Genomic DNA, 70708 nt, shown 5'->3' with positions numbered 1-70708 from the left:
AGCTGGCTGAGCTTGTTAGAAAATCTGGCAACACGCAAGTTGCCAATGTTTTCATACTCAACTAACAACCAGTAGATGTTTCAGACAGACTGAATTAGTCCAATAACCCTTCAGGTAATCTGTAACCCTCCTTATCTTCTCCATAACACAACTCTTCATACTAGCATCGCCTGAAACTCACTCACCTTTAAAGTCAGTGGATCAACATCAGACTACTGGATTTCTGCACCTCTTTGATCACAAAGCACTTAATTTTTGTTTTTCCAAGTTAAGGCTACTTTCTCAACATCTAGCCCAAAAATACACGATATGAGGTCAAATATGAGTCGATACAAATGTGTAGGTGCTTCTGTGGTTCAGCGTTTCCATTTAAGGCAGGTTTGACATTCTTCTTAAGAATACTTCCCCCACCTTTACTCAAAAACACGACCTTCTCACCAACCTCCACTCAGATTTTCTGACGGGGCTTTCAGTCCAGAAATGACCAAGCACAAAATTTCCCCCAGTGAGCTGAAACTCAATTTATACAGTTGGTAAAGACCTGGAAAATGTACTAAAGTTAATGTCTTCAGGTTTTAACATCATTCATTCAGGGTGTGGAATATGTGAACAAAAACTGAGCCTCAGTCCTGGCACGATCACAGTGTGGAAGTTACACAAAGTTACATTTTTCTTTGCATTTCCTGTTTACCAGAACAGCAATGAACGCACGTCATAGGGGTTAAAGTAATTCAGGTAAAGTTGAGTTTACTTTTGGGGACCAAAAATGGCGGATAATCAAGGCTCAGCTGGCTAATAGAGCTTAGCCACGCTCTCCATGGAAAAGACGATGCAGCTCTTGTGCGTGTTGCCAGTGACTGATGCTGGACGATGTCTTTTAAAGACACCTGCACTCACCTTGAACTCCTCTACAGCTGCCATGTTGTTGCTGAGCATGCGCTCTTTCAGCATGGTGATGGGGTCACTCTTACTGCGCACTTCCTGAATCTCCTCTCGAGTGCGGTAGCTACAGGAAGTTACATCACAGTCAGAACAAATGAACCAACTCATTAAACAGGAAGAGACGCAGATCCAGCAGGATAACGTCATTTAGGAGCTACAGAGGTCACCGTGTTGAAAGGTTACTCACCTGACGCCTGGGTCACTCATGCTGTGTCCATGGTAACGGTAAGTCTGCAGCTCCATTATGATTGGACCCTGAAACACACATTTGTTTTTCTCAGAGTTGATCCAAACTTCTCAAAGGCCATCTTTACACGCTGGATAAAATCTGCTTCTCCTCTCAGAATTGGATCCACATTACAAGCTTTTGCCTCACACTCTGACTGAAAGAAGTCCAAGAGTTTGAGGAAAAGAAGTTACGGAAAATAAATGCTGTGGGGAGATTCAGGATTTGTCCTTTAGCTTCGAGAATAAATTCAAGTGACTAGACACAAGCTGTGAAGGGGATCCATCATATATCATCACTAAACTGTCTGGAAGTTGTTTCTCCTCACCTTTCCAGCTCTGCAGTGGTCTGCGGCAAACTTTGTGGCCTCTCTGACACACAGGACGTCCATCCCATCCACCTGCAAGACAAGAAAACAAGATAAAAAACAGATCACAAGAGAAACATGCAGGGACGCTAATACTGTAACCGTTAAGGTTCCCAGAAAACGAACAGCCTTTCAGTTCAGAACCAGCGGCTGGGACTGCACAGTTCTTTATATTAGTGTTGAGCAAGAAAATCCGATTCCCTTAAAAACATCCGAGTGCAGCCTTTTCAGTTGTTTGTGTGCAGTATCATACATGAGCATCAGACAGCTGAGTGCATGCTCACACCTGCAACTGCCAGGACGGACTGTCAGCCTCCTCCTGTTATAGTCTAGGTCCATACAGGCCAGCTGCAGTGTACGGCCAACAGACACACTGCAGCTACCGCCCATGACCCCGAGGTTTAACCACGGCTGAGGTGAACATTGACAGCACAGGAGATTAAGACGGGGTTGTGACGACAGCTTTTAACTTCAGCGTCATCGTATCTAAAAGGTTTCCATCTGCAGTTTTGTGTGCGTGTCTCACTCTGATTCCTGGTATGAAGTCTCCTCTCTTGTAGTAGTCTGTGCTGGCTGAAGCTCTCTCCACCGACGTCCCCATGCCGTACTTGTTGTTCTCGCAGATGAAGATACACGGCAGCTTCCATAGGGCGGCCATGTTGAACGACTCAAACAGCTGGCCCTGATTGGATCAGAGAGGACAGGAGCAGGTGGGGTTGAGCAAGTGTATTCATATCACTGTAAAGGTGTTTAATGTGATGAATGTTTAAGAGATTGGCAGGATAGTCACCTGATTGGCTGCCCCGTCTCCGTAGAGCGCGGCGCACACCTGATTGTTGCCTTGGTACTGGCAGGCCAGAGCGATGCCGGCTCCCAAAGGAACCTGGACAATGCACAGCCCAGTTACATGTAACAGCACTGGGAAAAATATTATATATTGATGACTTTGTGCAAATTATTAGTGTCAGTGCAACCTGGGGATCAAGATATTTACAGTCCAAAATAAATCTCAAAACATGAAATATTTCTGCGTGCTTACCTGTGCTCCCACGATGCCGTTGCCTCCATAGAAATGTGGAGCGTACATGTGCATTGACCCTCCCTTGCCTTTGGCCACGCCACCTTTACGGCCTGAGGAGGAACGAAGATGAGGAGTGACGGCGCTGCAGGCATGTTTAAAAATAATAATAAAAAAGGTACGTCATCCACACAGTTTTTGATTTCGACACCTCCGTCTCACCTGTGAGCTCGGCCAGGATCTCTTTGACGGCCACACCGCGGGTGTACGTGTACCCGTGGGCGCGGTAGGCTGTGATGAGATGATCGGAGGGGTTGATGGCGGCCTCGATGCCTGCTGCACATGCTTCCTGTGGGAGAAGACAAAGCTGTCTGGGTCTTTTCCCATGTTTCAACACATAATTCACATCATGTATAAACTTTTAGTGTGTGTTAATCTGCACTGTCTAGTCATAAAAAGGTACAGTGTTGGACAGTACTTTCTACCGTGTGGTTTTTTTTTTACTGTAAATTTTACTGCCACATTGGCCAGATCATCCAAAAAGAATTGATCTGAAGTTTGAGAAACTGCCTCTACAATATTTTATGTTTTATGCTTTCTTTTATATATAAAAACATCTGAAATGCAGTGAGAGCTGCAATCCATCTTAACTAGATCTACACCTCCTCTGGATATTTCTGCGTATTCTCACCTGTCCATCATACAGGTGGCAGAAGCCTCGGATGATCTTCTGTTTGTAGAGCTGATCAGCTTTGAGCTCCATGCGCCGCACAGTCTGCATGATGCGGTAGTAGTGCAAGCCCTGCTCCCGAGTCAGCTCCGCCTTCAACGGGGGACCCTCCTCCAGCCGGTGCACGTCGCATTTCTACTGGCCAGGACAGTAAGGAGGGAAAACACCGTTTAACAGTTTAGAAAATGGCTGCTGACCTAGTGTGTCAATCAGAACAAGAGTAGATGTCGTCTCCCAAAACTAAACCGGTGATACAGCACGCTCAGCTTTTACACCTCAGCTGTAATTTAGAATTTCTGGTGTTTTCTTTTGCTCAAATTCAAAAATGTGCATTAAAAACTAACAAAGTTGTTCTGTGCAGTCAGGATTTTTAGTTTCCTTTCTTCTACTTTGATTTTTGTTTCGACCCACCTTGACGTCAAAGGTCACCTGAGGGGTGAAGTCAGCGAAGGAGCGGGAAACCACGACTCTTGCACCCTGGTGACCAAACAGACACATCATCCATTGGTCATTCAAAGACAGATACATAATGAGCAACAAGCACGAGGGCTGCCCTCCTCTTCACAGCAGGTGGAGGGTAAGAGGGGCTTCAGGTGTTGGGATCAGGTTTGGGTCTGGTGATTCATCCTGGACCGGACAACTACAGCTGTCTGTGATGTGGGGAGGTCAGTAACAGGGTGGGAGAACAACACCCGCCAAATCTTCAGCCGTGGCTCTGAACATTGTTTACTTTACCAAACAACTGACAGTTCGTCTCTGCTGCAGAATAAATGATTAAAATAGAACAAAATATATACTTTTAGATCAATTGTTAACTACGCTCTGTGGTGATCCATTTCAGGAAATATTTGCACGACTGTCAGCGGCATCGTATCGAGATAATATGAAATCTGAAGTCCAACTTTATGATGCAGAGCAAATTGTACGTAAAGTAATTCAAGTCATTTAAGCGGTTTTAAGCATGAAAGTTCATTCCTGATCTTGTAAATATAAGTTTGAAAATAAAACGTTCCACTCACTAACTTTCTACTAGCGGGAACGCTCATTCTTGAGTTTAAAAAAGGTGAATCCTTTAAGCCAAACACAAACAATGATTAAAATCATAACAGCTACTGAGCTCCAGATCACAAGAGAGCAAAACTCCCATCTGCTGATGAAGACCGTGTGATCGGGATGAAGCTCCAGTGAAAGCTAGAAAGCAGACCTTGAGTTGGGACCGTTAAGTCAAATCTGGGTTTTTGTTTTGTGCGTGTGAAGAGGTTTGTGTAAAGTAAAGCATCACAGTGGAACGCAGTTTATCGGAAAATTAGGCGACATTAATTCTGATAATAGATCGATTGTTTAAGTCAAACAAAAAAGCCAAACATTCTCAATTCATTTGAAACATTTGAAAACATTGCCTCTATTTTCTACCATTTTCTGACTTTTATAGAATAACAATAAATCAAAAGAAATAAGACATTTGTGAAATAAATAATTGTTGTTAGTTGTAACCCTGGTTTTACTTTGAGTCCATGAAACGATAAATGCGGCTGCTTAAAGACACATACATCTGTGATTCTGTTTAAAAAGATGACATTTCCCAGAACAAAAACCTCAAAAGATAAGAAGAAATGGATGGTACATTGCCAAAAGCTGTTTTAGACATCTTTAGGTCCTTTAACTCTGAATTTCACACAAGTTAAGTCCCTCCCCCACCCCCCATTAGTTATCAGGCAGACATGGAGGATGCTACACGTGTTCTTACTGGTCTGTCTAGCTGGTCGGTCTGGGCGCTAACTAACTGTGCAGCAGACGCTCTAGTACTGACTGGTGGTGGTTTAGGTGGTTGCCGCTGAGTCTTTGCCAAGGTCGGCGCCGCTGGTGAGGTTAGATTGACGTACTCTGACAGGTCAATCAGCAACTGGGGGAACACAGGAGCCAACCAATCAGACCAGAGCACAGCACAGCCAGAGCAGCTCTACAGAGTGTACGACGAGCAGACGTCTACAGGTGAAAACAGCAGAAGCAGCAGCTAAACGGAGACTACACACACACGGTGACGTCTAGAAGCTAAAATAAGGAGAAACACAGCGGGGGGGACAAGAAGACTGGCCCCAGCCCAACAGCGTCTAGACCTGATATTTTACAAATCGGCACAACATTTTATATAATTGATCAACAATCCTAATAATATTTATTGTCAATACATTTATGATAAATGTTTTATATCATTATAAATTTAACATTATTGGGTTTTTTGTACTGAAAGACAAAAAGAACAATTTGAAGACAACACCAAGGGCTCTGATAAATAGTATTGGGCATATTTCTTTGAAATTAAAATGACTAATAACTAGATTAATCATAAATGATCATCTTCACTTGCAGCCATAATCAATGATACATAACTTGTGTTGTAAATTTAATCATTTATTTAATTATCATTTATTTAATTAGTGTTTATTTGTAAAATCTTGAGAATTTTGACACACCAAACTATCACCTGGACAATGTGGTCTGGTTTAAATACTGATGCTGAGAGGGTTCATTTTCATTTTTAATGTTGTGCCGACGTGAAATGTCGCTGGGACGGCTTTTCACCCAGGTAACAGGGTTTAGCTGCGCTACCACAGAGCAGTAGATTATATCATTAATAACATCATTGTGTAAAGAAAATTAAAAAAAGATAAACATGAGACTTTGCAATGGAAAATTAAATCCAAAAAGGACAATTAAACTAAACACAGAAACAGTTGAGTGATTGGTTGCATTCTAGGTAAGAGGAACAATCATGGAAGATCTTCTGTGTCTCGTCGTGATTTCCTTTATGAGCACCTGTGTTTCCCTAGTTTAGAAGCAACTTAGACGAGCTCCTGGGGAAACATCACTGCAGCGGGAAGAAAGCGTAGGACCGGACCTACACACAAACATCAGCAGAGCAACGAGCTGCTTACCTCCGACACTGTTTGGGCTCCCTAGGGTTCAGGCGAGGGAGGAAGGGGGAGAGGAGGGAGAGAAGCAAGAAATAAATAGGGATTGTTGTGTGTGTGTGTGTCTGTGAGAGAGTGAATGAAGAGGGAGTGGAAGCAAGAGGGAGAGAATGAAAGCCGTAAAACAACATGGCTCCTACAGTCACTTGGAAGTCAAGTTTCATGACTCAACAAGGTCATATAAAAAGGTATTAAATAACAGGTGGTATCCTCTCTCTCAATGTTAGAATTATTCAAATCATCAAATATATTCCAAGGACTGTGGGATCCCTGCTGCTGCTGCTGAAGCACCACAACACAGACACAACATGCTGTTGCCGGTGCTGTGGCTTTAGCTATTAGCATCAGCAGAGTGAATGTGGATGCACGGATGTGTTTTAATTGAATACCAATATCTAAGTTTTAGTGCAAATGCAAAATAGGTAGCCTTTCAAACTTAAAAGTACTAAAGTTGGGCTTCGCTGTAATTCCTTTATTATCCTTTACTGCATTTCAAAAGAGTCACATTGTGATGATTTGATCGTATCATGTTATCTTTCTCAGATTTCTGTTGTCCACATCAAAACATTCTGAGCAAGCTGTGATTAGAAACTAGCTAAATTAGTTGAGGTTAATGTTTTGCATATACGAAGAGTGAAACAATGAGCATTAAATTTGATCAGATATTATTTTTAAACGACAGAATGTGGACAATATCCTAATTAATATTGTGATAACTTATCATCAAGTGTTTATGATGATGATGTATTGTGTGAAACAGGGATTTACAGTTTTTATGCTCTTATATCTAGACAACAATTTTGATATACTTGTACTTAATGAGTATTTCCATATTATGCTACTTAATACTGCTACTCCTCAATACATTAACTTGACAGTTTTAGTTGCTAGTTATTTTTTATGATGATAATCTGATATGGTGCAGCACTACACTAATAATCTACCCAGAAGTATCTAAAACGAACTCCTACAACATTAAAATGCCCTCATGTGTATTCGTTAGTGATAAAAACAGAATACTATAATATTCTTTGAAAGGAGCCATTCTGGATTTTGAGTACTTTTACTTTTGACACTTTAAATACATTTTTCTGATAGTACTTATGTTCTTTTATTTAACTAACATTTTGAATTCAAGGATTTTAGTTTTTATGAAGTATTTTAAGAGATAAGAGAAAAGTGCTGTAACAAGTGGAAGCCCCGATAGTAAAAGTAGTTACTGTATTGATACTGAGGTTGCATTTTAAACCCGATATTGGTTAGTATTGATCACATCAGTGCATCTCCATCGGTACAGGCTGCTCGAGGAAGGCAAACCACCACAAACCACTGACTCACATACAACACAAAGTAAAGCTTAAAGACAGAAAGAGCGGAAAGAGAAAATGACCGCGGCTGCAGCTCCCGGGTTATGCCCGCGTTCATCCGTGCCCATGTTTCATTTCCCATTTTTCTCATTCAACAACATACAAGCACAAAGTACATTAAATATCAGCCCACGACATGCATATTACAAAGCAAAAGTCAAACTAGCCAGTGCGGCTAATATGCTGTCCGCTCGCAAGGTCAGCCCCATGCCAAACAAAACCAGGCTAGCTAACTGTTAGCATCACCGATCAGCGCTGAAACGCCCCCCAGCTCGACGTTAACCCGCAGACCACTCACCACATTCCTGCCAGTGATCCTACAAAGTGCGTTAGAGATAATGGTTAACATATTTTGCATGCTACTGAACGACGACCTGGCTCTGAAGGGATTATAACAGCGGTTGTTAGTCACTGTTGGCCGCTAATTGCTCCGTGTTAGTGTCCGTCTACGAAACGAGTCCGGTGAACACTTTCTGCGTCGAACATTGGTTCCTCACAGGTTTTATAGCCGCCCGGAAATGCGTCTGAAATTTAATTTAACACAACAATGCATACATTTTTTTAAAAACCTGAAAAGATGAAAAATAAGATAAAAATATTTAAATCAAAGGAAATAGTCCATGCCAATTATTTGAACAGTAATGCAGGTGAAAAGACTGGGGATTGTTCATTTAGACTAATTAAAAAATCATAATCAGAAATACTTTATTGATCCCTGGGCAGAAATTACACGTAAAAATGAAAGATTACAGGCACGTTTTTAAAGTCTTTTTGTTGACAGAATATTCCTTCCTTTAACAAAGCAGGAATATAGATTAGGTACCACAACATAGGAAAGGTAAAATAGTTTGCCCCTGGATTTGTGGAAATGATGGAAACCAAACAGCAGTAGTAATACGAAGAGAAACCATCACAAGCCATTTAAAAAAACGTTTTTTACTGTACTTCATTTACTGTATACGTTCAAACAGGCATCACATAATATGTCATTAATTTATTACAATGCTAACTAGATAACTAAGAACATGACAGACAGAAATACAGCTAAACTCAAACAACATTTAAATAAGAAAGTAGATAAACATTTTTGCATTTATGCATTTTTCTTTATTCTGATTCTAGATGGTGTAGTGTCAGGGTAAATAAATAAATAAATAAATACATATATATAAATCAATAATAACCAATAGATTCATGAGCAATAATGACGTAAATAATCGTATGTTTTTCTGTATTCATTTAATTATTTATACACATATATTTATTCCACATCTTCTTTATGATAATGAGGGATGATGTCGCACAACTATGTCATGGTCTCCCTTGGCTCTCATTGGCGGATCAGTCAGGGTTGGTTGCAGTGATAATAATAATGAGGTTTTCCTCATTTATTTTCTTTCTGTTATAAATTTCAAACCAAAGATGAGATAAATAACTCCGATGGCATCACTTATACATCATCAGGGGTATTTAAAGCCCCTCCAGAGCCACAGGAGACTTTAGAGGAGAGTCCCTTTAAGTTTTATATAATATTCACCCACCAATGATCCCTTGTATCAAACATAATGGAAGCAAAGACACAAGGACAACTGCAAAGTCAAGATCAATAGGAATTCATTTATTGCATTCGACTTAAAGACACCCTCTTCTCGCTCGCAGCAGTCTGACAGACTGTTTTATGGCTTTCATTCTCTCCCTCTTGCTTCCACTCCCTCTTCATTCACTCTCTCACACACACACACACACACAACAATCCCTATTTATTTCTTGCTTCTCTCCCTCCTCTCCCCCTTCCCCCCTCGCCTGAACCCTAGGGAGCCCAAACAGTGTCGGAGGTAAGCAGCTCGTTGCTCTGCTGATGTTTGTGTGTAGGTCCGGTCCTACGCTTTCTTCCCGCTGCAGTGATGTTTCCCCAGGAGCTCGTCTAAGGTGCTTCTAAACTAGGGAAACACAGGTGCTCATAAAGGAAATCACGACGAGACACAGAAGATCTTCCATGATTGTTCCTCTTACCTAGAATGCAACCAATCACTCAACTGTTTCTGTGTTTAGTTTAATTGTCCTTTTTGTCTCCTTTTTGGATTTAATTTTCCATTGCAAAGTCTCATGTTTATCTTTTTTTAATTTTCTTTACACAATGATGTTATTAATGATATAATCTACTGCTCTGTGGTAGCGCAGCTAAACCCTGTTACCTGGGTGAAAAGCCGTCCCAGCGACATTTCACGTCGGCACAACATTAAAAATGAAAATGAACCCTCTCAGCATCAGTATTTAAACCAGACCACATTGTCCAGGTGATAGTTTGGTGAGTCAAAATTCTCAAGATGTTACAAATAGCTTCCCATTCAACATAAAAAAAGTAAAGTCAAAGAGTTTTGTGCGAATAAGCGACAGTGGAATATAAAAATGTAACATAACTGTAAAGCCATGCATACAGTTAATCAGGAATACATGAGGTTATGACGAGGCCAGGAAGCTTTTGCTTCATTTTCACCAGTCAAACGAGACTGTTGAGAATCTGTAACCGCTGACTGGCTGTCAAACGAAACGTCTGATAGTGTGAAACAGAGAGTAAATAAAATATAAATGAATAATAAATGGCACTGTTGTAATCTCTACACCAAAATGTAAACCACCAGAACAAATAAAGTAACAGGAATCAAACACAGTCCCCATGTGGGTTGTGTAAAGGCGTGATATAAAAAGGATGTATACTGTATTAACTGCATTCATTCTTCTCAACTGACCTCTAACACACTCACACACACACACACACACATAAAGACCGCGTTGGTCAGATGCTGAAAGGCAGTAGACATGTTGCTTTCAGTGCTCCACAGTCTGATTAAAGTGTCTCTTCCCGTCCAGGTACAGCATCGACTCTGTCAGGCAAACAAACACAAAACACGATTCAGACCGAGAAGTGATTCTTTTCACGGCCTTTTAAATTTGAGACAAACACAGCGTCTGTCTCCCAGTGGTGGAATATAATCAAGTACATTTACACAAGTACTGTACTTCAGTACAAATTGAGGTAGTTTACTTGAGTATTCCCATTTTATGCTACTTTATACTTGAATGTTTGCGATGAACTGAAGCTAAATAAACTAAAATAAACTTTGGTCACAATTTTTCAAGGATCTTCAGGAGGTAGATTTTACACAAAAGAAAACAAAAAATCCAGTATTCTTGATATTAGATGCCCCACTTTTCCCACAAAAAGGCTGAAAACATGAGCAAATTCCAAAAGAGGGCACGCTCGACCAGTGTGGATCCAGTTTCCCAGGCTAGTAGCTACACTTCCTCAAGCATACGAGACAATCTTTGTGTCCAGCTGTGTGTGTTGCAGTGAGATCGTGTGTGTGTGTGTGTCGGCTCACCTCCATATGTATTGGGAATGATGTTGGGGACGTCGCGGTCAGAAAAGAAGGTGAAGTGGAAGACGTTGGTGGTGTTGTGCTGGCGGGTCAGCGGGTCGAACACCTCGCTGTGAACTCTGACCTGGATGTACTTCCCCTGTGTGTAACACACCTGAAACACACACACAAGCTGCTGGTGGAACAAATGTTTATCAGAACATGCTGCTGGAAACAGTACAGTCGAATTTCCCCCCCGGGGATCAATAAAGTATTTCTGATTCTGATTTGCAGTCCAGGAACTCTGAATATGAAGAGCTAAAAATGCAAAACCTCAATTGATTATTGCCATTGAAGGTTTCCCTCAAAGATGCTGATCAGATCTAAATGGACACGATCACAGAAGACTCTCTGACCTGTGATGAGAGCAGCAGCAGGGAGCCGATCTCCACGGGTTTCTGGAAGAGGATATCATCAACGGCCACCAGACTCGGCCGACATCCTCTGCAGCAACAAACACTTTAACATCACGCAGCAGAACAAGAAGTTCTTTCTCTCCCAAAACATCATCTTTTCTTAAAAGCTCTCACCCGAAGGAGCAGGCGTTGGCCCAACCCAACTCGTAGGCTTTCCTCATCAGAAAACCCCCAAATATCCTGTTGAAGATGTTCCTCTCCTGGTCAACACACACACACACACACACAGATGTAGATGTAGATGTGGAGTCTTAAAAGTGATACATCCAGTGGTGATACGTGGTTAGTACATTTACTCAACTACTGTACAAATTTGAGGTACTTTTCTTTTCATGCCACTTTCTACTTCTACTCCACCTCATGTCAGAGGGAAATATTGTACTTTTTATTTCACTACATTCACCTGAAAGCTTTAGTTACTGGTTACTTTAAAAAATTAAGGTTTTTACATACAAAACATATGAAAATGTTGTTGCTGAAAACTATTTTGCTAATCGTTTAAGTCATTTCTCATGTAAAAACATTTCACAGTTCCAGCTTCATAAATGTGATGATTTACTGTTTTAAGAATTTGAATGTATTGTTAATAATGTTGAGGTTTGGACTGTCGGTTGGACAGTGAAGGTGTCACTTTGGGCTCTGGGTCGCTGTGACGGCATTTCTCACCTGAGGGTGGCAGATCTCCAGTCCTTTCAGTTTGGCATCTTCCATCCACACTGAGTTTGGAGGCAGAAGTCTGCTGCGGAAACTGACCGTCCTGTAGGACAAGAAGACAGAAAAATAAACACACACAGTTAGATATCGAAATCTTAAAATAACACAAAACAACAACCCTGTGAGCTGCCACACCTCTGGATTGTTGTGCATAAAAAGAAGCTGCAGCAATCAGGCGTTAAAGCCAAAGTGGACAAAAATCTTCAGATGAAGAGTTTCACTGTTTTGGTTAAAGCTCACTCGTTGCAACAAAACTATTTTACTGTGACGAACTCCAACCATAGTTGTAAAGTGCAGATTCAGTTTCATAGTATCTCAGTCATACTTCGTGTCCAGGGTGTTGAGGAACAGACTGTGTACGATCTTCCTCTCCTCGTCTGTGGGAGCCACCTTCAGCAACGACGCCGTGCTCAGATCCACACGGCGGGATTTATTAGCTGGAAACCAAACACACACACACACACACACACACACACACACAACACAGGGAAAAGAGGGACAAAAAAGTCAGCATAAAGAGGATAGCGTCATCTCATCTTAAGGTTATGTCAGGATCTCATACCTTCTCCCTCCTGGAAAAGTTTCTCCTCCTCTGGGCCTTCTGGCCTCAGTGGATTTACAAAAGCTGCCCTGCAGACAGAAATGCAGAAACGTAAATGCATGAAAATGTCTACACAATAAAAGCGTCGTACACATGAGAAATGGTAAATCTGATTCCTGATTTAGTGCTGGTTCACTCCCTGTCTACATGAATGTTCATTCTGTGTGAATGCGCCTCGCACTGTGTGAAATGTTTGGCCTGAGAGTCCTACCTCTTGTTTTCTGGATCCCGGGCCACCATGACAAAAGTAGCATCCAGAACTGGGGCATACGCTCCATCACGGTACTGCAAGAAGAGTCACATTATGAGATTTCATTCCACTGCTAATCTGCAACTTTTGAGTTTTTCTTGGTCTTGTTTGTCTTTTCCTGTTGCGTTTCTGCACTGTGCTTACAAGCGATCACGTGTCAATCAAAAAATCTGGGAGGGACAATGACAGCTTTATTCTTGGGGGTGGGTTTTTTGGTGAAATTTGGGTCACTGCAGGTGGTTTTATTTTCTTTGTCTCTGCAGCCATAATATCATTAAAGTTTTACCCTCTTTAGATGTTACACAAGGAGAATAAATGTTTGTTTCATTTGTTTTTTATTTGCCTTTGTCTTATTGTTTGACCTTGTTTTTCTGCTGATATGCATGTTCGTGTGTGTGTGTGTGTGTGTGTGTGTGTGTGTGTGTGTGTGTGTGTGTGTGTGTGTAAGTAGACAGGAAGGGTGTCTACCTGTGACATGTGCATCTTGGCTTCAATAGAGGTCTTTCCCACCCACGTCACATGACCAGTGAACTTGATGTCGCAGTCAGGATAGATGATGTGCTGCCTCATGTCTGTCCATCATAAAACAACATGAACGAGTCGCACACGTGGAACTACAGATCATCTCCTACAACTCACAACTGCCCGCTAACAAAAACACATCTGGATGCAAGGGTGCGTTCAAAACAAGCATGTTTGTCGAGGTTTATTTGGACATTTTAAGTTTTGGTCTATTAGGTCAAATGAGAACAAAGTCATTTGAGTTGTGGTGGCACCAAATAAAGCAGCCAGACATCAGATAATAAGAGAACTGTAAGGCAGTAAATAGTGATTATTTATCTTACTGACGACAAGGCTGACGTCTTCAAATAGCTTGTTTTGTCTGACCAAAAATATTCAATTTACAGTAAACCAAAGCAGAAGAAACAGTATTATTTTCACACATAAGTTGCTGGAACCAGCAAATATTTAACACTGATGCTTCATAAATAAGTTAAACGATTAACAATCAACTAATTAATTATTTGACTAATTGTTTCAGCACTAAGACCAACTATAGAAATAGACCCAAAACACAAGAGTTTATGAGAAGAGGGACCTGGATGTTGACATCTGAGACCGGACCCTAAATATGAGGGACTCTTACCGATCTTATCCACCAGGGCGGTGACGATGGACAGAGGAGACCTCTTCAGCGCCACGTTATAGGTGTGAGAGTACGAGATGAGGACTGAGGGGAGAGACGAGGAAGAACATGTAGTGGGCTGCGTCCGAAACCGCAAACTAACGTACTGTTCATACGAAGTCTGATGTCAAATAGAGTATGTAGTGCGTTCCAGCTGCACAGTATGTGGATTCTGTGTACGTGAGAAATACCCGGATGTGTACCAGCATGTATTAGCAAGACTTTGTTGCATGTGACGTGAGCTTACTGGACATATTTAATTTGCCTCAAAAATATACTGGAAAATATTAAATGTAGTGGAAGACGTTACGTTGATTTACATTTGTGACAAACTATTACTTCCGTAGCTGGGACCGGTCACATGATCGACACAGTCAGAGTACTTCACTGTGAACAGTCCACTGGTAATGGCATACTTCATTAGAAGGCAGTACGCAGTATATACTGACTGAGTATGTAGTACGCAGTAAGTTAGTATGCCAGACTTTTCATGTCAGACTTTCTGTGTTAAAGTGATACCTGCTAAACTGTCCAAGTCCTCCAGGATTCTACCAAACCTGAAAAGAGACAGAAGACGCGTTAGAGGAAGAGGTGACTTCTAGTTTATGGTTGTCTGTCTGTTAACCGACACACTGGTATTGGTGTGTGCGTGTGTGTGTGTGTGTGTGTGTGTGTGTGTGTGTGTGTGTGTGTACCTGACAGTGTTGTGGAAGGTCAGGTATTTCTCTCTGAGCTGTGGCTCGGAGCCCAGAGGCAGGTGGACCTCCAGGTAGCTGTCCTTCATCCTCTTGGCTGGAAGATCATTTTGAGACTTTGCCAACATGGACGACAGCGACACGCGCTCCGTCATGGCCTGCTGGTGGTCGCTGCAGACAAGATCAGTGAGCATGTTACTAAATATAAAACTTAATTAAAGATACGCTCTCTGGATTTGTTGCTGGTAAATATCCATTTCTTTTTTTGTCCTGTTTCTCTTCTGAAGGTTTATTCAGTGTAATATGTGTCGTGAAATGCAGTGTGGCATGCTAATATACAGTGTGCAGACGTTTCTTTTGTTGTCTTAAAATTTTATCTTGAATTTCCTTTTTAAATATGAAGCTTAATTATTGAAATAAAGCAAATCAGTTAGAGAGCAAAACCTTCTCACAGATTTTGGAAATTTAACCTTATTGATAGAAGTGGGTATCAATACTTACTTACGACAGAAATGTGTCCAAGTTCCGAAAGTTGGCATCAAATGTCTGATCAAATTCATAATCTTGTGTACTTGTTCTTTGGTCAGATAGTTCCTGATCTAAATCTTCTTTTTTTTGTTTGTATTATTTTTCACACCAGCGTCTGGTATACCAGTGTTTATATTTTTATTGCTTTTACTGTTTTTATGTTATTTATTGTATTTAATGAATACATTTTGTCTTGCTTTTGCTTTGTCTTTTAATTGAAAACTGAGCAAATTACAGAACCATGAATGACAAAAGCTTCAATCTTAATTTTAACAGCTATTTTATTTAGACATTCTGGTGCTGCTGCTGTTTGTGCCCCTTACGTTAAATAAACATGTTAATATTGCTCAAAGTAAGGACTGTATTGGAAATAAGAAGGTATCATACCGACACTATTATCAGAAATGCCCAGCCCTAGTTATTAGACACAATTAGACAATAACAAAAGAAGCAAAACATCGTGTTTTCTTGGTGCTTTGACACAGACTGTTCAGTACCTCCAGTTAGTGGAAGCTCCCACGATTTCTCTCAGCCTGTTTCGCACTGAAAAACACAGAAGAAACAATCAGTGTGTGTGTGTGTGTGTGTAAATCTGAGTATGTGTGTATGGCAGTGCAGTGAAAGCACCAAAAGTTCAAGGCTACATGTTTCATACCGTCTCTGTCAGAGCAGAGTTTCACTGCAGACTGTTACACTGCTGATTTTACAGCTGGAGCCTTCAGGGAAACCAGTTCAGTCACTGTTAGCTGACATGGTGTGTCATTAAATATCTTTCCGATAGTGATTATGTGCTGTGATGCCACCAAAAGGGCCCAACTTATTTCTCAATCTCACAGATCTTTACTAATCAATTTTACCACTCTTACAAAGGTGGAGTGGTCTGATAATGATTTAACTGTAAAAATGTCCTCAATTGTTGCTCAAAGGCTGCAGCTTATCGAGGCCCAAACAGCGAGACAATATGAAACAACACAGAGGAAAGAAGCAGTCGAACGGAGACAAATCATTTGGGACACAGCCGGAACAAAATACTGAAGTTCAGTGCCACAGAGGGAAGAAGAAGAAGACGCCACCGTCGAAGGTTTAGCTGTACTGTGGAGCGGCCGGCATGAACGTTAAATCCAGACCTACAGAAAAGGCAGATCAGGTGCACAGCAAAATCTGCTGTACATGAAACAAGGTGTGCTTCAGGTGAAAGAGATGTTCAGTCAGTCAGTGGGGAAACATGCAGGGGGAGTTAACGTGCAACTAGAAGAGAATTACTACAGGTAGGAGTAGTGTGGTTTAGATAGTTAGGATTTGTCTTGGTTTACCAACACACACCGTTAGACACGTGTAAAAGTGGATTTCCTGCGGAGAAACAAACATGATCAAACAGGTGCAGGGTAAAAGATCAGGGGACGAGGCTGGATGTATCGGGAGACCAACCACTTGTATGTGACGTGAGCTTCCTGGACATACTAACCCTAGATCATCAAAAATGAAAAGTACATCGATGCAACAGTACTTGAGACTGGAAATGAGGCACGAGACACAGCATGGCATGTCTAGGTGACCTGACTTCAGTGGAGAGATCATTTCACTAGAGATGCAAACAACTATTTTCTATTATCGATTAATCTGCCAACTCTTATTTATCAATTAAAGGTTTGATCTAAAGTATCATAAAATGCGGAAAAATATTCCTGTCACATATTCCTACAGCCGAAGACATCGCCTGTTTGGTCCGTTTAGAAGCTGGAATTAGGGAATATTTGGCTTCTGCGTTTAAAAAAAGATGAATTCATCATCGAATCGACTAATCAACTAATCGTTTCAGCTCTACATCTCAGTGTGGGGACAGGACAGAGCGACCACAGGGTCCTTGGGAGCGAGGGGACTATCACCCAGAGGAAGAGGAATGCAGGGATTGACTATGGCTCGGAGGTAAGGAGGAGAGCTTCCCTTCACTGGGTTAGGGTTTCTAGACCATTTGATAGCTTCAAGCTTATTACTGAATACCTGTCATTTAGTACGAGTCCTTGAGTATTATATTGTCAAAACATCTGAAAGTAGGGATGCACTCAAGCTTTTTCTCTGCCGACACCAATTCAGAAACCTCAGCTCAGGACGTCTTCCAATAGTGAGTACCGCCATGACTGAATGAATGTGACAGATCCAGGGGGGGGAAATGAGTCGTTGCATCTCAATCTGAAAGACCCGAGAACATTAAACAGAAGTAGGCAGAAATAAAACCGTGTGGCGATGTGGCCAGCTCATGCAGCAATAACCTGAACAACAGCCTTGTCTTGTCTGGCACTTGAAATGGTGTAACCATAAAATCACTATAATCTATAAAGCTGCGCATTTTCAGTCATTTTACTATTTGGGATGAACATGTTCTTACCTAAAAGTGGTGAACAGGTATGTCTGTGCCTCATAATCAGACTGAATTGCCATTTTCTATTTCAATCGAGGTATTTGTACTTGAGTATTTCCATATCATGTGACTTAATACTTGTACTACAGCTTTAGTTACTAGTTACTTTCCAGGTTACATGATTATGATTCTATGATTAAACTGGGTGGGGGTCAATTAAGTCAAACAGGAAGCACGATTGCGGTCTTACTGTCTTACCGTCAGCCATGTCCGGCGCCTTGCCCTGCTTCAACACGCCCCCTGAGCAGAACGACCTGGTCGTCAGGGACGCAGCCGACCGCAGCAGCAGGAACCTGCAGTCCACATGAGGACATGACCAAAAGAAAAAAGATGAGATGACCTCAAGGCCAAGGAGTCCAGTTACATCCTCATCTTCTAATTATAACCATCCAAAGGCATCCGTCTTTAATCCTGCCCTGCTCACAGCTGAACAGCTGCCCACAGCTGAACAGACAGACAGACACACCCTAACTGCATGACACAAAACTTCTGTTAAGCAGCTTTGTTTATAAAATCATCTGCTCCAACTTGTTCAGTAAAGCAACAGAGCACAGTTAATCCAGACATGAAAAGTGACCATACCTCATAACTGTATTTACACTGTATGTACACTTACTCATGATGTTGAAACCACAGATAATATCTTCTTTTCATACAAGAGGATGAAATTGTTTCGTATTGATTTCAGTTCCATTATGTACAACTCCTTTTTCAAGAACTAATCCAATCCAAAGAATCCAAAGAATACATCGCTTTGGAGTTTAAATTATATATGAAATGTTAAAAGGTAATAACGAGCAAGAATACACTTATTGTAACAAGGGTTATATTAACAAAACTCCTCTTTATTTAATTTGATGTATATTTAACTTATTCATAATTTCTTTTTTTTTAAGTGCTCCATTTTTGATATTTTTTCTCTTCCTTTAACTCTGTGTATGTCAGAGAAAATATTTTACTTTTTACTTCAGTGCATTCATCTGATAGCTGTAGCGACAAGTTACATTGCTGAATAAGATTTAGCATGCATTACATATGAGTTCTTAAAACATAATGTATGTCTAAGACTTTAAACTCAATACTTTATACACCAAAGTACATGAATGAGTCTGACCTGCTACAATAACATTACAGTAGTGTAACACTGTGCGTACATTTCTCCACAGTGAAATAGTGAAATACTTGCTGTTTGTACTATGTGGGTACTTGTTGTAGTAGTGGTATGAACATGACACACCCTTTATGTATACAACGAATCTCCACCCTATTTGGGCCTGCTAAACTTTTCCCAGGAGAAGCTGATTTATTTCATTTTATAGCAAAAAGCTAAAAGAAAACAGCTCTACAAACAAAGCACCAGGACAAATCATTGACACAAGTAGTTCACAAGGATGCCTAGCATTCATATCATTATTTAGCTGGCTTGTAAATATGCTAACGGTTAGCGTTGCTTCTGTAATTAGCAAGTCCAAGGCAGCAGTAGCATCAACACAACTTTGAACCACGTTTTTAATCACACTGACCTCCGTGAGAGCATTGTGGTGTCCGGAATGTCAGCGGTACAGGTTCGGGGGTCCAAACAAAGCCGGTAGGCTGAATAAAAAGGAGAAAAACCACAGATTTCCTCTTCAGATCAGTGCAAGGGTGCCAGGCTGTTAGGACCACAGGACGGCTTCCGGGGTTGGTACTCGGCCCCGCCCACTGCCCCATGACGCACCACCCTGAGTACAGGCTGTCAGGCACTGCTCCGGATCTGGATCTGAGGCAGACTGACTGTCCTCTGAAGCATCCAAGATCTGTCAGTGGTGGAAGAAGTATTCAGATCCTTTACTTAAGTAAAAGTACTAATACCACCCTGTGAAAATATTCCACTACAAGTCAAAGTCCTGCATTCAACATCTTAGGGAGGGGGCCTACAATTGCATTTCATTGTGCAATCCTGTATTGTATAATGACAATAAAGCTGAACTTTGGACGTTGATCAGGCAGACCCCCTCCAATCATTGGACAACTTACCTGCTGTAAAAGAGCATCTGCAGACCAGCTGCAGACTTGATGGATCGTACCAAAAAGCCTTTAATATTGACTCATAAACATTTAGATTTGCAAATGACAAATACCGTTTTGGGAGAGTTTGTTTAAGATTTAGTTATTTTAGCTCGCTGTGACCTTTTATGTATAACTTTATTCAGCAGCGAGACCATTGTTTTACAACCTGCTCAATCCAAAATGTTTTTTTACTAAAGTGGCACTCCAATGATTTTACACAGTTTGTTTACTCAGTCTGTGAAAACAGCTTTATAATGTCCTCTGTGGTTCTGGAGGAGCTTTGTCCAGTCTGAGAAAATAACTCAGATTGGGTTTAGAGACTACAAATTCATTACAAACCTGCATTGTGGGAAAAGTAGGATCCAGTGATTTGGGACTAATAGTCAGAATACCTCGACCTCTGCTGCATCAATTTTGAAAATTATTTTTAAGAAATAGTCTCTCACAAGTCCCCTAACTTTGTGGTACACCACTAAATTGCTGGCATACCCCTTTAAATATAGGATCCTATTGCATAGGGTTGTAACAGTGATACAGCCTGACCTCACCTAAATGTACTGTCTGTGAGGTGGAAAATTCCACTTGTGTTGCTAGTATGGAGTATTGTATTGTATTGTATTAAACTACATGTCCTGTTAGGGTTTAACACACCTTAAATTATATGGAGTACACATAGAACCTGTTAATTGTTTTTAACAGTTAAAGGGACCACTGAGTTATTTAAAGAAGAAAATACTTTTATACCCAAATAATTTGAAAATTAAAAAGAATCAACGAATATTTGTAGATTTAAGCATATTATTGGCAAAAAGAGTAATAGCCCTCTCATGGAAAAACATCAGAAGACCAAGAGTAAGCACATGGTTGTCCGAGCTATCTACAACTCTCCCTTTAGAGAAAATTACTTATACAATAAAACATCAACAACATCAGACTTGACGCATATGATGGAAGTGCCTGGGGTCGAGTAGATGGTGGCCCTCCGCAGTGGCCAATAACAGAAATGTGTTTTGGTTTCTTTTTCTATAAAACGAACTAGAATATAGTATAACTCACTGAACTGATACCCAACCAAGAACTGGAATAATATGGGGGGTGGGGGGAAATCGGTTTGTTTTGTTTAATATGTAATTGGGTTTTTTTTTTGTTAAGTTGTAAAAATCAATAAAAAGAATGTTGGTAAAAAAAAGAAGAAGAAGAAAATACTTTTCCAGGTTTCTGCCTTCGCCATCAAAAACAAAGATCTTATGACAGATTCAAAACAGACTCTTCACGTGAGCGTCCTTTGTGCCCCAATTGGACAAAAAAATGTCCAGAGGGTGTCGTTGATTCGTCAGAAATCTGAGCGCTGTGGCGACAGACCAATCGCATTCCAGCGCGAGCCGGGTATAAAGGCCGCGATGTAAACAAAGGAGAAGGCAGTTGAACGGCAGCGACCCAGCCGAGGGTGATACTTACTGGATGTTCTTGTCTCGACAAACGCGTCCGGATCAGAGGCTGACTGTGGGGAAAAAGCCACTCTGAAGCGAATGAAGAAGCATCTAATCTTTCACTTCACATACAGAGGACTTCTAACGAGAGGAAAAAAGAGTAAAAGAAGAAAATGGAGTATAAATTACGAAAAGCTGAACCCAGGGACGTGTCTGATATATTACGACTGGTGAAGGTAGGCCCCAAGACCAGGACAGACCACAAATGTGGTCAGAAACTCCTTTAAATGTATATTATAATATATGAATTAAACATGACTGCGTCCCCGGCTGGAACTGAGGTCAACTAGCTAGCTGATTGTTGGCTAAACTGTTAGTTAGCCTTGACCTGTCCATGACCTGAGACTCTAGTACCGACGACATTGTCGAAGTCAGACGGCGCCTTAACCGATGAGTTACGCCGTCTAAATGGTGATAAAGTGGTCGGTAGAAAATGTCCGGAGGATGTCCGAGTGTGAGATTAGTGTCGGTGGCCTTTGTTTACAGCCAGACGACTCATATCCGGTTTGACTGCCGGTTCTCCAAATATGGTCAGTGTTACGTCCAGCTTATGTTCTTATCAAGGTTGACCCTGATGAATTGTTATTATGGTTGTGTTCATGCCACCTGACTAACCCAACTAGGGCTGCAACTAATTATTATTTTCGGGCTATCGAGTATTTATTTAGTCTATAAGATATTTAAAAAAAAAGTAAAAGAATGCCCATCACAGTTTTCCAGACCCCAAGAGGACACTTTTTAAATCCCTTACTTTGTCTGACCAACAGTCCAAAACCAAATGTATTCAATGTACAATGATTATAAATTAAAGACAAGCAGGAAATCATTTGAGAAGCTGGAGCCAGTGAATCTTTGGCATTTTTCCTTCAACAAATAATCAGTTTGGAAGAATTTTTTATGATATATCAACTAATATTATCTTATTATCTTGTCACACATATATCTGAATCTGCTTATATACCAGCTGATGAGTAGAGTAGAATTTTTTTTTGTGGTAATCAATGTATTTGACAGAAAACTATAAGCACTTCTTTTAATTGCTAAAAGTAACCAAGTGTAAAATGTCCCGTTTAGTACACCGTTTACACATTTAACAAGGGGTCCGTATCAAACATGTGTGTTTATGTATTAGTTTCAGCTTCAGTATCAGTTGTGTGCTTGTGTCAAACAACCAATCTTTTTAGCACTAAACAGAACATGTTGTGTCCGCCTTTCATGTCCCAGGAACTTGCAAAATACGAAGAGATGGAGCACCAGGTGACACTGACTGAAAAAGGTAAGCTTTTACGTTACTTCCATGTATCTATATGCACAAATTATCAGTATTCTTTGTCTTGCGCTTAGAGATTTTATTTCCTTGCAGAACTCCTTGAGGATGGATTCGGTGACACCCCGTTTTATCATTGCATCATCGCTGAAATCCAAGGAGAGAACAGCAGTGATGGTGCGAAAAAAAATAAGAGAAGAAAAACACACTAATCAATGCAGCCTGGTGCTGCTTCCTTCACCAGAAACCTGTTCAAGATCAAGTGACACAAACAGGGTCATCAGGTTCAAACAGGTTACCCGATAAAGCGATTCAAATGTTGTTCACAAGTACGCAGTTTTAAGTCTTAAGGCAGGTGCCAGGTTTTAAGGCAGACAGTCAGTGTTGCAGGTTGCTGCCACGTGTTCTCTGTCTGCACATACATAGTTTTGGATGTTTACATCTTCACCGCTATCAAAGTGCCCAACCTGAGTTTCTTTAATGATCTCATCTCCCAGCATAACATTTCTAAGTTTGAGCTTATGACGGCATTGTTTCCACCATCTGCTCAGACTGGCTGATGTTTACATAAAGGTTACACACACACAGTATGTGCTTCCTGTTTTTGTATAATAACTGTATGCATCATCATAACAGCTGCAGCTGCCGGTGTTCAGGCTTTGTAAACAAGCTCAGACACAGATCTAATGTATACATCACGCTTAATTTAGTAACTTGACATATGGCTTCAAATTGCGTCAGAAATCTAATTTAACTCACTGATACTTAAAAGCTGGATTATAATTTGTTTACTCGGCCCTTCGTGTTAGCAGTCACGTGTCCAAGCAGCACGAGAAGTCTGTTAAAGAGGTGGGAGATGGATTAAAAAAAGTCTTTTAAATTAAATATATGAACTACAAAATTCAAAAGCCAAATACATTAAATACTCCACATTACAATACCGCGTGGCATGTACATGACTTGTGCATTGCTCCAAATATTTGTGCAAACATATATGTGCATATATGAACCCGTGTTGAGGTAGTATAGAGACCCGTTAAGAGTCATACTGAGCTAAACACGGCTAGCTTGTGTACTGTACATAATATAAATATAGGTATGGAGGTATAATAATAATACTAAATACAATGCACAAAAAGATATGAATATATATATATATATATATATATATATATATATATATATATATATAGAAATAAATACAGCAGCAGATACTCAACTATTTCCTCGTTGTCTCTCCAGATCCCAAGGTGGTGGGTTTTGCCATGTACTACTTCACTTACGACCCCTGGGTTGGCAAACAGCTCTACCTGGAGGATTTCTACGTGATGGAGGAACACAGAGGTAAAAACAGCAACGCATCTAGTCCACTCCACATTCAGTTGCTTCTTAGCTGCATCTTTATTTATGGGCTGTCTTTGTTTTCTTTTTCCAGGGCTGGGCATTGGGTCGGAGCTCCTGCGGCACCTCAGTGATGTGAGTGTGTTTACTGAAGCACGGCAGAATCATTTATAAAATACACAGATGTGGTGTTGTGTCAGGTGTTTCCCCTGGTTACAGAAACAACTGGCCAATCAGAGCTGAGCAGGTGACATAAAAATGGGCACGTCATCTTTGTGCATAGCAAAATGATATAAAATCTAAACATAAAAGAATATGTCGAGACAGTTCAACCTCCCAGTGATGGATCAGTAGAGTTTATCTTGTGGCTTTGTTCATGTGGAAAAGAGTTGGTACATTTCAAACACAACCGATGTGTATCGGACATTATTCTTGGGAGAGAAAATGAAGCGCTAGTAAAATCTAACATGGGTAAAAGCACAAATAAGATAAGAAAAGTCATTCTAGGGTGAAGGTTTGTATTTACATTCGCTGTTGGCAAATCATCCAAGTGTATTAATAAGCAGAAAATTTATTTGATGAAGCTGTAAATCACCTGTCAATAATGTGTTCTACCGCCGTCCTGCAATGAAAGAGGTCACTTAAAGGATCTTTCTGTATATTTATACTTATTTTATCCGGTTTCTTTTATATTTATGTTTAACTGGAGTTGTGGAGTGTGAAAGCTGTGGGCAGTAAGGGTCTATTAACATTAACACTGCATTGTGGGAAGTGTAGGATTTAATGTTTTAGAGCTTGACCCATTCTACAGACTGAAAGCCTCTCCCTAACTTTTTATGGCAGCGCAAAATGAAACTTTTTACTCTCGTCCTTCTTCCAGCTGGCGATGAAGACGCGCTGCACCGGCATGATGTTCGTTGTCGCGGAGAACAACGAGCCGTCCGTCCAGTTCTACAAGCGGCGCGGCGCCGAGGACCTCTCTCAGGAGGAAGGCTGGAGGCTCTTCAGGTTCGACAAGAGCAGCCTCGTCAAGATGGCCACTCCAGCTGAGGAGTGACGGAGGTCCAGCGCAGAGCAGAGGAGGGAGACGAGGAAACACGAGAGTCTGACCAGAGACGGAGAGAGAGAGTGTGGCTGCTTTTTCATGACGAGTCATTTTATTGAATCTCTGATGCTGTCGCCACTGTAACTGTCAGTCGTGTGTGACATGTGAGAGGACGCGGTGGTGGCATCGCAGCAGCTCCTCTGTGCCCGACAGTCAGACGAGGGTTGATTCATAGACGTTCAGCTTTTTAAAAAGGGGAATTCTGTATTGCAGTAATATGCTTCTGTATGTAGTTCTAAATCTTGGTAAACCTTTTAGTTCATTGCTAATATGTCACTCTGAATCATTTGTTATTCTAACCTTTGGTTAACTGTTCTTTGTTAGTATGTGTTAGCATTTGATGTGCGGGAAGAGTTGAGATCTCTTAAGTTGGCAATAAAACTAAGTGATCACACATGTTGTAGTGGTCTCATCCTTTGGTGCGCGACAGCTCAACGATGTGGTTCAGTACATCAGAACTGCTTCACGAATGTAGTCGCAGAGATAAAACACTTCATTTACTTACAAATTCACTTCATAGGTGAAAGATTATTTGTAATATGTGAGTGCCATTTTTATTATACACATATTTTAGTCTATCAGTTCAATATGTAGGTACATTTTCCCTTTTTATGTACTTTAATCAGCTTGTCCATTCTGTGGACGGTATATCTTCAAGTCAGCGTGCAGTTATACATTTTTTTCCCCAATATCTCCCATCGTCTGCAAGAAAACCTCAAACTTTATTTGAGAAGTTACCAGCTTTGCTTTTCTTCATTCTGCCAGAAAATACCAGTTTTTTTTACTATATGTCAACAGCAAATTGGCACCACAATTTGATGATAACTGCCTTTAATTGATTACAGTAAACTTTTCTCATTGGTGTAGTTGCTTTTCAGAACTTGAACTGAGGAGTGGGTTCTTCAAGTTTCTCCAAACTTCTTCCAGTAAATAGTTTATCTGAAGTCTTGTGTGAAGCCCCTTTGGACTCTCAATGTAGTTGCACAATAACATGTCTTATTTTAATGGCTGGGCCTCAGTATAACTTGTATGTAAGGTGGACCTGAGGCAGGTTTTCTTCTGTAGCCCTTATCATGACACAAGATTATTCCAGAAGAAAACTGAGCCGTAAAGGAGCAATGATAGAGCCGCTGCAGCAGTGAGTGGAGAAAATACCAATGTCTTTAGCGGGAAGCGGTGACTTCAACCTAACAGTTGGAAACACAATCTTTCCACAGTGAACGCTCCCTGTGTACCGTCTCTCTCAGCGTTTCACCTGACAAGCAGTTTAATGTCTTCTCTGATTATAGTGGCCACATTAATGATACAATATGATGATAATTTGGGCTCCAGAATAAACTTCAGACATACGTCTCTGACCTTTGATCCACCTGTTGGTCTTGTTTATGCGGAGTTGTTTAACTATGTCAGGTTAAACATTCACCAGAGGGGGTTATGAAAACACTTCTGCAGGTCAGAGAGTGTAATCCACCGAAACCAGGAAGACATAGAATAGAATTGTGATAATTTGAGGGGAAGACTGGAGCTACCAGCCCTTAAAACCTCTTAACATCAGCATGTTAGCTAAAAGCAGTGCCAAAGTACAGCCTCACAGGGCTGCTAGCATTACATAGAAATCAGAAAAAGAATCAGAACTTGCCTGAGAATCGTCATGTTTTTAAGTTTTCCTCAGTATCAAAGTAATACAGTGAAAGTAGTCTGTACATCCACGGGTGCGTTACAAACAGGAACTGCTGATAGCTAATTCAGCTTACTTTTGGGGCCAATTAGGCAAAATGTAAGCAAATGAAGGCTAAAAGTTATTGCGGTTGCAGGTTTTAGCTGTTTATTTTCTCCTTCTTTTTGAAGTTATCTTTGTTGCTTTTCTGCCTGTGTTTCATTAATATATTTGTTAATAAATGCCACTTTTTTTGCACTTACTCCTGCTTACCGACCTGCTTCTTCAACATCCACCTGAAGTTTTCAAGTGCAGTCAGTGTCTTTCCTAGTGATGAAATTCACAATAGTTGTCATGTCTGATGTATATGTGTACCATCTAGTTTCACAGAGGCTGAAAATGAAATAAAAGTCACATCGTTTGTTGCCCTGAAACTGGAAAAAGTGAAAAACATCTGTAACAATTTCCCCCCGATGGAAACTCAAAATATGCTGTGATTCAGAACATATTAACAGTAAAAGTTCATGATGTTGTTACCCACTGTGTTGTGGGGAGTACTGTATGTGCTTTTCACAGAATGATGATTCTGAGATACTTTCACTACTTTGGCAGCATGTACCCACACACAGTATCTGGCAGGTACAACTGAATATTTTCTCAGTGTTTAAGAAGATTTGAGGAACTCAGTCCACTTTCAAACATCTTAACAGGAACAAGAACGCTCACACAAACACATGCTGTGTGCTTTTTGTTCCTCTTTGTCGAGTCAGTGACTGTTTGAAATACTGTCGCTGAAGCCACTTCAGTTAGGAAACAGCTGACTTGGCTTCTCTCAAGTCACCCACAACTGAAGAAGTTCAAGTCAAGTTTTCAAACGGAGCAGGGTTAAGCCACATAAACTTAGTTCACCCCTGAAAATTTCAAACGGCAGAGGAGAGTTACATCGTGTCCTCCGCTCTGTCTGCAGAAACATTACATCAGTGGTACGAAGATAAATCAAAACCAGGCGGAGAGGAAATGAGATTAAACAGGAATATTCAGGACAAAGACACAAATACTCTTCTAGTAACTTCAGCAGCATTCACGTCTGTTATTAGAGAAGTGGAAGAAGTACTCAGATCTTTTACTTAAGTAAAAGTACAAATATATTTGCATCAAAATTCACTTAAAGTACAAAACGTACATTTTGCAGAATGGCCCATTTCAGAATAATGTATATTATGTTACTGAGTTATAATTATTGATGAATTAATGTGTAAATTACTTTAATGTTGCAGCTGGTAAAGGCGGGGTTTATTTTTATACTCAACAGCTATATATATATATATATATATATATATACATATATATATACGTGTCACATTCAACAGTGAACTCTGTGTGGAGCTATATGAGGAAGTGCGACAGTTGTTTTCTCAACCTCAACAACAGGATGTGACCTCTGCACACATGATGAGTCTATACATTTTGCTGCTGCCTAGACTCAAAGAACACACACGCCTGAGCGAATTCCCACATCTGGGAACTGGAATCATCAGAACCATCAATTAGTCTACTCCTCGTTTCAGCTCTAACTCCCTTATTGATGTTTGAGTATTTGAGTTTGAAGAGTTTCACGTCTCTCTGTTCCAGTCTGTGAAGTTGTGTTGTGCAGCTTGAACAAATGAAGAAGTGTCAGTGGCAGCTATTGTGGATGTCTTGCTGCTGACGCTGCAGAAACTCGACACTGTGACCTGTTTTGTTGAATAAAAACAGAAACTGGAAGAGCTGAAATCAGCGAAGGAGAAACCAGGAATGATTACGGAGGAGGAGGAGGAATATTCCAAGAAGCAGATTCAGAGTTTTCTGGATTAACTGGAATATGATGTGAAAAGACCTGCAGAGAAAGATGAGTGAGCCTGCTTCTTGGAGCAGCTGGTGGCTGAAGGGGTTTCCGCTTTTATCTCGTCAGCTCATGTGTTTTCACAGCCACACCCTGCCCCGCTCGTCAGCCTCATCTCTGCATGAGTTGTGATCGAATCAGGGTGCGTCTCTGTATTTGTGTCCGTACGCCCTTTATGTGTCTCTGTGTTGCTGCCCGTCGGCTCTCTGGGTGGAAATACAGTAAATGAAATGACCCAGACATCAGTGGACATTAGGAACACAATTCACAGCCAGGACTTCCTGCAGGAAAGCACAACCCTTTCCTAAAAGGAAACCAGTCACAGATGAAACACTGATAGGACACAAACTAACGCCTGGAAACTTTGAATCTACCTGATATCTGTCAGAGTTTATAGGGTGAGGGTGGGATTTTCCTCAGTGGTTTCCTGTTTTAAAAAAACTCTCCTGGAATTCCCAAAAGATGCCAACCAAGAATAATTTGACTCATAAAGTAGATGGATGTCACTGTTGCTGTTTCCTGAGTATATTTCAGTGCACAAAGGTGCACATGGTTTAGTCCGCTCCTGCAGGAGGGTGGACAAACACTGTTCAGTCTCTCTGTAAATGCTCTGATGCTGATTCTGAGGACTTCAGGTGAGCGAGCACTTGTTGGAAACTAATTCACCTTAATTCTGCAATAAAATGTGATTCCGCTGAAGTTTCATTCAGCTGTCTTTTATTGTGAAATACAGTCAATCTTAGTGATGCCTCTAATAAGAACTACAGATGCATGTTTACTTGTTGAGTCAGTGGTTTGTACACAGCCGTGACAATAGACGTATTCATGTATGATCTTTGTGCTGCACCACTGGTGAACTCTACACAGGGTATATTATACTCTCTTAAAGCAGCCATGCAGATTTGTATTACAGGCGAAGTATAATAAGCAGTTCATTATAGATGAAACACAAACAGTATGTTATGTCCTCTGGAGTCTGCTGCTGCCTTTGTTTCTTCATTTTAAATTAAGAAGTTAAAAACCGAACAAAGTCTGGGTTCAAGGTTTTACTGAAGTTTCTCAACTGACTACAACAGATTCTGTCTGCATTTTGGTGGAAAGTCAGTATCTTAATATTTCAGTTTGTATATGATGTTTGATGTAAAAGAAAAAACTGTTAAAAATGCAGATTCTAGATTTTATATGCATTAATCGTGTCTATAAAACGATTGGAAGTACACACATGAAAATAATCCGATGTAAATACATCGTGTTTTCAGGCCAAAGGAGGTTCAGTTTTCACATTACATGATCAACACAGACACATACAGTCAACCTGCGGAGCTTTTCCCCACAGAAATCAGTGTTGAAGCAGTTGTTTTCACCAGCGTTCATGTCCTGTAGCTCCTGCTGGAGCTGCTCTCTGCCAGCAGATGTCACCATTTAACTGGTTTAAACCACTGATGATGGGGTCGGATGATGATGATGATGATGATGGCCTGATGTACGGCAGGTGTTATGTCTCTTGATGTACATTGTGGTGGGTTTTATTGTTTGTTTTACATATTTTTATTATAATTTGATGTTTATGTTCACTGTTTCTCCAGGCTTCTTTCACTGTGGAACAGTAAAGTTAAAGTCACAGTTGAAATCTGTTTGTTCAGTTTGTTTCTTTAAATGTCTATAAATGTCTTTTTTTATGATTTCCCTGCCTCCCCAGTCTTCATTCTGTCTCGACAACATCACGTTCACCTGTTTCATGCAGGAACTGAATAACCGCCTTCGATCAGTTTGTGATTGTCATATTGAAAGATTGAACAGAAAAGCACCAAACCTCCTGATCTGATGACACGTCCTTTAAAGTCCTGCAGTTTAGGAAAACATGTTGGACTGTCTCAGGACTTCCACACTCACAGAAACCAGCTATAATATGCTGAAGCAAAGTGTACAGAGCTCTCTGACATTTCAATCTGATGTTTCCAGCCTGCACAGCGGACTCAACGTATGTTGATGTTCCAACAAAGAAGAAGAGCTAAAATGAAATTAATAATTAAAAGTTCACTGTGGAGTTTTCTTATAAACAAGCAAAGTTACAATCACTGTTTCTCACCAAGAAATATTGTGTCCTTGAGTTCTAAAAAACGTACTTATAAGAGTTTTAATATTTCAACACCTGCATTGTTTACATCCATGTTTGTTTGCTGGCAGTCTTCTTCTTCTTCTTCTTCTTCTTCTTCTTCTTCTTCTTCTTCTTCGCTACGTTTGTTGGTACATTACCGCCACCAAGTGTCAGTCAGCACACATGTGTTTACTTCCTAAACATTGCTCCATTGCACAACTAGTGGTCAAAAACTGCACAGGGCACCTTTAAGTACTAAATATTTTCAGATGTTTTGGAAGTAACCTTCAAAGTCTGAACTCAAGAAGACCTAACATACAAATGTGTTTAGTTTGAACATGAATGATTTTATTTATTTCAACAACAATCTTTACTTAGTTAGCTGGCTTAAGTTTATCTATTTTAGTTTGAGCGATTCAAGCAGAGGAAGCTGATCATGAAGAAACCTGGATAAAGAAAAGTGCACACGTGATTTCCAGTAAGGGGAGGAACAACACTGACCAGGTACAGTACATGAAAACAGGACAATAAAATTATAAAACTGAAAGAGTTCAGTCAGTCAGAGTTCAGACTCCATCTTCAGTCGACAGAGCAGAAGGAGAAAAAGGAAGTCTGAGGCAGGGTGAGTGTTCATTCATCGTTATTATTGTTTTACTGTCAAAGTCTCATCTGTGAATACAGCGCGACTGTCTGAATAATACACATTAAACTTAACGTTAACCCAAGAAAACGAGCACAGATTGAGAGAAAAGTGACCAGGTGCTGGATGGGTTCTTTATACTGTGTACTGTGAGTGTGAGTGTGGTTCTTCCTCTTTTCTCAGTCCTGTGTGTGACTCTTGAACAGACTTGTTCCTCATGATTCTTGTGTTCTGAGATCACAGTCAGTGTTACTGATCCCTCAGACAGACTGAAGTCCAGAAGATGAGGGATCACTGACTGGTTTTGTTTTACAGGATTGAATTATATAGTCAATATTTCCTCTGCCACTTCAGGTACACCTGACAAAATAATGCAACTCAGCAAAACGTAATCTCTAAGTACAGCCTCAATTAAACATCTGAAGCTTACCAAAGGTCAGTTTTACGACTTGGATTAAACTGTAAACACATTCAGGATACAATAATCGCTGTTAAATATTAACACATCGTGTTAAATATGAACATATAGTGTTCATATTTAAAACTAAGAACAATGTTCTTTCAGGCATTGAGCCTATAACATTTAAAGCAAAGCTAAAATATTTTATCTGTAAACGTTTTGATGAAAAGATTCCAGAGTCCAGAACAATTAGCAATTTGAGATAATAAAACTTATACAAATATGAGAAACTTATTAGAAGCTATTAATTATTTCAGGACCATTCAACTAGATTACATGAGACTGAACCAAAAATAATAAATCCTCAAGAGTTGGTCATAAATTAATCTCACCATAAACCTGAGCAGGTGATCCAGGTACATGAAAAAGGGAGGGAGCAACAACCAGTAAAAATGTGCAAGCAGTTAGCTGAGACTCCATTTTGAGTCGGCAGAGACTTTAATTAGACGTAGACGTGGCCGATCTTTGTAAATGCCAGTTTCATTCAGCGACACATTGGGAGACGATGCGCACGCTTCATCATCTCATCAGCTCCTCAGGCCTCATTTATTAAAATGTTCTGAGATTTATACTTGAACTTAGTCTTAAGATCATTTCCGACGGCGTGCTAACGTTCGATTCATAAAAGATCCTGAGCATGAAAAACCTCACTTACACATGTTCTAAGAAGCCCATTTGCAACTTCTGCACCTGTGATCTATAAATCTCTAATTAATTTAAAAATACATCAAGTACATTGCCTTTCCCCTTTATAGCACAGATGAGGGTTTAGTTAGGAACAGCCATGGTTACTGCTTTCTAATACAACACTATTTATAGAATATCGGCTTGGGCACATGTGCGTCCCAAACTGCAGTACCCCTACATAACCAGCAGGAACATTACTGAAGTCAAGTCTAGAGTTTGCTTAGAGATAAGACCATTTCCACGTCAAAGTAAGGTTTTAGAAATAACTACTTGGTTACGTGGTTTTCTGCTTAAGTCATACTTAGATCAAAGTTGATCGTAGGTCCGTTTTATAAATGAGGCTCCTCCTCTGCATCTTGTTTCACCTGTTTGTCATCCTCATCTTCATTTTGTACGTCTTGTATGCACTGCGTATTTGCCTCAACGCCCTCTGAAGTGCAGAAGATGAGTGTTTGTGTGGAGGAAGAGGAGGACAGAGCAGAGTCTCCAGGACCCAGCTGTCTGTCTTTGAAGAGTGACCGGTCTAAAGAGTTTCCTCTAGACTTCAGTAATGAACCTGGACCCTCAGACACACAGTAAGAGAACTGCTACTAACTTCAGTTTATATATTTATATCATTACCACTATGATTGTAATGGCCCAGATATAAGACAACAACACCAGATATAATCAGACCCCTACGCAGTGTTGCATTATGGGTTGTTTGTAGCCTTGATGTTGTATGTTGGATTAATGCTGCATTCACATGGATTCAGGCAGACGGTTAACACCTTCTGGACGGCACGGGAAAAACAAACAGTATGACTTATGATCTGAGTGATTTTCCTTAAACTCCCAGAAAGACAGAGGGAAGTGTTCCTGTGGAGGAGCAGCCGTCCTGCTGTGCTTTGTGTCAGGACGTCCTGAAGGATCCAGTCTCTACCAGCTGTGGACACTGGTTCTGCAGACGATGCATCACCTCATACTGGGACCAGTCTGCTTCATCAGGAGACTCCTCCTGTCCCCAGTGTGGAGAAAGATCCAGAACAAGATCTGGACTGCAGACAGCCAGTCAGACCAGCGCTGTACACAGTAAGACTGTACATCTGTCTGCTGATGTCATTGTGTCTGAAGGACTCTCATTTATTAGATGGATATTTGTTGTGTTATGCAGTGCATTTAATATTATTATGAATATCATAAATTCAAAGACATTTTTATTATCCAGATTCTCACTCTCACTTTAATCTCTGAATATTTTTTTTTCTCTTCCAGCAGATAGTGGTCTGCAGGAGGTTTTAGATGAACTTAAGATCAGTCTGAGGAGGAGATGTGAACGTGTGACTGAAGGAACTGATGAAAAAGGAAGTGGAACCCTCCTCAACAGGATCTACACTGAGCTCTACATCACAGAGGGACAGAGTGAAGAGGTTAATACCCAACATGAGGTGAGGCAGCTTGAGACGACTTACAAGATGGAGACCCTCCACGACGCTCCGATCAAGTGCCACGACATCTTTAAAGCCTTACCTGGCCAACAGAGACGCATCAGAGTGGTTCTGACCAACGGCGTCGCTGGCGTTGGAAAAACCTTCTCAGTGCAGAAGTTCACTCTGGACTGGGCAGAGGGCTCGGAAAACCAAGACGTCGGTCTGGTGGTTCTGCTTTCGTTCAGGGAGCTGAACTTGATCAAAGACCAGCGGTACAGTCTTCTCACGCTGCTCCATGTTTTCCATCCAACATTACAGAAGGTCACAGCAGAGAAGCTCGCTGTCTGTCAACTCTTGTTCATCTTTGACGGCCTGGATGAAAGCAGACCGTCATTGGATTTCCACAACAACGAGGTTGTTTCTGATGTCACGCAGAAGTCATCAGTCAACGTGCTGCTGACAAACCTCATCGAGGGGAATCTGCTTCCCTCGGCTCTCGTCTGGATAACTTCCAGACCTGCGGCAGCCAATCAGATCCCTCCTACATGTGTCGACAGGGTAACAGAAGTACGAGGCTTCACTGACGCCCAGAAGGAGGAGTACTTCAGGAGGAGATCCAGTGATGAAGAGCGGTCCAGCAGAATCATCTCACACGTCAAGACATCCAGGAGCCTCCACATCATGTGTCAGATCCCAGTCTTCTGCTGGATCACTGCTACAGTTCTGGACCACATGTTGACTACAGACCAGAGAGGAGAGCTGCCCAAGACCCTGACTGACCTGTACTCACACTTCCTGCTGGTTCAGACAAAGAGGAAGAAGCAGAAGTATGATGAGGGACATGAGACGAGTCCACAGGTGCTGACGGAGGCTGACAGGAAGCTTCTTCGGAAGCTGGGGAGGATGGCGTTTGAACATCTGGAGAAAGGAAACATCATGTTCTACCAAGAAGACCTGGAGCAGTGTGGTCTTGATGTCACAGAGGCCTCGGTGTACTCAGGAGTTTGTACAGAGATCTTCAAAAGAGAGTGTGTGATCTTCCAGAAAACAGTCTACTGCTTTGTTCATCTGAGCATTCAGGAGTTTCTGGCTGCCGTCTACGTGTTCCACGTGTTTTACAGGAACACAGAGGTACTGGAGGACTTCCTCAGGAAGACATCCCTGGATGTCTTCCTGAGGAAAGCCACGGAGAAATCCCTGAGGAGTAAAAATGGCCACCTGGACCTTTTTGTCCGCTTCCTTCATGGCCTCTCTCTGGAGTCCAACCAGAGACTCTTAGGAGGCCTGCTGGGTCGGACAGACAACAGTCCAGAAATCATCCAGAGAGCCATCAACAACCTGAAGAAGATGAACAGTGATGATATCTCTCCTGACAGAAGCATCAACATCTTCCACTGTCTGATGGAGATGAACGACCACTCAGCCCATCAGGAGATCCAAGAGTTCCTGAAGTCAGAGAACAGATCAAAGAAGAGACTCTCTGCGATCCACTGCTCAGCTCTGGCCTACATGCTGCAGATGTCAGAGGAGGTTCTGGATGAGTTTGACCTGAAGAAGTACAACACATCAGTGGAGGGACGACGGAGACTGTTTCCAGTTGTGAGGAACTGCAGAAAGGCTCGGTAAGTCCAGATGTGATTAACATTATAAATCAGTGTAGATGAGCAGCTTCGTTCATCAGATATACACACACTATCAAATTCTTATTATTCTTAATATAGTTCATCAAATATCTCACTGTGGCTGTTCCTTCTTGTTCCATTTCTCCCTGCAATATTTATAACTGATCGGCTGTAGCAGTCAGGCTAATCTCACTAACAAACACATTGCATTTCCTGTGACTACTTCATAATAAAAGTCAACTTGTGTTTCGCCAGTTAAATGATTTTAATGTGAAGTTGCAGCAGTTGGAAATGTTTGGTTTGCATTAGCAGTCTCCTGGTTGGCTGGTGCTCGTGTCAAACTATCGTCATAAATAAACCCACCACTGGTAATGTGCGCAGCGTTTTACTTTATGTTGCCCAATAAGAATTCAGAATCTCAACAAAAGACACTGGTATCTAAAAACTGTATTGACAAGAAAGAGGCAGAGGAGAAAACAGCAAAATCACCTGTGGCAGCAGGCATATCATCATCTGAGGGGCATAAGGCCAAACTGAGGGGGCATGGAGGCCATGGCCGTCACGGCCCCTGTGAAGTTCCTGCCCTGGTTCCACTTGTTTATTGCAAAAAGTATATGTCAGTTGTATTTTGTCTTGAGCTGTTTCAAATGCTGTGAGTGCAAAAAAGGTTGATTTCTGACGTCCTTGAGAATTTCTTTCATGCAATTATTATCATTTTGTTCGTAACAGTTTCATAGTGATCATGAGGGATGTAAGGGGATACCAAACCCCCTTCTTAAAGAAAATGGACCAAAAAAATCCAGCTCGAATTAAAGGTTCTACTTTACCTTTCTTACATAAGACATTTTTTCTGAATAGACTTTTAATTAGTTTTAATTCTTTACATTCTTTTTTTACTCTTGACATCTTTTGGCTGGACGGCAGCAAAGCGGGCCCAGCCCTATAAGCCCTAGATAGGTTTGTCCCCGACCAACTGAGGAGTGAGTTAGTTTCCCCATTGACGGTTGAGATTGATTGTTTCATGTCAAACACAGTGAGATAAGATTAGCTGAACTATTAACATTTGCTTTCCACATCAAAAAGCAAATGTTAATGGATTTGATGTCATTTGGTGACAGAACCTGTTTTGATGAAGTAAATATAAAGTGTCCTCTTTCATAATAACATTTTGTAATATGTGTGTCATTTCAGACTTTCTGGCTGTGGAATCTCAGAGACTCACTGTGAAGTTGTGGCCTCAGCTATGAAGTCCAACCCCTCCCATCTGAGAGAGCTGGACCTGAATGAAAACAAGCTGCAGGATTCAGGAGTGAAGCTGCTGTCTGCTGGACTGGAGAGCCAAAACTGTAGACTGGAGACTCTGAAGTGAGTTCACTGACTGTAGCTCATGTAGTTCTTTTGTGCATATTGAATTCAAAGCCTTGCCTGTGGTTTACAAAGTTTGGTTAATTAACTTTCAGGATTTGCCTTTGCACAAATCTGAAGGAATTTATAGAGTAATGAAAAGTAAAGAAAGGACATGTTTGACAGGACAGTTTTTCAGCTTCCATAGGCTCACATTGTGGTCCAGTGAAGATGATGTCAGTACTGATGAGGCTGTTGAGTGTGTGAGGGATATGAATGTTGTTGAAGAACTGATGAGAGCAACAACAGACTGTATATAGTTTTAAAAAAAATTCTGTTCTCTAACAAATCATCAAATTTGAAGCCAAAGACATTTAGATTACAACAAAAACCAAATAAATAGTCTGCACCAAAGACATCTTTGTCTTCAAGGACAGATTCATATTTGTTGAAGTCTATCTCAGTACAGAACTCACGTGCCCAAATGTACATTCAAAGAGTTATTGGTGTCTGTGAAGCAATCCATTTATAACCTGACTCTGATGTTACAAGATGGAGGACAAAATCCGCAGTCTTGTTCTGTGGAGAAATGACTTCTGAAGTTCAGCTTAAACTAATTTGAGGCTTCAGCAGTCTGAGTTACACATATCAAGTAAGTACTTTGTGTTTGACAGTGTTTCAGTGGAGGAATAATAACTCAGAGGGAGTTTGGTACTAAATGGCCTGTAACTTGTCTGATTTGATATTTCTCCTGTGATTCCAGACTTGACTGAGATCAGCAGCATGTTATTAATCTGTGTTGACATGAATAGGTGTATGAATGTTGTGCTGACATTTGGATGATGTCTGTAGAAGGCTGACATCATGATGATCCACAATAACACAAAGTCACTCATTTGAGGGAAAAGCTCATTGATTAGGACATAGTAATGTTGAGCTGCACATTTAAAACCTGAACACATCTGATTGGATTATAAATGGATTTTTATCTTCATCATTTATTCTTTATTCAGATTGAGTCTCTGCAGTTTGTCAGAGACCAGCTGTGCTTCTCTGGCCTCAGCTCTGAAGTCCAACCCCTCCCATCTGAGAGAGCTGGACCTGAGTGACAACGAGCTGCAGGATTCAGGAGTGAAGCTGCTGTGTGGTTTTCTGGAGAGTCCACACTGTAGACTGGAGGCTCTGAGGTCAGACACCATGTTTTACTTCTGTGCTGAGATTAATATGATGTGAAAGTTGTGGTGACACTAAACTGCAGACATAAGGCTGATATTATACTGATCCACACTGAGTATCTTCATGCTGAAGTCTATTTTCTTCTTCTGTGGTTTAGTCCATTGACTGTGGCAGAGCAATGTTGAGCTGCACATTTAAAACCTTAATATAACAAGAAACATCTACACTGGATAATTCACTCTGGACCTCTGAAACACCTGATTTTCATCTTAAATGTCATGTTCTTTAATTTAATGATAATAACAAAATCATAAATACAGTGAATAAATAAATCATCTGTTTCAACAGTCAGACAATAACAAATATATTCAGTATTTTCTTTTTCCAACATCTGTATGAAGCTATGTGATGCTTATACTGACTGAATAGTTTGAACTGAAGATGTTTTGATTCTATGACTCCATTATTCCTTAAAGAAATAGTGTAGATGTATTTTCTTGCCATTTCCTCAAAATTCATCCTGACATATTTGTCCTCTTTGTAAACTTTGGGATCTTGAGTGGAATCTTAAATCAGTTTTTGTGGGTTTTTATTTGTGTTTGGCTGCACAACATGAGTTTGTATAGATGGAGCCACTGGTGGAGCTGGCAGAGTTTAAGAGGTGAAGTCACTGCGTCTTTATTGAAGCAGCAGCACGTTGTCATTAATATTAATGAGAGCTCTGTTTCCCTTTTTGTTTTTGACAGCTTTGAACCTGCATCCTGTTGGGTTCAGGTGTTTGGAGTTTCCATTTTCTAAACTTCTACATTCTAAACCTTCTTCAGCTCTGAACAGATTATTAAACACTGAATGATTTTAAGCAGGAACATTGTCTTCTAAAGTGACATCATTTATTCTTTATTCAGATTGAGAGACTGCAGTTTGTCAGAGACCAGCTGTGCTTCTCTGGCCTCAGCTCTGAAGTCCAACCCCTCCCATCTGAGACAGCTGGAGCTGAGTAACAACAAGCTGCAGGATTCAGGAGTGAAGCTGCTGTCTGATCTTGTGGAGAGTCCACACTGTAGACTGGAGACTCTGAGGTCAGTTCACTGACTCTGTTACTATTGTAGATCTGATATGTTTCATTAACAGTTGAACCTAATTCATGTTCATACATAACTTACATCCATAAAGTTGTAAATGTCCTTTTCTTCATATTTTCATGTTTCTTGTCCTAAATTTAGTCTGCAGTCACAACAGACTTCTGTTTCTGAAAGAAACTGTAGAAAATGTCCTCTGTTAGTTGTTAAAGTCAATTAATGTTTATCATTTTTGGTAAATGGTCACATCTGAATACAGAAGATCCTCTGAACTAATATTTGATTTAAGTAGATAAATTTGAATGATAAAGACATTTGGATGATGTCTGTAGAAGGCTGACATCATGATGAGCCACAATAACACAATGACAAAGTCACTCATTGATTAGGACACAGTAATGTTGAGCTGCACATTTAAAACCTGAACACATCTGATTGGATTATAAATGGAGTTTTATCTTCATCATTTATTCTTTATTCAGATTGTTGCGGTGCAGTTTGTCAGAGACCAGCTGTGCTTCTCTGACCTCAGCTCTGAAGTCCAACCCCTCCCATCTGAGAGAGCTGGACCTGAACTACAACAAGCTGCAGGATTCAGGAGTGAAGCTGCTGTGTGGTTTTCTGGAGAGTCCACACTGTAGACTGGAGACTCTGAGGTCAGACACCATGTTTTACTTCTGTGCTGAGATTAATATGATGTGAAAGTTGTGGTGACACTAAACTGCAGACATAAGGCTGATATTATACTGATCCACACTGAGTATCTTCATGCTGAAGTCTATTTTCTTCTTCTGTGGTTTAGTCCATTGACTGTGGCAGAGCAATGTTGAGCTGCACATTGAAAACCTTAATATAACAAGAAACATCTACACTGGATAATTCACTCTGGACCTCTGAAACACCTGATTTTCATCTTAAATGTCATGTTCTTTAATTAAATGATAATAACAAAATCATAAATACAGTGAATAAATAAATCACCTCTGTTTCAACAGTCAGACAATAACAAATATATTCAGTATTTTCTTTTTCCAACATCTTTATGAAGCTATGTGATGCTTATACTGACTGAATAGTTTGAACTGAAGATGCTTTGATTCTATGACTCCATTATTCCTTAAAGAAATAGTGTAGATGTATTTTCTTGTCATTTCCTCAAAATTCATCCTGACATATTTGTCCTCTTTGTAAACTTTGGGATCTTGAGTGGAATCTTAAATCAGTTTCTGTGGGTTTTTATTTGTGTTTGGCTGCACAACATGAGTTTGTATTGATGGAGCCACTGGTGGAGCTGGCAGAGTTTAAGAGGTGAAGTCACTGCGTCTTTATTGAAGCAGCAGCACGTTGTCATTAATATTAATGAGAGCTCTGTTTCACTTTTTGTATTTGACAGCTTTGAACCTGCATCCTGTTGGGTTCAGGTGTTTGGAGTTTCCATTTTCTAAACTTCTACATTCTAAACCTTCTTCAGCTCTGAACAGATTATTAAACACTGAATGATTTCAAGCAGGAACATTGTCTTCTAAAGTGACATCATTTATTCTTTATCCAGATTGAGTTGGTGCAGTTTGTCAGAGACCAGCTGTGCTTCTCTGGCCTCAGCTCTGAAGTCCAACCCCTCCCATCTGAGAGAGCTGGACCTGAGTGACAACAAGCTGCAGGATTCAGGAGTGAAGCTGCTGTCTGCTGGACTGAAGAGTCCACACTGTAGACTGGAAACTCTGAGGCCAGTTCACTGACTCTCTGTTGCTATTGTAGATCTGAAATGTTTCATTAACAGTTGAACCTAATTCATATTCATACATAACTTACATCTATAAAGTTGTAAATGTCCTTTTCTTCATATTTTCATGTTTCTTGTCCTAAATTTAGTCTGCAGTCACAACAGACTTCTGTTTCTGAAGGAAACTGTAGAAAATGTCCTCTGTTAGTTGTTAAAGTCAATTAATGTTTATCATTTTTGGTAAATGGTCACATCTGAATACAGAAGATCCTCTGAACTAATATTTGATTTAAGTCGATAAATTTGAATGATAAAGACATTTGGATGATGTCTGTAGAAGGCTGACATCATGATGAGCCACAATAACACAATGACAAAGTCACTCATTCGAGGGAAATGCTCATTGATTAGGACATAGTAATGTTGAGCTGCACATTTAAAACCTGAACACATCTGATTGGATTATAAATGGAGTTTTATCTTCATCATTTATTCTTTATTCAGATTGCTGTGGTGCAGTTTGTCAGAGATCAGCTGTGCTTCTCTGGCCTCAGCTCTGAAGTCCAACCCCTCCCATCTGAGAGAGCTGGACCTCAGTGACAACAAGCTGCAGGATTCAGGAGTGAAGCTGCTGTCTGCTGGACTGAAGAGTCCACACTGTAGACTGGAGACTCTGAGGTCAGACACCATGTTTTACTTCTATTCTGAGATTAATATGATGTGAAAGTTGTGGTGACACTAAACTGCAGACATAAGGCTGATATTATACTGATCCACACTGAGTATCTTCATGCTGAAGTCTATTTTCTTCTTCTGTGGTTTAGTCCATTGACTGTGGCAGAGCAATGTTGAGCTGCACATTTAAAACCTTAATATAACAAGAAAAATCTACACTGGATAATTCACTCTGGACCTCTGAAACACCTGATTTTCATCTTCTATTCCCCATCATGTTTTTAAAATAAATGACATAAAAAAATACATGAATACATTGAATGAAGCTATGTGATGCTTATACTGACTGAATAGTTTGAACTGAAGATGCTTTGATTCTATGACTCCATTATTCCTTAAAGAAATATGGTCGAGGTCTTTTGTTCACATTTCCCCAAAATGCGACATATTTGTCCTCTTTGTAAACTTTGGGATCTTGAGTGGAATCTTAAATCAGTTTCTGTGGGTTTTTATTTGTGTTTGGCTGCACAACATGAGTTTGTATAGATGGAGCCACTGGTGGAGCTGGCAGAGTTTAAGAGGTGAAGTCACTGCGTCTTTATTGAAGCAGCAGCACGTTGTTATTAATATTAATGAGAGCTCTGTTTCACTTTTTGTATTTGACAGTTTTGAACCTGCATCCTGTTGGGTTCAGGTGTTTGGAGTTTCCATTTTCTAAACTTCTACATTCTAAACCTTCTTCAGCTCTGAACAGATTATTAAACACTGAATGATTTCAAGCAGGAACGTTGTCTTCTAAAGTGACATCATTTATTCTTTATTCAGATTGAGTTGGTGCAGGTTGTCAGAGATCAGCTGTGCTTCTCTGGCCTCAGCTCTGAAGTCCAACCCCTCCCATCTGAGAGAGCTGGAGCTGAACTACAACAAGCTGCAGGATTCAGGAGTGAAGCTGCTGTCTGCTGGACTGGAGAGTCCACACTGTAGACTGGAGACTCTGAGGTCAGACACCATGTTTTACTTCTGTGCTGAGATTAATATGATGTGAAAGTTGTGGTGACACTAAACTGCAGACATAAGGCTGATATTATACTGATCCACACTGAGTATCTTCATGCTGAAGTCTATTTTCTTCTTCTGTGGTTTAGTCCATTGACTGTGGCAGAGCAATGTTGAGCTGCACATTTAAAACCTTAATATAACAAGAAACATCTACACTGGATAATTCACTCTGGACCTCTGAAACACCTGATTTTCATCTTAAATGTCATGTTCTTTAATTTAATGATAATAACAAAATCATAAATACAGTGAATAAATAAATCCTCTCTGTTTCAACAGTCAGACAATAACAAATATATTCAATATTTTCTTTTTCCAACATCTGTATGAAGCTATGTGATGCTTATACTGACTGAATAGTTTGAACTGAAGATGCTTTGATTCTATGACTCCATTATTCCTTAAAGAAATAATGTAGATGTATTTTCTTGTCATTTCCTCAAAATTCATCCTGACATATTTGTCCTCTTTGTAAACTTTGGGATCTTGAGTGGAATCTTAAATCAGTTTCTGTGGGTTTTTATTTGTGTTTGGCTGCACAACATGAGTTTGTATAGATGGAGCCACTGGTGGAGCTGGCAGAGTTTAAGAGGTGAAGTCACTGCGTCTTTATTGAAGCAGCAGCAAGTTGTCATTAATATTAATGAGAGCTCTGTTTCACTTTTTGTATTTGACAGCTTTGAACCTGCATCCTGTTGGGTTCAGGTGTTTGGAGTTTCCATTTTCTAAACTTCTACATTCTAAACCTTCTTCAGCTCTGAACAGATTATTAAACACTGAATGATTTCAAGCAGGAACATTGTCTTCTAAAGTGACATCATTTATCCTTTATTCAGATTGAGAGACTGCAGTTTGTCAGAGACCAGCTGTGCTTCTCTGGCCTCAGCTCTGAAGTCCAACCCCTCCCATCTGAGACAGCTGGACCTGAGTAACAACAAGCTGCATGATTCAGGAGTGAAGCTGCTGTCTGATGGACTGGAGAGTCCACACTGTAGACTGGAGACTCTGGAGACTCGGAGGTCAGTAGAGGGTCTGAGTCAGTCCATGCTGGTTTCAGCAGTATTGTACTAAACACAGTTAGTATCAGTATTTCCTGTAAACCTCCAACCTTCTCAGTGAAGCTGTGAGAGGAGAATGGTGACAGGCTTCAGGATTGGACAGAAAGACAGATAGAGAGAGAACAGCCAGCCAATCAGATGAGCCAGAAGCTCGTTGTGATCATGAGTTGACGTGAAGACGACTGTTGTTGTCGTGTTCATGTCTACAGGAAATAAAGCTGGATGACAGCTGACAGCATTACAAGATGTGTAGAGACAGTGGTCCTCATTCATCCAACTGTCGTACCATCAAATCTGATCTCAGACTGTTTGTTCTCTCATTTCAACACTAAACACTGATCAGTTCATCTTTGTCACAGCTCTGAGATCAGTCTGACTGAAGCCTGCAAATCACCGGCTCTTATTTCAAAGAACCACGGTTACATTTAGTAACCTTGAGGTCTTTGTCCAGACCAGAACCTCTGCTGAAGTCCAGTAATCACAGCTGACGTTTTGCTGCTCAGTCTTTGTATGAACATGTAGGACCTTTAACATCATATATATATCTGTCCACTTGTCTCTTGTTTTGTCCAAATATTTTTATAGCAGACTCCGTATTTACATATTTGTCATGTAACATTTCAAAAGTAGATGAAATGTTGAAATGTGACTGAGACTCTGGTTTTTAACAGCTCTGGACCCTGACAGCAGTAAATCCATCATTAAAGTGAGCAGTGAATATCTCTCTGTTTCTGCAGTAATGATGCGTTCAGGGACTCTGTGTACTGCAGTGAATCTGCAGTCAACAGACTCGATGGCCAAAGTCAGCTCAGTGTGTTCACTCCAATACGTTAACATGACAGCTGAGAGGAAGCTGGCTACGCTGCACAGCCGCTCCACTTCTGGTCTGAGCAGGACTGAGGTCCCTGCTGGTCTTCATGCTGGATGTGCTGCATCACTGACTGACAGCTGATGCAGGGAGTCTCTGTAAACACTGGTTTATGACTTCTGCTGTCTGTCTTCTTCTCTCATCAGATGGAAGCCGTGGTCTCCGTCAGAGTGATCAGGAAGGTGGTTGCGTTGAGAGGCTCAGACTGGGAAATGTCACTGGGAGGTCGAGTGGAGAGGAGAGCTTCGTCCAGCTGCGACTGACGGAGGAATTGCAACAAGAAAAAACTGGTTTAAACCACTGATGATGGGGTCGGATGATGATGATGATGATGATGGCCTGATGTACGGCAGGTGTTATGTCTCTTGATGTTCATTGTGGTGGGTTTTATTGTTTGTTTTACATATTTTTATTATAATTTTGATGTTTAAATATTTTCAGATGTTTTGGAAGTAACCTTCAAAGTCTGAACTCAAGAAGACCGAACATACAAATGTGTTTAGTTTAAACATAAATGATTTTATTCATTTCATATAAAGACTTAAATCATGTCAACAAAAATCAAAACCTTCCTCTGAGTCTAAAAGGAGAAATAAATCAAATACCTGTCATGTTGTAAATGTTACAAAAATAATTCATCTATAATCAACATTTGAACTGATTAACTTAATAATGTGATACCTGATTATTTGAGTCAATAAATGAAGTGACCATGATTCAAATCAGATTTCAAAAACTTTATTGCCTCACAGCGGCGGGCAGAAGCTTTGTGAAACAGACTTCCTGAAAGACAAACACACTTAAAACGTGTCATAAAAACGGAGGAAGGTCGTGATGCACAGTTACAGTTTCAGTCCCACTGGGACCCCCACCAACAAAACACTCAAACACTCAGATGCAACCTGATTATAGTTACTGTACGTTATGAAGCTTTTTCTTGTCTGGAACATTTTGGTGAATGTCTGGGTCTTTTCCATGACAAGAAATCAGCATTGAAGATTTCCAGGTGTTCCAGGTTTTACAAGGATGCAGGGGAACCCTGACAGTTAATCAGAATCACTGTCATGCCTTCTTTCTGAATTCATCACTAATGCCTTCAAGACTGATTCTTAAATATTCACTGATGTTCCTAAAACAAAGAACAGACACAAGCAATGTGTACATACAGGTAAATAACACATCTATGATTCTATATTTTATATATTATCAAGTATTAGAAAACAGACAACATGTGAACAACACAGAAGAACTGTGTCTAACAATGTATTATACATCATCTGTTAGTTTTCAACCCAGAAAAATAAGATTTGATAATGAAGCCCAAACTTTAATCAACATTTAGAAGCCATTTCTTTTATTGTAATATATATAATATACATAAACTACTCAATGACAATTCTGCATAAAAATATGATTTAATCTCAATATATGACGGTATACTTCATAGTTGTTGTGATTTCATAGCTAATTTTCATGGAGAATAAAAACAATAAGACTCATTTCTCAGAGAATCGTTCAACAGATAAACAGAGAAACAATTCAAACATCCTGCAGCGCTGCAGAAACGCAGGCGCCAAAGCAGCGAGACAAGTCCAGAGAGCAAACTGGAGATTTCAGTTCGAAGACGATGAGCATCAGGAAACCAAAGAGGAGGAGTCACGTTTTTATGGCACTAGGTAGTTTTCACTCTGGTGAAAACAGGCGTGTGTTCAGGACACTCACATCCAGAGTCTTCGTGTGGTTCGGGTTCGGAAACAAAAGCACGTTTTCAGTATTAAACCGGAGCAGCATCTTTCTCTGAGGTTACAACCATAACAAAGCTTAACAACTGTTGTCACTACAAGCAGATATTTCAGCAGAAAACTAATGAAATACGTTGTCAGTGAACATTTTACTGATACTGAAAGTAATTCGTTGTATAGAAACTGAAAAATGCTTTAAAGAGTCTGGAATTAATGAAGAATATATGGAAGTCAATGTGAGGACATTTTAAAGCTTCTACGTGGAGTTTTTGGTGCTCGTTTGTCGTTTGACCCCCACAGTCTCATCAGTATTGTCTCATTTTGTTCCTACAAACAAAACATGTTATAATCACATTATCGCTTTAAGGAACTGGAAGTTATCTGGATGAATGAAAAGTTTTAAAAATTCAGACACAAATTTCACGTCAAAAGCTCAGTTTGGATTTCCATCTCCAGCCGTTCTGCATACAGGCTGTGAGCTTTGTGCTGCCGAACAACCTTCATCACACGACGGCTGATGATTTACAAGCAGAGCTCCTTCAGCAGCTCGAGGAGGAGACTTCTCATCCGACTGGAACGATGAAGCTCGCTGTGACGCTTCCCATCGAGTGGCCGCTCTTCAAGGACTCGTTCCTCCTGACTGCAGCAAAACCTCTGGAACATGTTGACATCACGTATGTTTGACTGAAGAACAGTTCATCCTGGTGTAACATGAACAAGGAGACGTGAACTTACTGTAAGTTTTCAAGCCGGAATCTAGAAATTTGGAACGTATCCCTTACTGCTCGTCCGCACGCACACAAGTCTGAAATTACATTCAAAGCTCAGCATAAGTGACATCTGCTCTGCATGAGGCCACAAACACTCACTCATCTACAGGTTCATCAGAAAATGGCAACTAAACTATTACAGTTGTGGACTACTCAGGATCTTCAGCTCGTGATTACGTGTTGAAAAGAAAATGATTTTAAAATAAGAGGTGAAATTTAAACTCCTGAAATGGAAAATAGAAAAACAAGAAATGGTTCAACATTTTGATTCAAATTGATGAGAAATTTCTAAATATGAGGCTACAGCGAGCAGCCGATTAGCGTAGCTTAGCATTAAGACTGGAAACGGGGGAAAGCAGCTAGCCTGGCTCTGTCATAGAGAAAGTATTCAGATACTTGTGTAAAAGTAGTAAAAGCAACAATACTCTATAAATAAAAGTCCTGAAATCACAATCTTACTTGCGTAAAAAGTACATAAGTATTATCAGCAAAATGTACTTAAGGTGTCAAAAGTAAAAGTACTCATAATGCAGGAAAATAGCTGCTCTCAGTGTTACAGGTACTGTAGTGTGATATACAAACTGTTAGCGGGTTAACGGGTACTTCATCTTTAACAATGCATCATATTTCATTTCAACAATTATATATTTTGTACACAAAAAACACATTTTGCAAAGTAACTATATTTGTCACATACATGTAAATGTAGTGGAGTAAAAAGTATAATATTGTCCTGTGAAATTTAGTGGAGTAGAAGTATCATAAAATGGAAATAGCCAACGAAACTACTAGTAATTGCACCTACAGTAAGTACAGTACTTGAGTAAATGTACTCAGGTACATTCCACCTCTGCCTATCTAATTAACATTTAAGTCTCATGTATTTAATCCATTCAAAATGACACGTTATGGGGGGGTTATGTACTGTGTACATAATGTACATACACATTCATTGAGCTTTACAGGTGTTGGTAGGTGTGTGTTTGCACTTTGGACATTCCAGGCTCGCTGTTTCCCCCCTGCTTCCAGTCTTCATGCTAAGCTAAGCTAATCGCCTCCTTACTCTGGGCTCATATTCAACATACATATCGATCCTCTCCACATGTCAAACGGTGTCTTTAACGAAGTGATTCTTACTTTGCGTCCGAAGGCTGAGAGTTGAAGCTGAAGTGTTGGGATGGATTCTGTGTCAGCAGCAGGTAGATGGCTGCTGTAAACTCCGCTCTGCTCGTCTGTTCGTCATCGCTGAAAGAGAGTTCAACGGGACCATGAGGAACTTTCTCTAGTGTAACGGAGCCTCCAGCAGAGAAGACTTATAAAGTCAGGGAGCAGTATTCATCCAGACGTTTGCTAACGTTTGCTCTAATCAGCCACCAGAAGCTGGTGAGGCTGTAGTAAGAACTGAGCCAGGGTGAGTTTCATTTCTTAAGAATTTAAGTTTGCATTTGTAGGAGGGAGACTGAGCTACTTCTCCTTTGAGGTTTTACAGTCCGACTGTTCTGACTCACAGAAGGTGGAACAGTCCTGACAGAATGAAGCAGCTGCCTGAAATCAAACAGGTGAGCAGGTGACTTTGTGCCTGAATACATCAAAATCAGGCCTCACACACATTCTTGATATTAGACAGAGAAGTGATGCAAAGGTAAACCTATTTATTCTGATTATCGGTGCTTGTGAAGTGGATTGACTGAGGAAATGTTTAGATGTCCAATGTTAAAATTAATGTTCATGTAAAAGGTGAACGATGGATCTGGTCTCACTGTAGGTGACGCGGCACGTCGAGCCGCTCGCTGACTCTGGAGCAGCTGGAGGCCGCAGACTCTGCTGTCTCCTCGTCTGCAGCGTTTCTGTCCTCAGCTTCATCGCAGAGCCTCATTTTGAGTCTCGCACCAACAAAATCACCTGAACGAGGATCACAACACAAACAAAGGTGTGTGTCAGTACAACAAACAGTACTGTGGTTCAGTGTGGAGGAAGTATTCAGATCCTTGAGGAAAAGTAGCAAAACCACACTGTGACAATACTACTACATGTGGAAGTTCTGCATTGAAAATTATACTTACCTAAAAGTTAAAAGTATCATACAAAATAGACTTAAAGTACAAAAGTGTGTATTTGACTGTTGTGCATCATGTTATTGGATTATTACTTCTGTGTGTAAGCAGCTTCTTACTGTTGTAGTCGGTCAACGTGGAGTTTAGCTGTTTTCTTTAATGTTAGTTAGTTGAATCTGTAACAAGGCATCATGTGTTCTGTGTGTAAAATCTTAATCTGCAAAGAAACTCAAGTCTAAAACCAGAAAACGGAAATCAATCAAGTGAAGAACAAGGACCTCAAGTGTGTACTGATGTTTAATGACCTCACAGTTCAATCAAGACTCTTCAAAGAGCACTAAAAACTACTCAGTATTGCACGTCCATGAAGTCTATTGGCTCCAAACAAATACCTATGTAGTTCTGTGTAAAGCTGTACCGCCTGCTTTTTACTCATTGATTTCAGTTTGTTCACTTCATCTGTGACTGGAAGAGAACTGCTTCTCTGCCACTTCACACATTTTTCACCGTCACAGACTGGATTTGTCTTCATGCCGCACCTACAGAGCACAGAGGGACGAAGTCCAATCTGATCGGAGAACAGCCAAGTCTCCTCCTCCCTTTAAACACAACGATCACTTCAGCCTCATTCTGTCAGAGCAAGAGGAGGGAAATAATAACACAAAGCCATTTTCTTATTTCTTTTATCTTTCTAATAAAGCATTCTGTATGGAGGGTTTATAAATCGAAGCTTTGGTGAAGACACAATAAATATATTGTTATATATTTCTTTTTTTTTATTGAATTGAATTGTGTGAGATGCTGCATCATGATCATGATGCAAGATTCACAGGAGTTTTCCAAAGCAATGTGATTTCCTTCATTTATCACAGGTCATAGCGCCCCCTGTGACTCACATCTGGAGCGCACCACGTCACCCAGGACTACACTCCATCCTCTGAGTGCTGCTGATGGTTGAAAGCTGCATGTAAACTGTATTCTGCCTGAACGTCTCCCATCAACCGTGTAGGTCCCGAAAACAGGAAGCCGCTTTTCAAGAAACGAGCGTCCACTTCCTGAACGAGACAATAAAAGACCTACATGTCCCTGAAGTGAAGTGTCACATTTACAGTATTTATTTCATTCATTTTATTGGACCAGGAGGTCTCTCGAGATACTGAACGACCTGCGAGAGGAGATCAGTTTGTTTAAAGGGCCCAAACACACATTTGTTTTGGAGTTTTTCTGTTTCTTTTACTTCATTTGCTTTACGTTCATGTTTAAATTTTATTTGAATAGTATTTTAATTGAACGCGTTATTCCACTGTTATCTGAACATTTCTTGGCGCTCTGCATTTTGTAAAGTGTTGCAGCGTGTTTTTAATTTAAAACCTCAAAGATATTAAATTACCATCAAATATGACAAAGAAAGGCAGCAAATCTCCTCTGAGAAGCTAAAATCATGAATGTTGAGTGACTGAAATAATTAATTATCAAAATAGTTGCTCCATTTGATCTCTTGCTGCAGAAACTATTCACTTGTGCTGACACACTGTGAAACCATCATTTTAAAATGATCCATTTTTGAGAAGAGGAATAAAATCAGTCTTGGAGGCAGCAGGTCTACAGCAAATCATCAAAGTTTATTTCCTGCACGTTTAAAAGCAAATAAAAGCTTTCATCCATGAATGACAGCCCCAACATTGTAGAAAAAAACAAAAACCTAAACATCAGCTCGGTTCTCCGGATGGTCGAGTGTTAACAGGCCTCAGCTGTGTGGGGAGCCACATGTTTCCAGCTGTTCGCTGGATCATCTGCAGGATATTTAAGGACACCACAGAGTCCAACCTGCAGCCAAAGATCGCGTCCAGACACTGAGGTCAGAACCACAAAGCTTTTCATGACCCCACTCTGCAGTAAAGGAAGTTCTTCTGCTCTGTCCAAACATCAGCGTGACCATGCTGAGCAGAAATCATACTGATGTAACAAGATTCAGAATCATCAGATCACAAGAAGACACACAATGCATCTGAAGCGACCACCAGTACTGAAGTGAAAGATTCCCTTTTAAACCTTTTAGATCACAGTCATGTTGTGCAGCCATCTAACAACATGTGCAAAACAATAAATAAAACAAAAAATCTATGTCTTTGTATTCTTATATCAAAATCCAATCATGTTTTCTTCCTGTAAAATAAAACATGACTAATAACGTCACGACATCCAGCCACCAATCAGTCTTCAGCTTTTAGCGGCACAGAGCTAACGCTCATTAGCTAGCTAGCTAGCAACAGCCTGGTACGTCGGTTATGACGCGCCCACTTTTCAACGGTCAAATCATATTCCTCAACGTCACGTCCCGCCTGCCCGATGCTGCTTCACTCTGCGTCACGATACGGACGTTAAAAAATGCCGTTTCGACTTTAAACTTGACATAATTCAGGTGTATTCACGTTTTAAATGTCTCCATCCAACAGGTCGCTGTTTTGATAGGCTGTGCTCCATTTTTCTCCACTTTTTCTCCACATTGTGGCGTGGAGGCTAAAAGACCGTTTGGCTAGCATTAGCCAGCTAGCTTTAGCGCCAGCGCAGTACGTGTTTGTGCGCGTGACATCTCCTCTGTAGCAGTGAAGTGAAGCCAACCGGACAGAGAGCCGAAAGCCGGCTTCTCAACACCGTGTCAGGAGCCGCCAGCCTCGTACCTGTTAGCGTCAAGCTGCACTCGCCGTAACAAGACTGAAAGTAAGAAGTCATGTTATTACTTTTGCTGCGAGTCCAGCCTCAGTGTCCCTCTCTGCGCTGATGTTATGCAGTCAGTTATGCAGTGGGGTCACGGAGGGAAGAGTCCGTTTTCCTGAAAGAGAAATCTGATGATGTTTGAAAAGAAGGTCGTTTCTTTTATCAGCGTTATGAAAGTATTTCAGACGAGTCCACAGACTCTTCTAACCATCTAGAACCAAACATTATATTTCCAGAGTTGCATCTCTTTTTCCTCATCAAAACCAAGCCAAGATCAACAAGTTGTGTTGTTGGTTTCCTCTGTGAATTCCGTGTTTCAGTCTTCATCGTTACAATGAAAAAGTAATGAAGACACTTAGAAGGTATTCAGATCTGTAACTTCAGTAAAAGCTGCAGGGCCACGACATGAAAATATTAAATTGCGTCCTTTTTTTTCTGTATTAAAAACACAGAAGTATTATCAGTTGAAGTATCAAAAGGAAAAGTACTCGTTATGCTTCACAATGACACTATATTACTATCTATTACATTATTGGACCTTTAGCAATTCATTGTATTTTATGAGCTCATCACAGGTGTCACGTAAATGTAGTGGAGTAGAAGTATAAAGTAGCAGAAAATATAATCATACAGTCTCTTAAGAATATGGAAAAAGAATATGCTGAGAGTAAAACATTTAGTAAATAATAAAGAAATGTTTTATGTTTCATCCATAGAATAATAATCACTTTTCTGAGCACATCATACACAGAAAAACACAAAACGTGTGACATGAAATACATAAACATTGGCCCAGAGAGTATTTGTCCTTCAGTGAGCTGAACATGCTGGAAAACGAGTGTGTGTCTGCTATAAGACAACACACACACACACACACACACACACACACAGCAGTGACCGTGGAGGGACGTCTGATATGTGATTTAACAACCGATGAAGAGATTTGACTTCAGCTGGTAGTTTGTTGAGTTGGACAGCAGGTGGTGCTGCTGCATCAACAATGACCTGAGACTCAAACATACAACAGTGTGTTTTTCAGACAGACAATTTTAACAAATGTAAAACTAAACGATGGATTTGTCAGCAATCAACAGCTGCAGACTCCTCGAGGCTTTGACTGTGTGCTGATGGATCAGACTTTTGGGATATGTTGTTGAATGCTAACAAAATAATAATCATTTTGTCTTTGTTAAAATGATGAGGTGTTCAGATTTTACCGTACAGTGAACACAAGTAGAACCACAACATACAGGTTTACAGAGGCCAGTCACCCCAAGTCAGTACAGAGATTAAAATCAATACAAAATCCATTGAAATTATGGATATTTGTGGCTTAAATACAACAGGAACAGAAATATTGATGGAAATGCATAGAGAGTTGTTGTTACATATGTGTGGGGCAGATGGTCACTACACAAACCAAACTGTCCCATCATTCTTTGGGCCTTGTTGCCACAGAAACAAACAACAAAGCAGCTCCGCAGCCCAAGTTTAAAATGCAGATTAAAATGAATTCATGATCAAATGTTTTTAGCAAAAGAGTTGAACAGGAACGTGACAAAGTTCTGTGAAGAAGCTGTCCCAGGACAGAGCTCACGTCGAAAAGTTGAACAACAGCTGACAACCACCAGAACCATTGTTCAAGGTAGGTCAACCCAGCTATCTAGGTTAAGTTTGCCGAACAACAATCTTTACTTAGTTAGCTGGCTTAAGTCCAAGAAACCTGGATAAAGAAAAGTGCACATGTGATTTCCAGTAAGGGGAGGAACAACACTGCCCAGCTACTGTACATGAAAAAAGGGCAATAAAACTGAAAGAGTTCAGTCAGAGTTCAGACTCCATCTTCAGTCAACAGAGCAGAAGGAGAAAGAGGAAGTCTGAGGCAGGGTGAGTGTTCATTCGTCGTTATTGTTTTACTGTCAAAGTCTCATCTGTGAATACAGCGCGACTGTCTGAATAATACACATTAAACTTAACGTTAACCCAAGAAAACAAGCACAGATTGAGAGAAAAGTGACCAGGTGCTGGATGGGTTCTTTATACTGTGTACTGTGAGTGTGGTTCTTCCTCTTTTCTCAGTCCTGTGTGTGACTCTTGAACAGACTTGTTCCTCATGATTCTTGTGTTCTGAGATCACAGTCAGTGTTACTGATCCCTCAGACAGACTGAAGTCCAGAACATTTAGTGTACATATTTAAAACTAAGAACAATGTTCTTTCAGGCATTGAGCCTATAACATTTAAGGCAAAGCTAAAATATTTTATCTGTAAACATTTTGATGAAAAGATTCCAGAGTCCAGAACTACAGAATTAGCAATTTGAGATAATAAAACTTATACATATATGAGAAACTTATTAGAAGCTATTAATTATTTCAGGACCATTCAACTAGATTACATGAGACTGAACCAAAAATAATAAATCCTCAAGAGTTGGTCATAAATTAATCTCACCATAAACCTGAGCAGGTGATCCAGGTACATGAAAAAGGGAGGGAGCAACAACCAGTAAAAATGTGCAAGCAGTTAGCTGAGACTCCATTTTGAGTCGGCAGAGACTTTAATTAGACGTAGACGTGGCCGATCTTTGTAAATGCCAGTTTCATTCAGCGACACATTGGGAGACGATGCGCACGCTTCATCATCTCATCAGCTCCTCAGGCCTCATTTATTAAAATGTTCTGAGATTTATACTTGAACTTAGTCTTAAGATCATTTCCGACGGCGTGCTAACGTTCGATTCATAAAAGATCCTGAGCATGAAAAACCTCACTTACACATGTTCTAAGAAGCCCATTTGCAACTTCTGCACCTGTGATCTATAAATCTCTAATTAATTTAAAAATACATCAAGTACATTGCCTTTCCCCTTTATAGCACAGATGAGGGTTTAGTTAGGAACAGCCATGGTTACTGCTTTCTAATTCAACACTATTTATAGAATATCGGCTTGGGCACATGTGCGTCCCAAACTGCAGTACCCCTACATAACCAGCAGGAACATTACTGAAGTCAAGTCTAGAGTTTGCTTAGAGATAAGACCATTTCCACGTCAAAGTAAGGTTTTAGAAATAACTACTTGGTTACGTGGTTTTCTGCTTAAGTCATACTTAGATCAAAGTTGATCGTAGGTCCGTTTTATAAATGAGGCTCCTCCTCTGCATCTTGTTTCACCTGTTTGTCATCCTCATCTTCATTTTGTACGTCTTGTATGCACTGCGTATTTGCCTCAACGCCCTCTGAAGTGCAGAAGATGAGTGTTTGTGTGGAGGAAGAGGAGGACAGAGCAGAGTCTCCAGGACCCAGCTGTCTGTCTTTGAAGAGTGACCGGTCTAAAGAGTTTCCTGTAAACTTCAGTGATGAACCTGGACCCTCAGACACACAGTAAGAGAACTGCTACTAACTTCAGTTTATATATTTATATCATTACCACTATGTGATTGTATTGGCCCAGATATAAGACAACAACACCAGATATAATCAGACCCCTACGCAGTGTTGCATTATGGGTTGTTTGTAGCCTTGATGTTGTATGTTGGATTAATGCTGCATTCACATGGATTCATGCAGACGGTTAACACCTTCTGGACGGCACGGGAAAAACAAACAGTTTGACTTATGATCTGAGTGATTTTCCTTAAACTCCCAGAAAGACAGAGGGAAGTGTTCCTGTGGAGGAGCAGCCGTCCTGCTGTGCTTTGTGTCAGGACGGCCTGAAGGATCCAGTCTCTACCAGCTGTGGACACTGGTTCTGCAGACGATGCATCACCTCATACTGGGACCAGTCTGCTTCATCAGGAGACTCCTCCTGTCCCCAGTGTGGAGAAAGATCCAGAACAAGATCTGGACTGCAGACAGCCAGTCAGACCAGCACTGTACACAGTAAGACTGTACATCTGTCTGCTGATGTCATTGTGTCTGAAGGACTCTCATTTATTAGATGGATATTTGTTGTGTTATGAGTGCATTTAATATGATTATGAATATCATAAATTCAAAGACATTTTTATTATCCAGATTCTCGCTCTCACTTTAATCTCTGAATATTTTTTTCTCTTCCAGCAGATAGTGGTCTGCAGGAGGTTTTAGATGAACATAAGATCAGTCTGAGGAGGAGATGTGAACGTGTGACTGAAGGAAGTGATGAAACAGGAAGTGGAACCCTCCTCAACAGGATCTACACTGAGCTCTACATCACAGAGGGACAGAGTGAAGAGGTTAATACCCAACATGAGGTGAGGCAGCTTGAGACGGCTTCCAAGACGGAGACCCTCCACGACGCTCCGATCAAGTGCCACGACATCTTTAAAGCCTTACCTGGCCAACAGAGACACATCAGAGTGGTTCTGACCAACGGTGTCGCTGGCGTTGGAAAAACCTTCTCAGTGCAGAAGTTCACTCTGGACTGGGCAGAGGGCTCGGAAAACCAAGACGTCGGTCTGGTGGTTCTGCTTTCGTTCAGGGAGCTGAACTTGATCAAAGACCAGCGGTACAGTCTTCTCACGCTGCTCCATGTTTTCCATCCAACATTACAGAAGGTCACAGCAGAGAAGCTCGCTGTCTGTCAACTCTTGTTCATCTTTGACGGCCTGGATGAAAGCAGACCGTCATTGGATTTCCACAACAACGAGGTTGTGTCTGATGTCACGCAGAAGTCATCAGTCAACGTGCTGCTGACAAACCTCATCGAGGGGAATCTGCTTCCCTCGGCTCTCGTCTGGATAACTTCCAGACCTGCGGCAGCCAATCAGATCCCTCCTACATGTGTCGACAGGGTAACAGAAGTACGAGGCTTCACTGACGCCCAGAAGGAGGAGTACTTCAGGAGGAGATCCAGTGATGAAGAGCGGTCCAGCAGAATCATCTCACACGTCAAGACATCCAGGAGCCTCCACATCATGTGTCAGATCCCAGTCTTCTGCTGGATCACTGCTACAGTTCTGGACCGCATGTTGACTACAGACCAGAGAGGAGAGCTGCCCAAGACCCTGACTGACCTGTACTCACACTTCCTGCTGGTTCAGACAAAGAGGAAGAAGCAGAAGTATGATGAGGGACATGAGACGAGTCCACAGGAGCTGACGGAGGCTGACAGGGAGGTTCTTCTGAAGCTGGGGAGGCTGGCGTTTGAACATCTGGAGAAAGGAAACATCATGTTCTACCAAGAAGACCTGGAGCAGTGTGGTCTTGATGTCACAGAGGCCTCGGTGTACTCAGGAGTTTGTACAGAGATCTTCAAAAGAGAGTGTGTGATCTTCCAGAAAACAGTCTACTGCTTTGTTCATCTGAGCATTCAGGAGTTTCTGGCTGCCGTCTACGTGTTCCACTGTTACACCAACAGGAACACAGAGGTGCTGGATGTCTTCCTGAGGAAAGCCATGATGAAATCCCTGAGGAGTAAAAATGGCCACCTGGACCTGTTTGTCCGCTTCCTTCATGGCCTCTCTCTGGAGTCCAACCAGAGACTCTTAGGAGGCCTGCTGGGTCGGACAGACAACAGTCCAGAAACCATCCAGAGAGCCATCAACAACCTGAAGGAGATGAACAGTGATGATATCTCTCCTGACAGAAGCATCAACATCTTCCACTGTCTGATGGAGATGAACGACCACTCAGCCCATCAGGAGATCCAAGTGTTCCTGAAGTCAGAGAACAGATCAATGAAGGGGCTCTCTGAGATCCACTGCTCAGCTCTGGCCTACATGCTGCAGATGTCAGAGGAGGTTCTGGATGAGTTTGACCTGAAGAAGTACAACACATCAGTGGAGGGACGACGGAGACTGATTCCAGCTGTGAGGAACTGCAGAAAGGCTCGGTAAGTCCAGATGTGATTAACATTATAAATCAGTGTAGATGAGCAGCTTCGTTCATCAGATATACACACACTATCAAATTCTTATTATTCTTAATATAGTTCATCAAATATCTCACTGTGGCTGTTCCTTCTTGTTCCATTTCTCCCTGCAATATTTATCACTGATCGGCGGTAGCAGTCAGGCTAATCTCACTAACAAACACATTGCATTTCCTGTGACTACTTCATAATAAAAGTCAACTTGTGTTTCGCCAGTTAAATGATTTTAATGTGAAGTTGCAGCAGTTGGAAATGTTTGGTTTGCATTAGCAGTCTCCTGGTTGGCTGGTGCTAGTGTCAAACTATCGTCATAAATAAACCCACCACTGGTAATGTGCGCAGCGTTTTACTTTATGTTGCCCAATAAGAATTCAGAATCTCAACAAAAGACACTGGTGTCTAAAAACTGTATTGACAAGAAAGAGGCAGAGGAGAAAACAGCTAAATCACCTGTGGCAGCAGGGCATATCATCATCTGAGGGGCATAAGGCCAAACTGAGGGGGGCATGGAGGCCATGGCCGTCACGGCCCCTGTGAAGTTCCTGCCCTGGTTCCACTTGTTTATTGCAAAAAATATGTCAGTTGTATTTTGTCTTGAGCTGTTTCAAATGCTGTGAGTGCAAAAAAGGTTGATTTCTGAAGTCCTTGAGAATTTCTTTCATGCAATTATTATCATTTTGTTCGTAACAGTTTCATAGTGATCATGAGGGATGTAAGGGGATACCAAACCCCCTTCTTAAAGAAAATGGACCAAAAAAATCCAGCTCGAATTAAATGTTCTACTTTACCTTTCTTACATAAGACATTTTTTCTGAATAGACTTTTAATTAGTTTTGATTCTTTACATTCTTTTTTTACTCTTGACATCTTTTGGCTGGACGGCAGCAAAGTGGGCCCAGCCCTATAAGCCCTAGATAGGTTTGTCTCCGACCAACTGAGGAGTGTGATAGTTTCCCCATTGACGGTTGAGATTCATTACACAGTGAGATAAGATTAGCTGATCTATTAACATTTGCTTTCCACATCAAAAAGCAAATGTTAATGGATTTGATGTCATTTGGTGACAGAACCTGTTTTGATGAAGTAAATATAAAGTGTCCTCTTTCATTATAACATATTTTGTAATATGTGTGTCATTTCAGACTTTCTGGCTGTGGAATCTCAGAGACTCACTGTGAAGTTGTGGCCTCAGCTCTGAAGTCCAACCCCTCCCATCTGAGAGAGCTGGAGCTGAGTAACAACAAGCTGCAGGATTCAGGAGTGAAGCTGCTGTCTGCTGGACTGGAGAGCCAAAACTGTAGACTGGAGACTCTGAAGTGAGTTCACTGACTGTAGCTCATGTAGTTGTTTTGTATATATTGAATTCAAAGCCTTGCCTGAGGTTTACAAAGTTTGGTCAATTAACTTTCAGGATTTGCCTTTGCACAAATCTGAAGGAATTTATAGAGTAATGAAAAGTAAAGAAAGGACATGTTTGACAGGACAGTTTTTCAGCTTCCATAGGCTCACATTGTGGTCCAGTGAAGATGATGTCAGTACTGATGAGGCTGTTGAGTGTGTGAGGGATATGAATGTTGTTGAAGAACTGATGAGAGCAACAACAGACTGTATATAGTTTTTAAAAAAATTCTGCTCTCTAACAAATCATCAAATTTGAAGCAAAAGACATTTAGATTACAACAAAAACCAAATAAATAGTCTGCACCAAAAACATCTTTGTCTTCAAGGACAGATTCATATTTGTTGAAGTCTATCTCAGTACAGAACTCACGTGCCCAAATGTACATTCAAAGAGTTATTGGTGTCTGAGAAGCAATCCATTTATAACCTGACTCCGATGTTACAAGATGGAGGACAAAATCCACAGTCTTGTTCTGTGTTGAAATGACTTCTAAAGTTCTGCTTAAACTAATATGAGGCTTCAGCAGTCTGAGTTACACATATCAAGTAAGTACTTTGTGTTTGACAGTGTTTCAGTGGAGGAATAATAACTCAGAGGGAGTTTGGTACTAAATGGCCTGTAACTTGTCTGATTTGATATTTCTCCTGTGATTCCAGACTTGACTGAGATCAGCAGCATGTTATTAATCTGTGTTGACATGAATAGGTGTATGAATGTTGTGCTGACATTTGGATGATGTCTGTAGAAGGCTGACATCATGATGATCCACAATAACACAAAGTCACTCATTTGAGGGAAAAGCTCATTGATTAGGACATAGTAATGTTGAGCTGCACGTTTAAAACTTGAACACATCTGATTGGATTATAAGTGGAGTTTTATCTTCATCATTTATTCTTTATTCAGATTGAGTCTCTGCAGTTTGTCAGAGACCAGCTGTGCTTCTCTGGCCTCAGCTCTGAAGTCCAACCCCTCCCATCTGAGAGAGCTGGACCTGAACCACAACAACAAGCTGCAGGATTCAGGAGTGAAGCTGCTGTGTGGTTTTCTGGAGAGTCCACACTGTAGACTGGAGGCTCTGAGGTCAGACACCATGTTTTACTTGTGTGCTGAGATTAATATGATGTGAAAGTTGTGGTGACACTAAACTGCAGACATAAGGCTGATATTATACTGATCCACACTGAGTATCTTCATGCTGAAGTCTATTTTCTTCTTCTGTGGTTTAGTCCATTGACTGTGGCAGAGCAATGTTGAGCTGCACATTTAAAACCTTAATATAACAAGAAACATCTACACTGGATAATTCACTCTGGACCTCTGAAACACCTGATTTTCATCTTAAATGTCATGTTCTTTAATTAAATGATAATAACAAAATCATAAATACAGTGAATAAATAAATCATCTGTTTCAACAGTCAGACAATAACTAATATATTCAGTATTTTCTTTTTCCAACATCTGTATGAAGCTATGTGATGCTTATACTGACTGAATAGTTTGAACTGAAGATGCTTTGATTCTATGACTCCATTATTCCTTAAAGAAATAGTGTAGATGTATTTTCTTGTCATTTCCTCAAAATTCATCCTGACATATTTGTCCTCTTTGTAAACTTTGGGATCTTGAGTGGAATCTTAAATCAGTTTCTGTGGGTTTTTATTTGTGTTTGGCTGCACAACATGAGTTTGTATAGATGGAGCCACTGGTGGAGCTGGCAGAGTTTAAGAGGTGAAGTCACTGCGTCTTTATTGAAGCAGCAGCACGTTGTCATTAATATTAATGAGAGCTCTGTTTCACTTTTTGTATTTGACAGTTTTGAACCTGCATCCTGTTGGGTTCAGGTGTTTGGAGTTTCCATTTTCTAAACTTCTACATTCTAAACCTTCTTCAGCTCTGAACAGATTATTAAACACTGAATGATTTCAAGCAGGAACATTGTCTTCTAAAGTGACATCATTTATTCTTTATTCAGATTGAGAGACTGCAGTTTGTCAGAGACCAGCTGTGCTTCTCTGGCCTCAGCTCTGAAGTCCAACCCCTCCCATCTGAGAGAGCTGGACCTGACTGACAACGAGCTGCAGGATTCAGGAGTGAAGCTGCTGTCTGATGGACTGGAGAGTCCACACTGTACACTGGAGACTCTGAGGTCAGTTCATTGACTCTGTTACTATTGTAGATCTGATATGTTTCATTAACAGTTGAACGTAATTCATGTTCATACATAACTTACATCCATAAAGTTTTAAATGTTCTTTTCTTCATATTTTCATGTTTCTTGTCCTAAATTTAGTCAGCAGTCACAACAGACTTCTGTTTCTGAAGGAAACTGTAGAAAATGTCCTCTGTTAGTTGTTAAAGTCAATTAATGTTTATCACTTTTGGTAAATGGTCACATCTGAATACAGAAGATCCTCTGAACTAATATTTGATTTAAGTAGATAAATTTGAATGATAAAGACATTTAGATGATGTCTGTAGAAGGCTGACATCATGATGATCCACAATAACACAATGACAAAGTCACTCATTTGAGGGAAAAGCTCATTGATTAGGACATAGTAATGTTGAGCTGCACATTTAGAACCTGAACACATCTGATTGGATTATAAATGGATTTTTATCTTCATCATTTATTCTTCCTTCAGATTGAGTCTCTGCAGGTTGTCAGAGACCAGCTGTGCTTCTCTGGCCTCAGCTCTGAAGTCCAACCCCTCCCATCTGAGAGAGCTGGACCTGAACTACAACAAGCTGCAGGATTCAGGAGTGAAGCTGCTGTCTGATGGACTGGAGAGTCCACACTGTAGACTGGAGACTCTGAGGTCAGACACCATGTTTTACTTGTGTGCTGAGATTAATATGATGTGAAAGTTGTGGTGACACTAAACTGCAGACATAAGGCTGATATTATACTGATCCACACTGAGTATCTTCATGCTGAAGTCTATTTTCTTCTTCTGTGGTTTAGTCCATTGACTGTGGCAGAGCAATGTTGAGCTGCACATTTAAAACCTTAATATAACAAGAAACATCTACACTGGATAATTCACTCTGGACCTCTGAAACACCTGATTTTCATCTTAAATGTCATGTTCTTTAATTAAATGATAATAACAAAATCATAAATACAGTGAATAAATAAATCATCTGTTTCAACAGTCAGACAATAACAAATATATTCAGTAATTTCTTTTTCCAACATCTGTATGAAGCTATGTGATGCTTATACTGACTGAATAGTTTGAACTGAAGATGCTTTGATTCTATGACTCCATTATTCCTTAAAGAAATAGTGTAGATGTATTTTCTTGTCATTTCCTCAAAATTCATCCTGACATATTTGTCCTCTTTGTAAACTTTGGGATCTTGAGTGAATCTTAAATCAGTTTCTGTGGGTTTTTATTTGTGTTTGGCTGCACAACATGAGTTTGTATAGATGGAGCCACTGGTGGAGCTGGCAGAGTTTAAGAGGTGAAGTCACTGCGTCTTTATTGAAGCAGCAGCACGTTGTCATTAATATTAATGAGAGCTCTGTTTCACTTTTTGAATTTGACAGCTTTGAACCTGCGTCCTGTTGGGTTCAGGTGTTTGGAGTTTCCATTTTCTAAACTTCTACATTCTAAACCTTCTTCAGCTCTGAACAGATTATTAAACACTGAATGATTTCAAGCAGGAACATTGTCTTCTAAAGTGACATCATTTATTCTTTATCCAGATTGAGAGACTGCAGGTTGTCAGAGACCAGCTGTGCTTCTCTGGCCTCAGCTCTGAAGTCCAACCCCTCCCATCTGAGAGAGCTGGAGCTGAACTACAACAAGCTGCAGGATTCAGGAGTGAAGCTGCTGTCTGATGGACTGAAGAGTCCACACTGTAGACTGGAGACTCTGAGGTCAGTTCACTGACCCTCTGTTACTATTGTAGATCTGATATGTTTCATTAACAGTTGAACCTAATTCCTGTTCATACATAACTTACATCCATAAAGTTGTAAATGTCCTTTTCTTCATATTTTCATGTGTCTTGTCCTAAATTTAGTCTGCAGTCACAACAGACTTCTGTTTCTGAAAGAAACTGTAGAAAATGTCCTCTGTTAGTTGTTAAAGTAAATTAATGTTTATCATTTTTGGTAAATGGTCACATCTGAATACAGAAGATCCTCTGAGCTAATATTTGATTTAAGTAGATAAATTTGAATGATAAAGACATTTGGATGATGTCTGTAGAAGGCTGACATCATGATGATCCACAATAACACAATGACAAAGTCACTCATTTGAGGGAAAAGCTCATTGATTAGGACATAGTAATGTTGAGCTGCACATTTAAAACCTGAACACATCTGATTGGATTATAAATGGAGTTTTATCTTCATCATTTATTCTTTATTCAGATTGAGTCTCTGCAGTTTGTCAGAGATCAGCTGTGCTTCTCTGGCCTCAGCTCTGAAGTCCAACCCCTTCCATCTGAGACAGCTGGAGCTGAGCTTCAACGAGCTGCAGGATTCAGGAGTGAAGCTGCTGTCTGATCTTGTGGAGAGTCCACACTGTAGACTGGAGACTCTGGAGACTCTGAGGTCAGTAGAGGGTCTGAGTCAGTCCATGCTGGTGTCAGCAGTATTGTACTAAACACAGTTAGTATCAGTATTTCCTGTAAACCTCCAACCTTCTCAGTGAAGCTGTGAGAGGAGAATGGTGACAGGCTTCAGGATTGGACAGAAAGACAGAGAGAGAGAGAACAGCCAGCCAATCAGATGAGCCAGAAGCTCGTTGTGATCATGAGTTGACGTGAAGACGACTGATCTCAAATCTGATCTCAGACTGTTTGTTCTCTCATTTCAACACTAAACACTGATCAGTTCATCTTTGTCACAGCTCTGAGATCAGTCTGACTGAAGCCTGCAAATCACCGGCTCTTATTTCAAAGAACCACGGTTACATTTAGTAACCATGAGGTCTTTGTCCAGACCAGAACCTCTGCTGAAGTCCAGTAATCACAGCTGACGTTTCGCTGCTCAGTCTTTGTATGAACATGTAGGACCTTTAACATCATATATATATCTGTCCACTTGTCTCTTGTTTTGTCCAAATATTTTTATAGCAGACTCCATATTTACATATTTGTCATGTAACATTTCAAAAGTAGATGAAATGTTGAAATGTGACTGAGACTCTGGTTTTTAACAGCTCTGGACCCTGACAGCAGTAAATCCATCATTAAAGTGAGCAGTGAATATCTCTCTGTTTCTGCAGTAATGATGCGTTCAGGGACTCTGTGTACTGCAGTGAATCTGCAGAGTCAACAGACTCGATGGCCAAAGTCAGCTCAGTGTGTTCACTCCAATACGTTAACATGAGAGCTGAGAGGAAGCTGGCTACGCTGCACAGCCGCTCCACTTCTGGTCTGAGCAGGACTGAGGTCCCTGCTGGTCTTCATGCTGGATGTGCTGCATCACTGACTGACAGCTGATGCAGGGAGTCTCTGTAAACACTGGTTTATGACTTCTGCTGTCTGTCTTCTTCTCTCATCAGATGGAAGCTGTGACCTCCGTCAGAGTGATCAGGACGGTGGTTGCGTTGAGAGGCTCAGACTGGGAAATGTCACTGGGAGGTCGAGTGGAGAGGAGAGCTTCGTCCAGCTGCGACTGACGGAGGAATCGCAACAAGAAAAAACTGGTTTAAACCACTGATGATGGGGTCGGATGATGATGATGATGATGATGGCCTGATGTACGGCAGGTGTTATGTCTCTTGATGTACATTGTGGTGGGTTTTATTGTTTGTTTTACATATTTTTATTATAATTTTGATGTTTAAATATTTTCAGATGTTTTGGAAGTAACCTTCAAAGTCTGAACTCAAGAAGACCGGACATACAAATGTGTTTAGTTTAAACATAAATGATTTTATTCATTTCATATAAAGACTTAAATCATGTCAACAAAAATCAAAACCTTCCTCTGAGTCTAAAAGGAGAAATAAATCAAATACCTGTCATGTTGTAAATGTTACAAAAATAATTCATCTATAATCAACATTTGAACTGATTAACTTAATAATGTGATACCTGATTATTTGAGTCAATAAATGAAGTGACCATGATTCAAATCAGATTTCAAAAACTTTATTGCCTCACAGCGACGGGCAGAAGCTTTGTGAAACAGACTTCCTGAAAGACAAACACACTTAAAACGTGTCATAAAAACGGAGGAAGGTCGTGATGCACAGTTACAGTTTCAGTCCCACTGGGACCCCCACCAACAAAACACTCAAACACTCAGATGCAACCTGATTATAGTTACTGTACGTTATGAAGCTTTTTCTTGTCTGGAACATTTTGGTGAATGTCTGGGTCTTTTCCATGACAAGAAATCAGCATTGAAGATTTCCAGGTGTTCCAGGTTTTACAAGGATGCAGGGGAACCCTGACAGTTAATCAGAATCACTGTCATGCCTTCTTTCTGAATTCATCACTAATGCCTTCAAGACTGATTCTTAAATATTCACAGATGTTCCTAAAACAAAGAACAGACACAAGCAATGTGTACATACAGGTAAATAACACATCTATGATTCTATGTATTATATATTATCAAGTATTAGAAAACAGACAACATGTGAACAACACAGAAGAACTGTGTCTAACAATGTATTATACATCATCTGTTAGTTTTCAACCCAGAAAAATAAGATTTGATAATGAAGCCCAAACTTTAATCAACATTTAGAAGCCATTTCTTTTATTGTAATATATATAATATATATAAACTACTAAATGACAATTCTGCATAAAAATATGATTTAATCTCGATATATGACGGTATACTCCAAAGTTGTTGTGATTTCATAGCTAATTTTCATGGAGAATAAAAACAATAAGACTCATTTCTCAGAGAGTCGTTCAACAGATAAACAGAGAAACAATTCAAACATCCTGCAGCGCTGCAGAAACGCAGGCGCCAAAGCAGCGAGACAAGTCCAGAGAGCAAACTGGAGATTTCAGTTCGAAGACGATGAGCATCAGGAAACCAAAGAGGAGGAGTCACGTTTTTATGGCACTAGATAGTTTTCACTCTGGTGAAAACAGGCGTGTGTTCAGGACACTCACATCCAGAGTCTTCGTGTGGTTCGGGTTCGGAAACAAAAGCACGTTTTCAGTATTAAACCGGAGCAGCATCTTTCTCTGAGGTTACAACCATAACAAAGCTTAACAACTGTTGTCACTACAAGCAGATATTTCAGCAGAAAACTAATGAAATACGTTGTCAGTGAACATTTTACTGATACTGAAAGTAATTCGTTGTATAGAAACTGAAAAATGCTTTAAAGAGTCTGGAATTAATGAAGAATGTATGGAAGTCAATGTGAGGACATTTTAAAGCTTCTACGTGGAGTTTTTGGTGCTCGTTTCTCGTTTGACCCCCACAGTCTCATCAGTATTGTCTCATTTTGTTTCTACAAACAAAACGTGTTATAATCACATTATCGCTTTAAGGAACTGGAAGTTATCTGGATGAATGAAAAGTTTTAAAAATTCAGACACAAATTTCACGTCAAAAGCTCAGTTTGGATTTCCATCTCCAGCCGTTCTGCATACAGGCTGTGAGCTTTGTGCTGCCGAACAACCTTCATCACACGACGGCTGATGATTTACAAGCAGAGCTCCTTCAGCAGCTCGAGGAGGAGACTTCTCATCCGACTGGAACGATGAAGCTCGCTGTGACGCTTCCCATCGAGTGGCCGCTCTTCAAGGACTCGTTCCTCCTGACTGCAGCAAAACCTCTGGAACATGTTGACATCACGTATGTTTGACTGAAGAACAGTTCATCCTGGTGTAACATGAACAAGGAGACGTGAACTTACTGTAAGTTTTCAAGCCGGAATCTAGAAATTTGGAACGTATCCCTTACTGCTCGTCCGCACGCACACAAGTCTGAAATTACATTCAAAGCTCAGCATAAGTGACATCTGCTCTGCATGAGGCCACAAACACTCACTCATCTACAGGTTCATCAGAAAATGGCAACTAAACTATTACAGTTGTGGACTACTCAGGATCTTCAGCTCGTGATTACGTGTTGAAAAGAAAATGATTTTAAAATAAGAGGTGAAATTTAAACTCCTGAAATGGAAAATAGAAAAACAAGAAATGGTTCAACATTTTGATTCAAATTGATGAGAAATTTCTAAATATGAGGCTACAGCGAGCAGCCGATTAGCGTAGCTTAGCATTAAGACTGGAAACGGGGGGAAGCAGCTAGCCTGGCTCTGTCATAGAGGAAGTATTCAGATACTTGTGTAAAAGTAATAAAAGCAAAAATACTCACAATCTTACTTGCGTAAAAGTACATAAATATTATCAGCAAAATGTACTTAAGGTGTCAAAAGTAAAAGTACTCATAATGCAGGAAAATGGCTGCTCTCAGTGTTACAGGTACTGTAGTGTGATATACAAACTGTTAGCGGGTTAACGGGTACTTCATCTTTAACAATGCATCATAATTCATTTCAACAATTATATATTTTGTACACAAAAAAAACACATTTTGCAGAGTAACTATATTTGTCACATACATGTAAATGTAGTGGAGTAAAAAGTATAATATTGTCCTGTGAAATTTAGTGGAGTAGAAGTATCATAAAATGGAAATAGCCAACGAAAGTACTAGTAATTGCACCTACAGTAAGTACAGTACTTGAGTAAATGTACTCAGGTACATTCCACCTCTGCCTATCTAATTAACATTTAAGTCTCATGTATTTAATCCCTTCAAAATGACACGTTATGGTGGGGTTATGTACTGTGTACATAATGTACATACACATTCATTGAGCTTTACAGGTGTTGGTAGGTGTGTGTTTGCACTTTGGACAGAGCCAGGCTCGCTGTTTCCCCCCTGCTTCCAGTCTTCATGCTAAGCTAAGCTAATCGCCTCCTTACTCTGGGCTCATATTCAACATACATATCGATCCTCTCCACATGTCAAACGGTGTCTTTAACGAAGTGATTCTTACTTTGCGTCCGAAGGCTGAGAGTTGAAGCTGAAGTGTTGGGATGGATTCTGTGTCAGCAGCAGGTAGATGGCTGCTGTAAACTCCGCTCTGCTCGTCTGTTCGTCATCGCTGAAAGAGAGTTCAACGGGACCATAAGGAACTTTCTCTAGTGTAACGGAGCCTCCAGCAGAGAAGACTTATAAAGTCAGGGAGCAGTATTCATCCAGACGTTTGCTAACGTTTGCTCTAATCAGCCACCAGAAGCTGGTGAGGCTGTAGTAAGAACTGAGCCAGGGTGAGTTTCATTTCTTAAGAATTTAAGTTTGCATTTGTAGGAGGGAGACTGAGCTACTTCTCCTTTGAGGTTTTACAGTCCGACTGTTCTGACTCACAGAAGGTGGAACAGTCCTGACAGAATGAAGCAGCTGCCTGAAATCAAACAGGTGAGCAGGTGACTTTGTGCCTGAATACATCAAAATCAGGCCTCACCCAGATTCTTGATATGAGACAGAGAAGTGATGCAAAGGTAAACCTATTTATTCTGATTATCGGTGCTTGTGAAGTGGATTGACTGAGGAAATGTTTAGATGTCCAATGTTAAAGTTAATGTTCATGTAAAAGGTGAACGATGGATCTGGTCTCACTGTAGGTGACGCGGCACGTCGAGCCGCTCGCTGACTCTGGAGCAGCTGGAGGCCGCAGACTCTGCTGTCTCCTCGTCTGCAGCGTTTCTGTCCTCAGCTTCATCGCAGAGCCTCATTTTGAGTCTCGCACCAACAAAATCACCTGAACGAGGATCACAACACAAACAAAGGTGTGTGTCAGTACTACAAACAGTACTGTGGTTCAGTGTGGAGGAAGTATTCAGATCCTTGAGGAAAAGTAGCAATACCACACTGTGACAATACTACTACATGTGGAAGTTCTGCATTGAAAATTATACATACCTAAAAGTTAAAAGTATCATACAAAATAGACTTAAAGTACACAAGTGTGTATTTGACTGTTGTGCATCATGTTATTGGATTATTACTTCTGTGTGTAAGCAGCTTCTTACTGTTGTAGTCGGTCAACGTGGAGTTTAGCTGTTTTCTTTAATGTTAGTTAGTTGAATCTGTAACAAGGCATCATGTGTTCTGTGTGTAAAATCTTAATCTGCAAAGCAACTCAAGTCTAAAACCAGAAAACGGAAATCAATCAAGTGAAGAACAAGGACCTCAAGTGTGTACTGATGTTTAATGACCTCACATTTCAATCAAGACTCTTCAAAGAGCACTAAAAACTACTCAGTATTGCACGTCCATGAAGTCTATTGGCTCCAAACAAATACCTATGTAGTTCTGTGTAAAGCTGTACTGTCTGCTTTTTACTCATTGATTTCAGTTTGTTCACTTCATCGGTGCAACTTTCAGGCAAATACAAAGCAAACACTCTAACAGTCAGTGTGAAAGAGAAGATAAAGAGAATCTGAGTACAAAAACTGCCAGCCAGCTGCTTCATGAGCACGTTCAGTGACTTTAAAAAGAGACTGTGTGAGTGTGACCTTCAGCCATACAGCGAGGAGGTGAGTAACAGCTCATTCATACTGCAGTTTGGTACTTTGGTGTATTTGTCGGTGCTCTTGAACGTCTCAGCAGCAGGTAGCTCTGTGCTAATGTCTACAATAAAACAGCCGCTAAAAGTACACAAGAGTACACCCTAACCCTTTGACAACAAGCACTTGAATGTATATTTACAGGTCATATTTAAGAAATACGTCATTACCCGTTTGCCTCCAAATACAGATCAATAATCAATGCAGAGTTTAAAAAACTGCCTTTTTCTTTGCAGTCGATGATTCAAACCAGCTGCATGTGGATCGCTCCTTCTTTAAAACACACTGCAGGTAAACGCTGGTTTCCTCCTGTTCTCTGCTGCACTTCGGCCTCGAGAATCTAAAAACAAAGTCAGGACCTTTATTTCCTTCTGGCAGGATGTCGTCACACAAACGCTCCACATGAGAACTCATTAACAGAGTGCGGTGAGATTACAGGAAGTGTCCTATCACGTGGACGGTTGTTTGGGAAGTCTGCAGCACCTGAAGCTTATTTTTATATTCTATTTTCTTTTCCTCCTTATTTATGTGTATTTTCGTGTTTCTTTTGTATCTTGTCTTAATGTCTTTCTGTGTGTGAGACACTTGAATGACCTTGTTGCTGAATACGTGGAAACTTGATTCACATTCTTTCCTCTGCTGCCGTTCATCCATCCGTCATTTCATCTGATCAGAAAAGAAGCTTCCTCGTGTTTGTGCGGCTCATTAAAGATTGTCCTCCATCATTTCCAGCTCTGATCGTTTCCACTCCCAAACGTCTCGCGCACACCAGATGTTTTCCGCCGTGCGCAAAAGAAACTTCAGGAAACGTAACTTCCGGCGCTCTGAATCACAGAAGATTCAAACGTTCTCATCACTCACTCATGAGAGCAGATGTTTAACTTTCAGTAACTTTATATATTAGGGGCCACTGTCTCCTCAATATCTTACTAATTTGCACCAGCAGGTACCTGAACGTGTCAGTAAAATGTTCACTGGTAAAGTATCGTGTTTAGTGTGTTTTGCCTACAATATTCACGCTACAGTATCTGCATGTAGCACGTC

At 40.5% G+C, this 70708-nt stretch overlaps 5 protein-coding genes and 1 long non-coding RNA gene across 13 annotated transcripts in view; 3 read left to right on the top strand and 3 right to left on the bottom strand.

Annotated features, from left to right (window-relative positions):
• pdha1b (pyruvate dehydrogenase E1 subunit alpha 1b) overlaps window positions 1-7980 on the bottom strand; it is a 9716-nt gene extending 1736 nt beyond the window's left edge. The window contains exons 1-12 of one of the 6 annotated variants that reach the window (XM_070927828.1): window positions 7921-7980; window positions 6220-6240; window positions 5031-5186; window positions 3695-3760; window positions 3245-3418; window positions 2776-2902; window positions 2575-2666; window positions 2326-2418; window positions 2062-2217; window positions 1497-1568; window positions 1130-1197; window positions 898-1006 (exon numbers count right to left, since the gene is read on the bottom strand). In XM_070927828.1, the coding sequence (XP_070783929.1) occupies window positions 898-1006; window positions 1130-1197; window positions 1497-1568; window positions 2062-2217; window positions 2326-2418; window positions 2575-2666; window positions 2776-2902; window positions 3245-3418; window positions 3695-3760; window positions 5031-5186; window positions 6220-6240; window positions 7921-7980 (1194 nt within the window). Of the gene's footprint in view, window positions 1-897; window positions 1007-1129; window positions 1198-1496; window positions 1569-2061; window positions 2218-2325; window positions 2419-2574; window positions 2667-2775; window positions 2903-3244; window positions 3419-3694; window positions 3761-5030; window positions 5187-6219; window positions 6241-7899 lie in introns of all 6 variants that reach the window. The other 5 variants (XM_070927829.1, XM_070927830.1, XM_070927831.1 and 2 more) reach the window with 5 other exon arrangements.
• Window positions 7981-9219: 1239 nt separating this feature from the next.
• On the bottom strand, window positions 9220-16781 carry acot9.1 (acyl-CoA thioesterase 9, tandem duplicate 1). Of its 2 annotated transcripts, XM_070927834.1 has the most exons (14): window positions 16755-16781; window positions 15929-15974; window positions 14904-15074; window positions 14728-14765; window positions 14170-14253; window positions 13491-13594; window positions 12984-13057; window positions 12734-12801; window positions 12497-12608; window positions 12124-12214; window positions 11572-11657; window positions 11398-11485; window positions 11006-11156; window positions 9220-10507 (listed from the first exon to the last, which is right to left on the bottom strand). In XM_070927834.1, exons 3-14 carry the CDS (start codon window positions 15056-15058, stop codon window positions 10452-10454), a joined length of 1107 nt encoding a protein of 368 aa, XP_070783935.1. In that variant the 5' UTR covers window positions 15059-15074; window positions 15929-15974; window positions 16755-16781; the 3' UTR covers window positions 9220-10451. The 2 variants fall into 2 exon arrangements, with proteins under 2 accessions (XP_070783935.1, XP_070783936.1); XM_070927835.1 differs by lacking the exon at window positions 16755-16781.
• Window positions 16782-21331: 4550 nt separating this feature from the next.
• LOC139304020 (diamine acetyltransferase 1-like) lies at window positions 21332-25496 on the top strand. Of its 2 annotated transcripts, none has more exons than XM_070927845.1 (6): window positions 21332-21565; window positions 22614-22665; window positions 22753-22827; window positions 23899-24000; window positions 24092-24132; window positions 24878-25496. In XM_070927845.1, the coding sequence occupies exons 1-6, from the start codon at window positions 21503-21505 to the stop codon at window positions 25052-25054; spliced, it is 510 nt and encodes a 169-aa protein (XP_070783946.1). In that variant the 5' UTR covers window positions 21332-21502; the 3' UTR covers window positions 25055-25496. The 2 variants fall into 2 exon arrangements, with proteins under 2 accessions (XP_070783946.1, XP_070783945.1); XM_070927844.1 differs by having other exon boundaries at window positions 22753-22833.
• Window positions 25497-32970: 7474 nt separating this feature from the next.
• LOC139304003 (NLR family CARD domain-containing protein 3-like) lies at window positions 32971-63852 on the top strand. The gene is given in 15 exon segments (XM_070927821.1): window positions 32971-33101; window positions 33365-33597; window positions 33781-35557; window positions 36749-36922; window positions 37915-38088; window positions 38983-39156; window positions 39639-39812; window positions 40709-40882; window positions 41384-41557; window positions 59985-60161; window positions 61056-61229; window positions 61729-61902; window positions 62796-62969; window positions 63471-63653; window positions 63756-63852. Coding segments are annotated over 15 exon segments (4164 nt in total).
• LOC139304023 (uncharacterized) lies at window positions 46203-48948 on the bottom strand. The gene is made up of 4 exons (XR_011599033.1): window positions 48812-48948; window positions 48189-48296; window positions 47017-47086; window positions 46203-46935 (listed from the first exon to the last, which is right to left on the bottom strand). It is a non-coding gene; the product is annotated as an uncharacterized lncRNA (long non-coding RNA).
• Window positions 55076-58996, top strand: LOC139304005 (protein NLRC3-like). The gene is made up of 4 exons (XM_070927823.1): window positions 55076-55206; window positions 55472-55704; window positions 55885-57637; window positions 58819-58996. Exons 1-4 carry the CDS (start codon window positions 55076-55078, stop codon window positions 58994-58996), a joined length of 2295 nt encoding a protein of 764 aa, XP_070783924.1.
• Window positions 63853-70708: the final 6856 nt, after the last annotated feature.

This window comes from Enoplosus armatus, chromosome 21, assembly GCF_043641665.1.
Source record: "Enoplosus armatus isolate fEnoArm2 chromosome 21, fEnoArm2.hap1, whole genome shotgun sequence".
NCBI classification, from domain to species: Eukaryota; Metazoa; Chordata; class Actinopteri; order Centrarchiformes; family Enoplosidae; genus Enoplosus; species Enoplosus armatus.
This window is presented reverse-complemented; position numbering and strand designations above follow the sequence as displayed.

What these genes read in the sequence shown, in the direction of transcription:
- acot9.1 (XM_070927834.1), bottom strand. Translation starts at nt 15,058, where the DNA reads ATGACGGAGCGCGTGTCGCTGTCGTCCATGTTGGCAAAGTCTCAAAAT. An exon ending in CGGGATCCAGAAAACAAGAG is followed by an intron (nt 12,802 to 12,983) that starts GTAGGACTCTCA and finishes TTCTGTCTGCAG; the next exon opens with GGCAGCTTTTGTAAATCCAC. An exon ending in TGGAGATCTGCCACCCTCAG is followed by an intron (nt 11,658 to 12,123) that starts GTGAGAAATGCC and finishes TGTGTTGACCAG; the next exon opens with GAGAGGAACATCTTCAACAG.
- LOC139304020 (XM_070927844.1), top strand. Translation starts at nt 21,503, where the DNA reads ATGGAGTATAAATTACGAAAAGCTGAACCCAGGGACGTGTCTGATATA. An exon ending in ATATATTACGACTGGTGAAG is followed by an intron (nt 21,566 to 22,613) that starts GTAGGCCCCAAG and finishes TTCATGTCCCAG; the next exon opens with GAACTTGCAAAATACGAAGA. An exon ending in AGGAGAGAACAGCAGTGATG is followed by an intron (nt 22,834 to 23,898) that starts GTGCGAAAAAAA and finishes TTGTCTCTCCAG; the next exon opens with ATCCCAAGGTGGTGGGTTTT.
- LOC139304005 (XM_070927823.1), top strand. Translation starts at nt 55,076, where the DNA reads ATGAGTGTTTGTGTGGAGGAAGAGGAGGACAGAGCAGAGTCTCCAGGA. An exon ending in CCTGGACCCTCAGACACACA is followed by an intron (nt 55,207 to 55,471) that starts GTAAGAGAACTG and finishes TTAAACTCCCAG; the next exon opens with AAAGACAGAGGGAAGTGTTC. An exon ending in TCAGACCAGCACTGTACACA is followed by an intron (nt 55,705 to 55,884) that starts GTAAGACTGTAC and finishes TTTCTCTTCCAG; the next exon opens with CAGATAGTGGTCTGCAGGAG.